Raw genomic sequence first — 72,089 nt, 5'->3', positions numbered from 1 at the left:
TGGTGACATATTGTTTCAATTAATTTAATCAAAATCACCCGACACAAAAAGGAGAGGGTTTGTAATGGCTAAATTTGCACCCAAATATAATACTGGATTTGTAAATGCGAAAACATAAATCATATACACAATTCATAAAGACAATAAACAAAAAACTAACATTTTATTCTCTCGGATGAAAGCAAATGCTTTAATTTTTGTAACTTGAGGCATGACAATGACCATGTATGATATGCAACATAAAGGCATGTATATCATGTGAATTAATAAAGCCAAAAAAACATGCATGTAAAGTCATGTATATCATGTCATGACATAGCATGTGTTTTGTTTCACAAATAACAACCAATATAACAAGAATAACAAGCCAACAATTACTGAGTGAAAGAAAATTCTCATGTAATCACAATGCATAACCGTGAACACATGACTTAGCGTGATTGAAAAAACGTCTAGACTCGCAATCACAATTTTTAATCAAGTGATAAAAAATTCCAAAATAAAATTAGGGTTCACATAACAAAGCAACATAGGTATAACACAAACCAAACAACTTTAATTCCTAATAATCTAACAGTAATGGTGGTTCTGATACCACTTGTTAGAATTTTAGGGGATTCTTATAAAATAACAATAACTACCAGGAACGCATTATGTTAGATTATTAAGAGGGGTTATGAAGAATACCTAGATTTATAGTACGCAACGGAATTAACAATTATATGGAGCAATTGGTTTGGTGATCTTCCTTAACCAAATCACGGTTTTCCTTTGTTGAGACCTTTGTTTTGTCGTCAAACAGAGAGAAGACAATTGTGCTTTAGGTTTTTATCCGGTTAGAGTTTTCATTATTCTCTAACGGGATAAAGTAGTTTTCGCTTATTAAGCCCATATTAATTCTTTGATGATAATCTAACAGGATTACCAAATTCAATCACTCATATTGGACCCAAAAAAATATAAATATTGTAATATAATAAGTAGCCCACATTAATAAATTAATTAGGAATTATAGAATTCCTAACCGGATAGTCTATCATCCTCTCTTGAAACATTGTTAAAATAAGCAAATACACGACCAAAAACCTTGTTATAAGTCTCTCCTCCTCGAAATGCCATGGTTACCTCCTTGCCAGCATAGTGACTACTCACAAACATCTGAACAAAATTAAGATATGCAAATTAGAAGTGAACTGATGTGTATATGAAGTATCAACTTATATATTTTGATGTATATATTTTATGAGTAAATTCATCATGCAATGATGATGTAAACAATTGTTATATTATGATTCTATTACTTATTATCTTGTATAATAAATTTGTTACACTTTTATAACAATTATTTAAAAAATTATATTAATATTGATTTTTATTGATTGTTACTGTATACTACTTTTCTAGTACATCATTCTTAAATTTATATTTTATCCGGTATTGGACTCGAGCCTTTTTACGGTTAATAGTGTTACTGAAAAAATTAGAAATTATAAGACCAGTAGACCTATAAAAAAAATGGCGGGCATATATTGGAACCATATACTTATTTTTAAACGGTATATTAACATGTTATATAATTTTTTTTATATAAAAAGAATTGCACCATGGGATACTGTGGTGTTATGGTGATTGTAAAACATGTTACTTCACCATGACATTAAGAAGTGTTATTTCTTATAATTTTTATTTTATATTTTAAAAAATAAACGGTTTAATAAAAAAATATTTTTATTTGTGCACTAGTTAGCTATTTAGCTTTAAAATAATCTTTAGACATAAAAAATAAGGTTAATTATGTTTTAGTCTTTGAAATTTAAAATAAATTTATTTTTGTTCCCAAATTAAAAAAAAAAAATAGTCTCTCAAATTTAAAAAAAAAAAACATATTTTTAGTCTCAGAAGTCAAACAGCTTTATTAAAAATATTACAAAAGTAAACACGTGTCAAATGTTATCAAATGCGGGTAGGTTAAAAAAAAATAAAAGTTATCTTTCTTAGAAAATTAAAAACTTATTTTTTAAAATTTAAGAGATTGAAATATTTTTTCAATTTCAGAGACAAAAAATAAATTTATTTCAAATTTTAGAGACTAAAAGTATAATTATGTGGTAAAAGTGTTTGAACCTTCCATACACAACGACAATGAATTGGGATTTGGTACTGCTTTGTTTGGTTTCGTGTTTATGGTGGATTTGATTGTTAAGAAATTGATGAGAAGAGAAAAGAAATTTTCAAAAGAATAAGATGGTCTTACATCTCTTTTAATTTTCTAAATTTATTTTAAATATTTTTTAATTTTTTTCATTATTTTTTCTTCTTCACAATCGAGCACACACCTACTTATTAAGAAGAGTAAATAGTTATTTTTGTCTTTGAAGGAATAATTTACTAAAAAATACGTTCTTGAAATATGAAAATACAAAATTTAGTCCTTGAAAGTATAAAAAGTGTAACAAATATATCTAGCAATTAACTTCCCTCCATCACTGTTAATAAAATAGCTTATGTGGCGTAGAGGGACAAATTTATCATTGAAATGATTACCAATATGGTCATCCCTAATTGTCAACATATGGACATATTTGTCATATAATATTTTCTTAACTTTTCGTCTTCTTATTCTCTCGGAATAGGACTGAGTAAATAGTCACTTTTGTCCCAAAATGTATAATTCGTGACAAATGCGTCCCTGTAGGATGAAAATACAAAATTTAGTTCCCAAAAGTGTAAAGAGTGGAGCAAATATATCTGGTCGTTAACTTATGTCTGTCACCATTAATAAAATAGTTAAGATTCAAAGAAGTGAAATATGAGATATATTTATCTTTTATTTACAATAGATTGTGACTAATTATTACAATTTGGAAAAATTTATAATGATTGGTATACTATTATAATATTTATTTTGGATAATTTTTATTATGACAGACAAGTTATGATTGATAATCAATATTATCATTATTATTATGTTTGTTTTAAATTATATTTACCAATATACTTTTTAAGTGATTATTGTAATGCTATGCTTGTAACGATAAAAAATGAAGAAAATTTATCCTAAAATTATATTTTACCCTTAAATGAAATGAAATTTTGGATCTAACAAATTAATCCAATAGAAACATACTAATATTTAGGTCCAATAAAAAAATTGTTGACATTTTTGTCCAATAATATTAACTTATTGACATTTTGGTCCAATGAAATGTACTAAATTTTAGGTTAAAAAAGTATTAACATTTTCCTCCAATAAAAAATATTGACATTTTCGTTCAACAAAAAATTACTGACATTTTCGTCCAAAATGGTACTTTAGTGACATTTTCGGCCAATTTAGTTAGCATGACCACGTTGACAATCATTTCAGTGACAAATTCATCTCTCTATGACACATATGTTATTTTATTAATAGTGACGAACGAAAGCTAATGACTGGATATATTTGTTACACTTTCGGGAACAAAAGTGACTATTTATCCAAAAGAAAATGCATAATGGTCATCCGGGGAAAATATTAAGGGTACCAATACAATTTTTTCGTAATTATTAAAATAAAAAAAACTTAAATATGTTTATTATCCATGTAAATTTATACTTTTGGCTCCTGTAAGAAAATTTTTCATTTTTAATCTCTCAAATCTAAGTTTTTGTTTTTTTCAATTTTAGTCTCTATAAGATATTTTGCTCATTTTAAATATAGATTAATTTTTGTTTTTTTTAATTTTAATCCCTATAAACGCAAACTTATGAGATTATAAATGAAAAAATTAGTATTTTAAAATGACAATTAAATTGAAAAGGCACAAACTTAGGACTAAAAATGAACAAAAAAACCTTTAGGAATCAAAATGAAAAAAAAATGCTAACTTACATGGATTAAAATCAGAAAAATGAACTTATAAAGACCATGAATGAAAAGGCGTTAACTTACTAGTCCGCAAATGGAGAAAATGAACTTATTTGAAAGAAATGGTTATTTTTTCAAGATCTGTATCCAGCCCACAAAAATTTGAAAATAAATGGGTCAATTCACATACCCAAATAGTAATTTGAAAAAACATTTTTTTATAGTAAAAAAATGTTTTTAAAAAGTGAAAAATGAATAAAATTAAAAGAAAAAATAACTTCATTTTTTAAGCTAAAATGTATCACATTAAAATATATCAACATTTTAAACATAACATTATTAATAACCTAAATTAAAGATAAAAAATCTTAACATAACAATAATTGCACATTGGACTTAGGCGGATTACACAAGTAGTTCGTAAGTCTGTAGATAAAGTTTGCTAAACTGGTAGGTTGAACGATCAAACTCAAAAACTTAATATAGTTATGCGGATTTTAAAAAATGCTCGTTTTCGAAAGATTTGCGGGCTTAATGGATCAATCTACGAATGAGGGTCAATATAATTGCTTCCAGCTTTATAAAATTATATATCTACCCACCAAAAAACTTAAATTTACAAAGTTAAGAATTATACTTCTACCCCCATAACTTTGTTCTACGGTGCCCCCATAAAAATTATAGGAGTCAACATTCTTAGCCAAACTTTACTTAGATAACATTACCAAGCATCCTATACAAAGATGATAAAATAAACACTTCAACAAGATATGCCAATTACATGGCCAAGTTGTTTTAGTCATGCTTCCAGCCAAAACCCATGTTATCATCAAGACCGTTGTTAAAAGAAGGGATTATCTGTGAACTCATGGCTGATATCTTGTACCATGATCAATATAATCCATGGTCTTGCAAATGTAGATTTTATGGCATATATATCAGATGTTCTCTAGCTAAATTCATTGTTGTCACTAGCAGCAAAAGAATCACTATTTGAAGTTCTTTTGAAGCTATTGTTCCTTGAAATAGATTCATTGTTTCCTGTAACATTGGTAGAACCTTTGCCGAAGGATGGATTATGGCACTCAAAATCCAATGCATTCTTTGCCATATTCCTATTTGCATTGGGTCCACCAAGAATCTAGTTGCATTCCCCCTTTGTTATGGGTGATGCTAGGTGCACCAGCGTTATTGCTTGTGCACCCAACAATTATTTATAATTCCTTAAATGCCCCTACACCTTCTTCTTTGTTTTTATGTTTATGTTTAAGCTTTTTTTTCATTTAAGGTTCGTTTGCTTTCTTCTTTGCTTTCTCCTTTTGGTGTTGGTTTTTCATTGTTGAGAGAGGTGCCGCTTCGGTGGTGGTGAAAGTGTTACGGGTCGGTGGTGATTGTTGCAGTGGTTGGTTCGTCATCGGAGGTACACCAGGTATGCGGTGTTGCTGGGTGAGTGACTTGATCCGCATGTGTAATTTCAACATACGGATCAAGTTGATTCGTGTAAACCATACGGATCAACTTGATCCGTATGGGTTACAGATTTTGAATTTTTAAAAAATTGTTTAAAGTTTAATTTTTTTTAATTATTAATATGTTTGTATGTAAATTTGTAAAAAGAAATTATTTGTTTATATGTGTATTTGAAATAATTCGTATGTAGATTGATATAGTGTTTTTGGTTTTTAATATATATGATTATGAATTGTAGTGTTTATAAAATGGTGTGCAGTAAAAGATTATGTAGAGCTTTGTATGATATTATATGTATAGTGCAGTTAGGTGTTGTATGTTTGTCATGTGAAAATTTTTGATTTGTTGTTAAGATGGACGAAGATCAATGGATGTATGACAGTATAATGTTTGAAGATGTTGATATGGATGATCAAAATGAACAAAAATGTGGTGTGAATGAACAACATGTTGATTGTTCGAATGCGTTCAATACTTCTCAGGTAATAATGTTCATTATTGTTATTAAATTGATAGAATGAATGTTCGTTTGAAGACTAAAATTGCCTGGGTTGCATTGTTAGTGTTTGCTACCCGAGATGATGTTTTGTAGTGTGCTCGATCAGTTGCTCATGAAAACGGATTTGTGGCGGTGATTATGAGGTCTGACACAAACACTGGTATTAGAGGAAGGACTTCATTTGTGTTAATTGGTTGTGAAAGGAGTGGTCAGTATAGGTCTAGGAAGAAAGATATTGTTAGAAGAGATACTAGGAGTAGGAAATTTGAGTGTCCCTTCAAGTTTCGTGGGAAACCAGTGGTTGGAGGGCAAGGTTGGATGGTGAAGTTGATGTGTGGGAGTCATAATCATGAATTGACAAAGTCATTAGTTGGACATTCATACACTAGACAATTCACTAAGGATGAAAAGACAATTATTACATATATGACAAAGTCAATGGTCAAACCAAGAAACATTTTGCTAACGTTGAAGGAGCATAATGTCAATAGTTGTACAACAATCAAACAAATATACAATGCAAGAAGTGCATACCGTTCTTCCATTAGAGGAACTGATACTGAAATGCAACTCTAATGAAGCTTCTTGAACGGGATCAATATATTCATTGGCATAGATTAAAGGATGAAGATGTGGTACGTGATATCTTTTGGTGTCACCCTGATGCAGTGAAGTTATGCAATGCATGTAATTTGGTGTTTTTGATAGATAGTACCTACAAAACAAACAAGTACAGACTCCCACTACTTGACTTTGTTGGTGTGACACCAATAGGGATGACATTCTCTGCTGGTTTTGCATATCTGGAGGGTGAACGTGTTAATAATGTGGTATAGGCTTTAGAACGGTTTCGAGGTATATTTCTAAGACGTGATGTCATCCTTAGAGTTATTGTGACTGACAGAGACCTAGCATTGATGAATGCAGTGAAAACTATATTCCCTGAGTGTACAAACTTGTTGTGCAGATTTCACATCGACAAGAATGTCAAGGCAAAATGTAAATCCCTAATTGGTTAAAAAAATGCTTGGGAGTATGTCATGGATGTCTAAGGAAGTTTGGTTGATTGTCCTTCGGAACATCAGTTCGATGAATGCCTTAAGAAGTTTGAAATTGCTTGTTCACCTTAGCCAATGTTTGTTGACTATGTTAACGAAATATGGATAATCCCCCACAAAGAAAATTTTGTTACAGTTTGAACGAATAAGGCGATACACTTAGGAAACACAACTACAAACAGGTATGAAAATGTTAAAGTTTTTCTATTAGGGTTGATGAATTGATGGATTTTAATTATTGTTTTTGTGTATTTCAAATGTAAGGTTGAATTTGTTTATTGGGCTTTAAAAAGAGTATTACAAAATAGCCTTGGAGACTTATGTAGTGTTTGAAATGCCATGAAAACCATTATCACGCTGCAACACACTGAAATTAAAGCATCCTTTGAAACAAGTACACATGTGGTTGGACATGTTTTTAAAGTTACCTTATACAAGAGGCTTCTTGACATGGTTTCAAGGTATGCTTTAAATTAGATTGTTGCTGAGTTTAAACGTGTACATTATGCTGGCAAGAATCCTTCTTCTTGTGGTTGTGTCATGAGAACTACGCACGGTCTTCCTTGTGCATGTGAGCTATCTAAATATGTTTTTGGTAGCATTCACTAGATTCAATCCATATGTTTTGGAAGAGATTGAGTTTTTCATACCAAAGGTTATCTAAGCCCCAAGTGACCATAAAGGAAGAGATGGAAACAATATCTAAGTGATTTGAGGAACTTGATATTTGTGGTAAAGTAACTCTAAAGAGTAAACTTCGGGAAATTGCATACCCTGACCAAAACTCTACGTGTCCTCTTCCAGAAAAGTTCAACACTAAAGGTACACAGAAGAAACCGATGAACAGAAACCAAAGATCAATAAAGCGTGATCCATCTTACTGGAGTATGTTGATGCTTTACATTCTGTGCAAAATAGTAATTCTTCGATGAAGCATAGTTCATTGACAACATTGTGGATGTCAAAGCTGACGGTAACTATGGATATCGCTCGATTGTCGCTGTATTAGGTATGGGTGAAGATTCTTGGTCCTTGGTGCACAACCATTTGCTTAAAGAACTTGGCAAATGGTCAGATGACTATATCAAGCTCTTCGGTGGCACAGATAGATTCGAGGAATTAAGGAGGTTCCTATTTGTTGATGGGTTATCCATGGTATGTAATTTATGTTTTGCTTTTTAAGAATTAACTTTAAATAAATGTTATGTGTATATTTGTTTGATTCAGGTTATTGTGGATAAGTGGATGGATATAACCGAGATGGGATGTCATTGCATCTAGGTATAATGTAATCCTTGTATCGTTGTCGCTACAATAAAGCATGACGTTCTTTCTTCTTAGAAGTCAACCACCAACCGATTCTTCTGTGCATTGCAAAATATGTATCGGTCACGTCTATGACAATCATTTTGTTCAGGTAGATTCAAGATAGTCCTATTTTTAAATTTATGCAATCATTTGTATTCTTTTGACGTAAAATTATTTGTGCATGTACAACAGGTTTATTTTAAAGACCGTTGTCCTTTACCGCCTCTAGCATTGTTATGGTCTAGAAATTGCCATCCTCAAGCAAAGCAGTGGCCAACTCCATATATTAGTAAAATGCAGCAGTACAGAAAGTTGATGATGTTGAAAAAAGACTATGTTGACATAACTGAAGACAGAACATGTAGCTTCTAATGACTTTGTAATGTCCTACATTAATATATAATTGTTAGGTTGCAAATTCACATACTTTTCAGTATCTTGGTTATGTTAAATTTAATTGCCAAAGGTGTAGACGTTATGGATATACTGTTACGTCATTACTAAGGTTACCTGGTACGTTTAACGGTTACATAATTTAAAAAAAATTGTTAACGTTAACCCTAATATTTAGTAGAGACATAAACATAGACTAAAAATTATAGATCAAAATAAGTTAAAATTTACAAAATGTTTGGGAAAACCAAAATATTGTCAAATACAAGAAAATTATAAACATAGTTGAAATATTAAAATATAAAATGGGTGACGTCTATGGTTGATCTGTACGCCGCCTTCGTCGCGACCTGACATAAACATTGCCATCTAGTGTGACATCCCTAGCGATCCTTATGCAGTCTTCCATGACCTTGTGTATTTTCATGCCTACAGTGACTATCCTTAGGTTGAGCAAACGCTCCAACCTTTTTGCGATTGCTTGGTGTCATACCCTAATTTCGTCCGGGGACTATTGTTTGATGGCATGCAACCTTTGGTTGACCGCTTCGAGGTACTTGGCACCCTTTGTTGCACAATACGTGAAGTTCCGAGACATGCCGAATATCAAAAGGAAGTATTGTTATGCAATCCGTGAAATTTCGTAACGTGCCGGAAATCAAAAGGAAGTGTTGTTGCGCAATCCGTGAGTTTCCGTAATATTCCAAAAGCTAAAAAAGGAGTAATTACATAATCCGTAAGGTTCCGTAACCTTACGGAAAGAAAACAAGTATCGTTACAAAATTCGTAAAGTTTCGTAACGTTACGAAAAAAGAATCAGCAAAAAAAGCAAAGGGGTGTATTTAGTAAAAAAGGGGTGCAAATAGCAACCAGGCCCACTTGGGCCTTCCAGATTCTTCCTCCAGAAGGCGGTTGCTTCTGGAGGAACCAACCTGGCTCGCCTGGGCGATCTGGGTGGCAAGCTCCTCCCCTATTTTCCTATAAATAGAGGGAGGAGTGAAGTTAGTGAGGAAAATTGTTTCCGTGAAGAAAATCCAAGGCGAGGCGCTTCCGAAACGTTTCCGTGGGTAATTTCGCGAAGATTTTCAACCGTTCTTCGTCATTTGTCATTCGTTCTTCGGTCTTCAACCGATAAGTTCCCGAAATCGAACTTTTCAATTCATTCTATGTACCTGTGGTGGTCCCCATTTGTTTCGTGTACTTTTATTCTCGTTTCATTTACTTTCTGTACCCCCTTTTGACGTGTTTCAGTCATTTACTTAAGTCATTTTCTTGCCTAATCAAAAAATAAAATAAATTTCCACCGATCATTTGATTTGTAATATCCGTTAATTTCTGTTAAAATGAAATTCGATCGTTCGGTCATGCCATAACCACGTTGGAAACCAAAAAGAGGTAAAATAATAATATAATAATCAAAAAATATCTTTTAGTAAAATAAAGGAAAAAAATTAATCGGACGTTTCTCTTTGGGATTTCTCTTTCTTAATTGAATTGACTAATAACTAAAGTGAAACTAAGGCTAAAATCAACTCGCAAAGTCAAGCTCGTCCGCAAAAAAAATCACTAAAAAGGATCTTAAGGTTCAATACCTCAGTTTTTCTTAACAAGTAAAAATGGATCATTTTTAAGGTCCAACGCCTTAAAAAGACCACATACCAAGTAAAAAGAATCGCTTGATTCACCCTTAAGAAAGAACTACGTAGGTCTGATTTCCTCTTCGATGGAGGGTACGTAGAGCAAGAGCCCCGCTTTTGTCGACCTCAAAAATAAAAAGAAATAAAAGTTTAGGTACACAATTTCATACAATTCTAAAATTAAGGTTGTTGTCCTTTGGGACAAACGTGAGAGGTGCTAATACCTTCCTCAAACGTAAATACAACTCCCGAATCTGGAATATTCTTCATGACCGGTTTCCTTCGGTTTTTCCGACGTTTTCCACAAATAAACGTTGGTGGCAACTCCGCGCATTTTCCTCCTTTGGAAGACGCACCCGTGAGCCTCGCCTCGCTCGCCCGCAAAAGGGTAGGTTGCGACAGTTGGCAACTCCACTGGGGACTGTTTTTGTGAGTTAGGCCTATTTTAGGAAATTGTGGAATTGTGAAACTTTGTGTGTGCATTTTTTTGAAACTGTGTAAATATAATAAATGTTGTCTTTTCCACATTTTTACACTGCATTCTAAGCACCCACGGGTTTGAGTAAAAAAGGGGCCCTATACCCGGGTCCATGGGAATTTAAGGAGTGGAGGTGAATCTATGGTCATGCTAGATCTCCGACTTGCTTGATAATAATGAAACCTCGTCTAGAGTTTTCTCTCTTTATAATGTGTTGTCGCTGGTATTCCATACCGTCGCAATATTATTATCTTGAGTGATGATACCTCTAGAAAACAGCCATGTGAGATATAGATCGTTGGGAGTAGTTATTAGAGACCCCTAGATATTATCCTATAGGTCCCCAAATAGGGGCATGGAGCAAACACGCTCTGTGCCATTTGTTCTCATGCATTTTTCTGCAAATAGCACATAAATTATAGTTTTGCTGTATAGCTAGTGATATTTTGTCTCTCTAGAGTAATGGGTCACTTTTTAATACATACGTTGGGGCACCGCAATGCCTAGAACGTAGTATTAAAAAGATGGATCTTTTTTGGTCTCGTATATGTAAATTACCCCTTATTTTTATTTCCGTTTCATGCATGCGCATTGCATCATTCATATCGGAGCCTTGATCCACCCCTTTTTAGGTAAATGATGGGGACAAATCAAAACAGAAAAAAGATTCTATCAAGTTAAGATTAAGGGCCTAGATGTCACCAGCCTTAAGGAGTTGGGACGGTTGATGGGACCCCTCCAAAGGCATGCCTTCCGCAAAGTGTACGGAAAGATTTTAGATTTGACCACAGCGGAGGTATTTACGGAAGCCATTGTATCCCTCGCCCAATACTATGACCAGCCGTTGAGATGCTTCACGTTTGGGGACTTCCAAATAGTACCGATTGTTGAAGAATTTAAGGAGATTTTAGGATGCCCTCTTGGGGTAAGAAAACCGTATCTTTTCTCCGGGTTTCTTCCCTCCTTGAGCAAGATTGCAGCTGTGATCGGAGATTCGGCGAGAGAGTTAGATCGTATGAAGCAAACTCGAAACGGCGTAGTGGGCCTACCGCGAAAATACTTGGAAGGCAAGGCAAGGGATATGGGGAGTCAAGAAGAGTGGGTCCCGTTTGCGGATATACTAGCTTTCCTGATCTTTGGGGTTGTCTTCTTTCCAAACGTGGACGGTTTGGTGGACCTAGCTGCAATTGATGCTTTCCTTGCTTATCACCATAGCAAGGAGAGCCCGGCGGTAGCTATCTTGGCGGACTTATTTGATACATTTGACCGAAGGTGCGAGAAGAATAGCGCACGGATTGTCTGCTGCTTACCCACTCTTTGTGTGTGGTTGGTTTCGCACCTATTCCAACAAGACATAAGACACCCGTGTCCGTTTCAAAGTTATCGCTCGTGCGTCGAAAAGAGAAGAGTCGATTGGGACCAATACTTGGCTGGGATAGGAGGCGGCACAATCAACTGGTTTCCTCATTGGAAGGAAGGAAAGGAGGGAGTTCTTTTCTCATGTGGGGACTACCCAAACGTTCCGTTGATAGGGACAAGGGGTTGTATTAACTATAATCCCGCACTTGCCATAAGACAATTAGGGTAGCCCATGAGGGGAGCACCGACGGAAGAGAGCCTCTCGCCTTTCCTTGTGAGAGATTTCGGCGCGCAAAGTCTCAAGATTGTACAAAGAGTCCACAAGGCGTGGAAAAGCCCATTAAGGAAAGATAAAGAACTTAGGGGCATCCGTAATGGCATCATCGATGGTTATCATGAATGGCTAAGAGTTCATACACGAGGGTTAGATTGGCTCTCCAAGTTGAAAATTATCAACGAGGAAAACTTCGAAGCTCTGGAAGAGGATGAAGAAGTCCAAGCTCTAAAATCAGAGCTAGGAAAGGCAAGACTCGCCAAAGAAAAATTCAAGTCAGCCGTTACAAACATCCGGAAAGAGTGTGCTGAGTTACGAGAGGAAAATGAGGCTACCGCAAGAGCCCTTGAACAAGAAACCAAGAGGGCTCGCAAGGAAGAGCATGGCCGAGATAAATTCCGAGGAGCTTTGTGGGGCAGCAACAATGAGCTCAAGCTCTGGAGAGAGGAAAGAGACCAGTCACGAGTACATGGTATGATCTTAAAGGAGGAGTTAGCTGCTTGCTCAAGATCCAAGAGGAATTTGGCCCAACACTTAGAAGCCACGTAGCAAAGCATGCTAGCTATAATAGGGCAGTACAAAGAAGAGTTAAACCAGTCTTTGACCCATGAACAAAAACTAGTAAAGGATTTTGCACAAGCGTACGCCGAGAAGGAAGCATGAGGGAGAGTGAATGATGCATTGCATCAAGAAGTGACCATGTGGATGGATAGGTTTGCCTTGACCTTAAATGGAAGTCAAGACCTCCCGCGACTACTAGCCAAAGCAAAGGTCATCGCCGAAGTGTGTTCAGCCCCAGAGGAAATTCACAGGCTAATCAATTATTGTCAACACATGATAGATTTGATGGCCCATATAATTAGAAACCGTTAGGTTCTGTTGTAACACTTTTGTATGATCTTGGCTAGATAAAAGCTTTGTTCCTTTTTATAAAAAGAGAAGTTCTGAAACTCATCACGTTATCTAAAAAAGGCCTTGAGGTGGATCCAAGTGCTCTGATCATTCATTAGCATATTCATGTTTTGGTGGCATACTCACCACTGTTTGTTTCTATAGGGAACTCACCATAACTAAAAAAGCGCAAAGGCACCCCTATAACACCCGATCCAGAAGTAAGATGGATAACGAGGAGGGAGTGCAAGAACAGATGAAGGCCGACCTATCGGCCTTAAAAGATCAAATGACTTCTATCACGGAGGCCATGCTAAAGCTTCAAAAAACTATAGAAGATAATGCTACGGCGGCCGCTTCCAATACAGCTAGGGAAGCGGAACCGGTGCTACAGCCCGCAATAAACTTGGGTCGAGACAGAAACACGATGGTTTTCAATCGGAGGTATAGTCCTCAAGCCTACCCTTATGGTTTGCCTCCGGACTTCACTCCCCATACCGCTCCAGACGATTTGAGCCAAGCCCCTACCTTCGAGGGGCAGTTCCCTCCTCATGCCGACTATCCTCTGCAAGAAGATGATGAAGGAGATGCCTATTTAGGCCCTCTACTTCCCCTCAAGGATCCGGCCCCCCATGAGTTGCCCCAACCAAACATAGTTTGCCACGTTCCATCTCCATCCGCACCCGTTAAGGAACTCGTTCCCTTTGCAAAAGACAAGGAAAAGATTGATTTACTTGAAGAGAGGCTGAGAACGGTAGAAGGCCTTGGCAACTACCCGTTCTCGGATTTAGCAGATCTGTGTCTGGTACCTGACATCATCATTCCTCCCAAGTTTAAAGTACCAGATTTTGATAAATACAAAGGGACGACTTGTCCAAAAGGTCATCTTTGGATGTATTGCCGAAGGATGGGAGCATATTCTATGGACAAAAAGATGTTAATGCACTTCTTTCAAGACAGCTTAGCCAGAGCAGCTGTGGCATGGTACACCAATCTGGAAGCTTCTTAAATCCGGTCATGGAAAGACTTGGCAACTGCCTTCATTAGGCAGTACCAATACAACACGGATATGGCTCCTGATCGGAACCAACTTCAGAGCATGACCAAGCGGGAACATGAGTCCATTAAAGAATATGCTCAAAGGTGGAGAGACCTAGCAGCCCAAGTCGTCCCACCTATGACTGAAAGGGAAATGATCACGATTATGGTAGATACGTTGCCTACATTCTACTACGAGAAACTGATAGGATATATGCCGGCTAACTTTGCAGACCTCGTCTTCGCCGGAGAAAGAATCGAGTCCGGACTGAGAAAAGGCAACTTTGAATATGCCTCCAACGTTGCCCCCAACAACAATAGAAGAGCTCCAGTGGTGGGCACACGGAAAAAAGAAGGAGATACCCACGCGGTCACCACCGCCCCGACATGGATGAAAGCGCCCCAAAATGCCCAAAACTCATACCAACACAACCACCCAAACTTTTCGATCCGAGCCGGAAGTTCCCTCCCAACTCAAGTGGAAGGGCCTCCCGCAACAGAAAAAACTCCTGCCCAACACACAGCTCCAGCCACTCCCCAGCCAACCAATAATACAACTCCTAGCGCGAGCTATAACAATGCACAATGCCCCCCGAAAGACGATTTCTCTCCTATTCCCATGGCATATTCCGAGTTATGGCCCTCATTATTGGAAAATAATTTGGTGGTGGCCATACCCGGAGTGGGTAGCCACCATACCCTAAGTGGTACAACTCGAATGGCACATGCGTGTACCATAGTGGAGCCCCCGGACACAACATTGACTCTTGCCTGCCATTCAAGTATACGGTGCAACACCTAATAAATGCCGGCTGGCTATCATTCCAAGAGGAGGGCCCCAACGTTAAAACCAATCCACTAGCCAGTCATGGAGGGGCTAGCGTAAATGCCATTGAAAAGGATAGGTCGTCAGGGTCAAAGAGATTAAAAGATGTGGCTACGACTAGACGATTCATCTACCAGTCGCTGCAGGCTGCATGCTGCATGCATGGTCTCTCGTGGCGGAGACGAAAGTGACGAATGTCTGTTTTATCTCGGGGAAACACACGACATGGAAACCTGTCCCGCGGTGGAAGAGTTACTTCAGCGGCTCATGGATTGGGGGCTGCTCAAAGTGTCCGAGGAAGATAGGGAAGAACCACAAATTTGCATGCAGTCAGAGGAAAGGAAGGTTCCCCTAACCCCCAAAGCCCTAGTAATATGTTTCACTAGGAAGGTGACCGGCTCCAGGCCCATGTACCCCCCGACAGTGCCCAAGCCAACGCCGTTTTCCTATCAAAGCAATAAGGTTGTTCCATGGAAGTATACCCCTCCCGCTTTTGGAGAGAGAGCTGCAACCGAGGTTGACTCCTTGTCAGCCAAGGTGACCAACATCACTGGCCTTAGTGTCGTAACCCGCAGTGGCCGGGTGTTCGCTCCCCCTCACTCGGCGGAATTGCCCACCAAGGGGAAAGCACCCATGATCCAAGAGCCCGCAGACGTGGCCACCCCCTCAAAAGAAGTAGATCCCCCGGTGGTAAAAGGAGCTGAAAAGAAAGAAGGTTTTCAAGGAAAGGCGGTGACCTTGGAAGAGGCTCATGAGTTTCTTCGTCTCATCCAACAAAGCGAGTTTAAAGTAGTTGAGCAACTGAATAAAACTCCGGCAAGGATCTCTTTGCTCGAACTGCTCATAAACTTCGAGCCTCATCCTGCACTATTGGTAAAGGTCCTCAACGAAGCCCATGTAGCACACGACATCTCGGTTGAGGGATTTGAAGGAATTGTTAATCATATAACTACCAATAACTATATCGCGTTCGTGAAAGAAGAGATTCCCGTCGAGGGGAGAGGGCACAACAAAGCTCTACATGTGTCTGTCAGATGCATGGACCATGTCATCACTAAGGTGTTCATCGACAATGGTTCAAGTTTAAATGTGATGCCAAAGACCACCTTGGAGAAACTTCCTTTTAATGCGTCACGTCTAAAGCCAAGTTCGATGGTAGTACGAGCCTTTGACGGTAGTCGGTGGGAGGTGATGGGGGAAATCGACATCCCCATTCAGATAGGCCCCCACACTTGCAATGTGGTTTTTCAAGTGATGGACATAAATCCCGCCAACAACTTCCTTTTGGGGAGACCCTGGATTCACGCGCTAGGAGTGGTCCCTTCGACGCTTCACCAGAAATTGAAATTCGCGGTTGGTGGACTCTTGGTGATAATGTCAGGCGAAGAAGATATGTTGGTGAGCTGCCCCTCCTCCGCACCATATGTAGAAGTAGCGGAAGAATCATTGGAAACAACTTTCCAATCCTTCGAGGTGGTAAGTTGTGCCTCTATGGAAACGAGTCTGTTGCTGCCTTGTCTCTCTAATGCAGCCCTAATGGTGGCACGGGTGATGCTCAGGCACGGTTATGAGCCCGGAATGGGTCTGGGCAAGGACAACCACGGGAATGCTGATGTGGTCGACATTAGGGGGAACCCGTACAAATATGGGTTGGGGTATGAACCCGGGAAACCGGGAAGAAGGAATGTGCCGTCAAGACTCCGGGCAAATAGGGCATGGCCCGGCCATGTTAGCCAGTGTTTCACAAGTGTCGGGATAATGTTCGAGGAAGAGGTGGCGGCAATAGGAGAGGAGTCTCCACAAGATCCGCCAAGTTTCGCGCGACCATGCCATCCCAATTCCCAAGTGGGGAACTAGCGCGTGATGAGCCAGTCGGAAGTCTATACCGCTGATTCAATGTAATTAGAGGCTATAGATTCCTTTCTCTTTTGTTTTGTGAAACCTACTTTATTAAATAACAAAGAGATCTTGTTTCATCTGTTCTTGAGATTCCATCTTTTCTCATATTGTTTTGCATGTTTTTGTTTCTTTTGTCTTGATTGGTATAGATGTGAGGGTCGATTCTTTGAGGATCCTAACAACGAGAGTTTGATAATCGATTTTGACCGAGAAGTAAGTCAGACAATAAACGATGAAGAGGAAGAGGACGTCCTTTCACCAGAGTTGGAGAGGTTGATCGCTCAGGAAGAATGCGAAATGAAGCCTCACCAAGAGGAAACCTAACTGATAAACTTAGAGACTGGGGAGCGAAAGAAAGAAGTGAAAGTAGGAACCCGTATGACCGCACCTATCCGCCAAGGTTTGATAACCCTTCTTGAAGAATATCAAGACATCTTTGCGTGGTCGTACCAAGACATGCCAGGTCTAGACCTCGACATTGTGCAGCATAAGTTGCCATTGAATCCCGGGTCTTCCCCGGTTAAGCAAAAACTACGAAGGATGAGACCCGAAATGTCTTTAAAAATTAAAGAAGAAGTGAGAAAGCAGTTTGATGCGGGTTTCTTGGCTGTATCTCGATACCCGGAGTGGGTAGCCAACATTGTCCCGATCCCAAAAAAGGATGGCAAAGTGCGAATGTGCGTAGACTATCGGGATTTAAATCGAGTCAGTCCTAAAGACAATTTTCCTTTGCCACACATTGATATACTGGTAGATAATACAGCCAAGTTCGTCTTTTTCTCCTTTATGGATGGTTTCTCAGGGTATAATCAGATAAAGATGGCACCCGAAGATGTGGAGAAGACTACTTTCGTCACCCTATGGGGAACATTTTGCTACAAAGTGATGGCCTTCGGGCTGAAAAATGCTGGGGCAACCTATCAGCACGCCATGGTAACGTTGTTCCACGACATGATGCATAAAGAGATAGAAGTCTATGTAGATGACATGATTGCCAAATCTCGGACCGAGGACGAACACCTCGTCAATCTGCGTAAGCTGTTTGGAAGGCTACGGAAATACCAACTGAAACCAAACCCCGCCAAGTGCACCTTCGGGGTGAAATTGGGGAAGTTATTGGGATTTATCGTGAGCCAGAAAGGGATAGAGATAGATCCCGAGAAAGTGAAGGCCATTCTTGAAATGCCAGAACCACGCACGGAGAAGCAGGTTCGAGGTTTCCTGGGCAGGTTGAATTACATCGCAAGATTTATCTCACAACTCACCCCTACCTGCGAGCCCATCTTCAAACTATTACGTAAGAACCAGAAGGTCCTATGGAACAGCGACTGCCAAGAGGCCTTCGAAAAAATCAAGCAGAGCCTCCTGAACCCCCCGATCCTCATGCCACCTGTAGCATGAAGACCTCTTTTCCCATACATGACTGTGTTAGACGAATCTATGGGGTGCGTGTTGGGTCAGCACGACGACTCTAGGAAAAAGGAACAAGCCATTTACTATTTAAGCAAGAAGTTTACCGCCTGTGAGATGAATTATTCAATGTTGGAAAGGACGTGTTGTGCCTTGGTATGGGCGTCACATCGTCTTAGGCAGTACATGCTCAGTCATACCACGTGGCTTATTTCTAAAATGGATCCTGTGAAATACATCTTTGAGAAGCCAGCCCTCACGGGACGAATCGCTAGGTGGCAGGTACTACTATCTGAATTTGATATTGTGTACGTCACCCAAAAGGCGATAAAGGGAAGCACCTTGGCAGATTATTTGGCTCAACAACCCCTCCAAGATTATCGGTCGATGCACCCTGAGTTCCCGGATGAAGACATCATGGCCCTATTCAAAGAAAAGCGAACGCACGAGGATATAGACAAATGGATTTTTTGTTTCGATGGGGCATCTAATGCTTTGGGCCATGGAGTAGGGGCAGTCCTTGTATCCCCAGATGATCAGTGTATTCCTTTCACGGCCAGGCTAGGTTTCGATTGTACCAACAATATGGCCGAATATGAAGCGTGCGCCCTTGGGATTCAAGCGGCCATTGATTTTGACGTAAAGCTACTCAAAGTGTATGGAGATTCGGCTTTGGTAATACGCCAGTTGAGAGGAGAATGGGAAACTAGGGATCCGAAGTTGTTACTCTATCAAACTTATATCTTGAAGTTAGCCGAATTCTTTGACGACATTTCTTTCCACCACATACCTCGGGAAGAGAACCAAATGGCCGATGCATTGGCCACCTTGGCATCCATGTTTCAACTTGCCCCACACGGGGATCTGCCGTACATTGAATTCAGATCTCGGGGCAAGCCGACACATTGTTGTGCGATAGAGGAAGAGCGAGATGGGAAACCGTGGTATTTCGACATCAAACAATATGTTGAGAACAAAGAATATCCACCAGGGATTTCCGACAATGACAAAAGAACGTTAAGGAGATTGGCTACTGGTTTCTTTGTGAGTGGTACCATCCTGTACAAACGAAACCACGACATGACCCTCCTGTGATGCGTAGATGCCAAAGAGGTGAACTACATGATTGAGGAAATCCACGGGGGTTCATTTGGGACATATGCCAATGGGCATGCTATGGCCAGGAAGATCCTTAGAGCAGGTTATTACTGGCTCACTATGGAAAGCGATTGTTGCACCCATGTAAGGAAATGCCATAAATGTCAAGCATACACGGACAACGTCAATGTTCCGCCACATCCTCTGAATGTCATGTCCGCCCCTTGGCCTTTTTCCATGTGGGGGATAGATGTCATTGGGGCCATCAAACCCAAAGCTTCGAATGATCATCGCTTCATTCTTGTGGCGATAGATTATTTAACCAAATGGGTTGAAGCGGCTTCTTATACCAATGTCACGAGGAGTGTGGTGGTCAGATTCATAAAGAAGGAACTGATTTGTCGATACGGACTCCCTAGAAAGATCATTACTGACAATGGCACCAATCTGAACAACAAAATGATGCAGGAAATGTGCGGGGATTTCAAGATCCAACATCATAACTCCACCCCTTAGCAGCCAAAGATGAACGGGGCTGTAGAGGCTGCAAATAAAAATATTAAGAAAATTATTTAGAAGATGACGGTGTCATACAAGGATTGGCAAGCGATGTTGCCTTTTTCCCTGCATCGATATCGAACCTCGATACGAACTTCTACTGGGGCAACGCCGTATTCCTTGGTTTATAGGATGGAAGCGGTACTCCCGTTTGAGGTAGAGGTCCCTTCCCAGAAGATGCTAGCAGAATCGGGCCTAGAAGAATCAGAGTGGGCTCAAACACGCTACGACCAACTCAACCTTATTGAAGATAAGCGTTTGACGGCCATTAGCCATGGGCGCCTGTATCAACAAAGGATAAAGAACGCGTTCGACAAAAAGGTGCGCTCGCGCAAGTTCAACGAGGGGGACCTTGTGCTGAAAAAGATATCCCACGCTGTTAAAGATAATCGAGGGAAGTGGGCCCCAAATTATGAAGGACCTTTCGTTGTGAAAAGGGCTTTTTCTGGGGGGGCTCTGGTGCTCACCAACATGGATGGCGAGGAACTACCCTCGCCCGTGAACTCCGATGTCGTTAAGCGATATTGCGCTTGAAGTCTAGGGCAATTGAGGAAACCGCTGCATGTTCTTTTTATTTTTGTGTTTTTGTTCTTCTTGGTTTCCTCCAGGGATTCCTGTCCGCTGTAATTGTCTCGTCACAGTTCTTTAAAAGGAGAGAACATAGGTCTGAGGCTTCAATCCTCACTTTGGTTTAAACCATGTGCCATTTGTAATAACCTGAGCCCTTTCGCTCAGTTCATGGGGTGCCCCAAGCGCTTAATTAAAACTGAACCTAACCAGCTTTCACTAAGAAGATTATTGCATTGAAAACATTCATGCATACGCATGCGCATGCATATTTTGTGATAACAGGGGCAGGATCGTCTTAGGCAACAGTCAGTGGTCGAGACAAGGTTAAAAGGCAGAAATCAATCAAGGTAAGACGACGACGCGGTCACGATTTGCCACGCATTGTTGTTTCCTACTTTCAGGTACTTAGGGACGGATGCAAATAGAGGTTAGGGTCACGACCGACCAATCGTCGTCCCTTCCCGGCTCTGGACAAGCGGAAAACGCCGCTGCAAGGCAGCCTAGTATCCTTTAAATTTACAGTAATTATTACTATTGTTTGTTTAAAATAAATAATGGATGCCTAATCTACTTTGAGTGGGTTCGAGTAAGCGAACGCCGACCCGTAGAAGGCCATGCTCATGTATTCCCTAAAAAAAAAAAAGTACAGGTTAGCTCACCTGGGCGAGCAACCCCTGTACGAAAATGTTAAAATAGGGGGAGGGGGAACGTTTTCTTCACCTAAAAGTCCCCCCCCCCCCACTTTCAAAAAACGCAAAGCTCACGGACCTTGCTGTTTTTGCTCCCCCAAGCCACCTTTGGTTGCATTTTGCTTTTATTTTTTATACTCCTACTCACTCCATCAAGTAAGTATCCCATTCTTGAGCTTTCTAGCTTTCCATTGATGTATCTTGGTCTTCTTTTGGTGCTCTAAGTTGTGTGAATATGCCCAAGTCTATGGGGCAATTTTGGCTTTGTTTCATGCTTGATTGGGGTGAGTTGGGGGGTTGTATGGGATGGCCCTAGGCCTATGTTGCATTCTAAAGCAATGGGGCATGCCACATTGCCCCCACTCTCTTGCTATTCATGCCTAAACATGCACCCACCAAGTGCTCGGTGAAATGCCTCAATGACATATGAGCATGGTTTTGTAAGCTTGGGATTGTGGGACTGTTTTATATGTATAGGGAGAGCATGAAGGATTTAAAATGAGTGCCTGAATGCGATTCTAAGCCTAGGAACCCAAGCTTTTAATTTCAATACAAGGAAGCATGACTTACGCCTAGGAATCTAAGTTTTGGCTTTGAATGTAAAAAGGCATGAATGTTAGGACATGTTTGAGAAATTTTTATTAGAATTTAAATTTGGCTGCCCCATGAGGAATACCTTGCACCTAGGTAGCATGGAAAATACCTTTCAACGGTATGTATATATGTGAATATATATATAGCATAAAAATGCCTTGCAAAGTGTGTGAATATATGGCATAAAAATACCTTGCAAAGTGTGAATGTATAGCAAATAATGCATTTCAAAAATCTGTATATGTAGGATAGGTAGCGTAAAAATGTCTTTCAAAATATGCATATTTGTGGATAGTTAGCATAAGGAGCCTTTCAAAAATGTACCCATGTCAAAAATGGCACGAGAATGCTTCCCAAATGAATATATGATGTGGAATTGCCTTTCAAGTGTAGATAGATGACATGAAAGTTCCTTCTCAAATAAATGCAAGTGTGTGCATGGCATGAGTTTGGCTCTCCAATATGCATATATAAACAAATATGAAACAACAAAAATGTATATGTTAATAAAATACTCCAAGTGTGCGTAGGTGGTTTGTGGTAGCAAAATACTTAGGATATGAACATGTGTAATTTTGACACAATACCTTGAGCATGCGTATATGTATTCTTTTCAAAAAAATATGTATGTGTGGTAACTAGAATGTTTTGAATATCCTTGTATGTTGATATAAATAGTAGGATATTTTACGCATATGCACGTTCATAAATGTTTTACATTAAGGAAATGTGTGCACGAGTTTGTTCTAAATCGGAAAGATTAGCATACCGTTTTTTGCTTTAAAATAAGTGTTTTCTTGTAAACTAACTTTCCAAATGTTTGTCCTCCCAGGAAATGGCTTTGAGAAAGCTTTCCACAAAGAGATCTAGGAAGGATGCCGCGGCTGAAGGGACTAGTGCCGTTCCCGAGTTCGACAACCATCGTTTCAGGAGCGTTGAGCACCAGCAATGTTTTGAGGCCATCAAGGGATGGTCATTCCACCGAGAGAGACGTGTCCAGCTCAGGGACGATGAGTACACAGATTTCCAGGAAGAGATAGCTCGCCGGCGTTGGACGTCACTGGTCACTCCCATGGCTAAGTTTGACCCAGATGTAGTCCTAGAGTTTTACGCCAATGCTTGGCCCACGGAGGAGGGCGTGCGAGACATGCGGTCATGGGTAAGGGGCCAGTGGATTCCTTTTGATGCAGACACCCTCAGCCAGTTCCTGGGAGACCCACTAGTGTTAGAGGAGGGCCAGGAGTGCGAGTATAGTCAGAGAAGGAATCGGGCCGATGGATTTGACGAGGAGGCCATTGCCCATCTGTTATGCATACCGGGTCAGGATTTTGCCCGGACCGCTGCCGGGAGACAGGTGCGAATCATGCGCACCAGCATGACCACCTTGACTCAGATGTGGATGGCGTTGCTGCTCAGCAACGTCCTACCCAGCGATCATAACTCTGACCTCCCTCTGCCGAAGTGTCAGCTGGTGTACGCCATCCTGACACGGATGAGCGTCCATGTGGCTCAGTTGATCGCTGACGCCATTTATTTATTTGCAGGTATGCCACCTACCAGGCACCCTCTAGACCCAGATAAGTCTAACAGGGCCCTGGGGTTTCCAGCGTTGATCACGGGCCTCTGCCAGTCATTCGGGGTTCCTGTCACACTTAGTAAGGTGATTCGACCGCCGATCACCCGGGCTTTCATTGAGAAGTATTGCACGCCTAGACAGGCGTAGGGTGATGCACCGTAGGCCGCAGACGCACCACCACCACCTCGTCAGGCTGATCCAGCTGGGTCATTTGGCATGGAGCAGTATTTACAGCACTTGGTTCGCCAGCAGGTGGCCAACCACAGGGGGCAGGTGCAGACCCATGAGTGTCTCTACCAGCTCAGCCTCAGTCTGCAGAGCCATGGTTTCGCTCCTTTTGCGTGCCCTACTCCAAATCAGTTCAGGGTAGGGCAGAGGTTGCATGGCCCGGAGATTGGCCTGAGGCCCAGGCAGGAGAGGCACCCGCAGAGGCTCCTGGCGATGCAGATGAGGCCCGCATAGATGAGAAGATGACAGATTTACTCGATTTATATTCTCTTTTATGTTTCCTCTTTTATCTGTTACATATCATTTTATTTTTTATAACTTGAGGGACTAACGTTTGTTTTGTTTTGTTTGACTCTTGTTTTGTGCATACATGTTGTTTGGATTGTTGCGTTAGTACTTACTTCGTTATTGTCGATAGTGTTTGTTGAAATTCCGGAATCGTGTAGAGTTTTCATTTAGGAACGTTGTCCTAAAAATAAAATGAACATAAATCATGATAACGCCAAAATTAAGAAAAAGAAAGAAGTGTTGTGAACAAATGTCATGTCTATATATATAAAGAAAAGAAAAGAGTTTTTATATGTAAAAGAAAAAATGTATGAAAGGATTTTGTGTGTGTGTAAATAAGGTGTGAAAAGAAATTCTTGTGTGTGAGTAATGAGTGTATACAAAGAAATTTTTGTATGAACCATGAGTGTATGTTGAAAAAACGAAAAAAAGAAATCTTCGAACAGGAATAGAGTTTGTATATAGACTGTGTTGATATAAAGAGAAAGAGTTTTAATGCGTGTGTATACAGAAAAAGTTCGTCATGTATAGGAATGTAGGTGTACAAAGAAAAGCTTTCTCATAGATGGCGATGGATGTATAGTTTTTTGCAAACATAAAAAATGAAACAAAAAGAAAAAGAAAGAAAGACCTCGAAGGTCGGCATGTTATGGTCATAGGAAGCATAAATCATTCGTAGAGAGCAAACATATCTTTTGGAAACAAGAGACTGACGCTAAGAGTTTATTTTCCGGAATAACCGAGATAAGAATGGATGGATTCATTGAACCGATGAAAGAACATAATTTGGAAATATTGGGTCTACTTGTGTAAATCCCAAGCCTTAGTATCACAATGCCATAAACTGGATGCTTGAGTACCCACCTAGCTGTGGCCATGACTAATTTTGCACGTTGTTTCCAAATCATCATTGTTACACGTGCCTTGTGGAAATAATATGGAAATTCAACCTGAGATCGACACCTTGACACACGAATTTGTTTTGCCCCAGATATCAAGATCGGGCTCGCACGATGAAAAGACCATGTTGAGACTCAACCTAAACAAAGATCGGAAAGGAGGAAATGAAAAGAAAGAAAAGAAAAGGAAAAGAAGGATTCTCGGTCGGAGATCGGAAGAAAGTAAAAAGGAAAAGATCGAAGGAAAATAGAATAATTCCCAATCAATAATGGAAAGCAAGAAAGAGGACAGGAGATCTTCGAACCGAATAAATTTTCGACGAGGTAAATAACCGCCAGCAAAGAGAAAACTCATTTTTAAAGTGGTTCTTCCTTTGGGATTGCCATTCAAAGTCGTTCTCGACTGGCGATATCCCGCCCCACATAAATAAAGAGGAAAAAACTGAAACACCCAGCTTCCTCTCCAAAAACACTACCCTTGAGAAAATCTTATTGATCCGTGATCGTGAGTGTGATCTTTTGGTTCGATAGGAAATCGTGTGCAAAATAAAGTCATGGTGCAGTTATGGTTTGGGATTAGGGTAAAACAATTGCATGTGTGAGTTTTTATACACTATAAGTGATTTTATTCCCAGTTTCAGTTTGACCCGACGTTTCGCCTAAATGTTCATTTAAAAGCTAAATGTTTACATCCTGCCCTTCATTTTTTGTTACAAGGAAAATTGCCTTTGGCATAGGTATATTGTTTCTCTAAGATATGGTGCTCTCGCATGATTTATTTTTCTTTGCTAAAAGCATGTTCGCCTTTTTAGAAAAAAAAAAGGTGGACCATTCGGTCCTACCCTCAAATCTTATTCAGAGCCCCATGAATTGATTGTCATTCATGCATCCTCCACCAACGGGTCTGGAGCCCCACGAATTGATTGCCTAGCGCTGTTCGCCTATCCTCCACCCTCAAATCTTATTCGGAGACCCATGAATTGATTGCCTAGCGCTGTTCATGCGTCCTCCGCCATCGAGTCTGGTGCCCCGCGAATTGATTGCCTAGCGCTGCTCGCCTATCCTCCACCCTCAAATCTTATTTGGAGTCCCATGAATTGATTGCCTAGCGCTGTTTATGTGTCCTTCGTTATCAAGCGCGAAGCCTCCGGTGGCTAGGAAATGTGTTTTTTTTTTTATTTTTCCGATCGGTTCCTTCGCCAAACATGTGTATATGTGTATATTATGTTATTGGTGTTTTTTGTTGTTTGTGTTTGTTTTGTGTTGTGCAGAGAAAGAAGAAGGAGAGACGGAAGTTGTCATAGACTAATCACGGAAAGGGCGAAGACGGACGAAATCAGTGTTTTATCTTTGCTTTCCTCTTATCTCCGATAAAAGGTAAGTAAAGAGGGGCAACTGTCATACCCTAATTTCGTTCGGGGACTATTGTTTGATGGCATGCAACCTTTGGTTGACCGCTTCGAGGTACTTGGCACCCTTTGTTGCACAATACGTGAAGTTCCGAGACATGCCGAAAATCAAAAGGAAGCATTGTTATGCAATCCGTGAAATTCCTTAACGTGCCGGAAATCAAAAGGAAGTTTTGTTGCGCAATCCGTGAGTTTCCGTAACATTCCAAAAGCTAAAAAAGGAGTAATTACATAATCCGTAAGGTTCTGTAACCTTACGGAAAGAAAACAAGTATCGTTACGAAATTCGTAAAGTTTCGTAACGTTACGAAAAAAGAATCACCAAAAAAAAGCAAAGGGGTGTATTTAGTAAAAAAAAAGGTGCAAATAGCAACCAGGCCCACTTGGGCCTTCCAGATTCTTCCTCTAGAAGGCGGTTGCTTCAGGAGGAAGCAATCTGGCTCGCCTGGGCGAGCTGGGTGGCAAGCTCCTCCCCTATTTTCCTATAAATAGAGGGAGGAGTGAAGAAGGAAGGGGTTCTGCCTTCTTGGCATTTCGTAATTACTTGAAATTAGTGAGAAAAATTGTTTCCGTTAAGAAAATCCAAGCCGAGACGCTTCCGTAACGTTTCCGTGGGTGATTTCGCGAAGATTTTCAACCGTTCTTCGTCATTCGTCATTCGTTCTTCGTCGTTCTTCGGTCTTCAACCGATAAGTTCCCGAAATCAAACTTTTCAATTCATTCTATGTACCCGTGGTGGTCCCCATTTGTTTCATGTACTTTTATTCTCGTTTCATTTACTTTTCGTACCCCCTTTTGACGTGCTTCAGTCATTTACTGAAGTCATCTTCATTTGATTTTGTAATATCCGTTAATTTCTGTTAAAATGAAATCCGACCGTTCGGTCATGCCGTAACCACATTGGAAACCAAAAAGAGGTAAAATAATAATATAATAATCAAAAAATATCTTTTAGTAAAATAAAGCAAAAAAATCAATCGGACGTTTCTCTTTGGGATTTCTCTTTCTTAATTGAATTGACTAATAACAAAAGTGAAACTAAGGCTAAAATCAACTTGCAAAGTCAAACTTGTCCGCAAAAAAAAATCTTAAAAAGGATCTTAAGGTTCAATACCTCAGTTTTTCTTTCCAAGTAAAAATGGATCATTTTTAAGGTCCAATGCCTTAAAAAGACCACATACCAAGTAAAAAGAATCACTTGATTCGCCCTTAAGAAAGAACTACGTAGGTCTGATTTCCTCTTCGATGGAGGGTACGTAGGAGCAAGAGTCCCGCTTTTGTCGACCTCAAAAATAAAAAGAAATAAAAGTTTAGGTACACAATTTCATACAATTCTAAAATTAAGGTTGTTGTTCTTTGGGGCAAACGTGAGAGGTCCTAATACCTTCCTCAAACGTAAATACAACTCCCGAATCTGAAATATTCTTCATGACCGGTTTCCTTCGGTTTTTTCAACGTTTTCCACAAATAAACGTTGGTGGTGACTCCGCGCATTTTCCTCCTTTGGAAGACGCACCCGTGAGCCTCGCCTCGCTCGCACGCAAAAGGGTAGGTTGCGACACTTGGGAGCCTTCTGTGACATTGAAAACAACCCATAAAGTATTACAATAAGTGAACTAAATGACACTTGATAAAACATTAAAGCAACATTACTTACCACTGCATGTCAAGGCTGCTCCACATCAGAAGAGGCATGTGTCGGTGCTGCTGCTGGTGCCACTTGGACCTCAGGGATATGTGGCTCCACATATGTGTCATCCTACATCACAGGTGGATGTTTGGTCGGATCAGCAAGCTATGTAAGTGTCATGAACGGATGTGAAATCATGAAGAACCACTGTATGTAATCTGATGCACATTGTCCTGGCACAACACAAATTTGGTCCGTTGTTGCAAGATAATCAAAGTAATGCATCCACTTGTCGTCAACATCTTCAAATGATAACATGGAACTCGTAGTCTATGGAGGAATGGTCTGAACGTATCCAAATTTCCGCACCACCCTCTCTGGTCGGTGTCTGACAACAACGGGACCCCATCGTAGATGACCTGAAAAGCATGAAATCAAATCAAACTCCCGCACTCCATGGTGTTCACTGTAAGGCATCCAGCAAACATTAGGAATCGTCAGTACATCGATGTTGGTAATGACTTCAAAGAAGCCTTCGTAGCAATCCATCGGCAGGCACGTGGAGAGATCTCATCATAGTCTAGATTAGTCAAACACTCAGCAGGGAAATGCTCATATATCCAACACTACAAAGATTAGATCAAAATAAAACAAATGTAAAATTAACATATTAAAATATATTAAAAACATAGTCCAAATTAACATATTAAAAACATATTAATTACCTGTAATAGGGTTATGTAACCAGCAAGTTGTCGACCACCGATCTTACAAGCATCATTCAAATGATAATACATATGCATTAGGGCGGCAACTCCCCATGCATAGCTTCCACTTTGAATCAAGTCTCGAAAAACGTCTAAAAAAACATGAACATGTGTTGCACTCTTGTTAGCAAAAAGAGTGTAATCTAACAAATGCAGCAAATAGGCACGAGCTGCAACAGTCCAATGTCCAACCTCACATCTACTATGATAAATATCTCGTAGCCACAATAGGCGTACGTATGCCCTATGACATTGTGCTATCTCAGCTTTAGCTTATTCTCTGGAGACTTCAAGTAACTCCACCAACATCAACACAGCTTCGTTGACATGCAGAGACTCGAAGATGTGGAATGCGCTTATAATTAGAAGATGAAGCAAAGACGCCACATCATCCAGGGTGATGGTCAGCTCTCCAATAGGAAGATGGAAACTGCTAGTTTCCTTATGTCACCTCTCCACAAAAGCGGATATAAGTCCCAGATTGCTAGTGTCCACTGAACATGCGATCAAAGGACTTAATCTTGTGGCAGCAACCTATCAATCATCATTGAAAAAGACATCATCTAACTCTGGTTCGTCTAAAGACAAACTAGCAATTTCAAGAATACCACAATCATCAAGTGATTCAAAATCATTTCCAGCTACATCCCACAAGTTTCCTCTTGATGATATTGTGGAGTATTCCTTGAGAGAAGTCGTAGGTTGCTATGAACAAATACTAAATCTTCAGCTCTATGTGGTGTCATCTTGTTTCTCTTTAAAGAATGGATAAATGAATATGTACTCCAATTCCTTTCACAACATGAAGATGAACAAGGTTGTGCAAGTAACTTAAGGACAACCTTTTGAAGTATTGGAGCATTAGCGTCATGATCTAGCCACCAAGCTTTTGGATCCATTTGACCTCTATCATTTAAAGAATCAAGATCATCAAAACCTTTTCTTCCATCCGAGAAGTTGGCAAACTCAATATTCACTTTCCTTCTTACATCCACATCAAGAAAGAACCTCTTGAAGCATTTTGATCTTTCACGAGTGAGTTCCATGTCTTGATGTGGAGGAATTCGATTAGAATATTCACTTAGTCATTCATGACTATAATATCTACAATTAAAAAGAAATATATACATGATTAAAATTTATGTAATTCTAAAAAAAATGTAAGTAAAAAAGTATAGAGTTAATTACCTAGGATTTAAGGAATGAGCTAAACAATGAAGAGGAGTGCTACTCTTAGTCCAACGGTCAATTAATATGGAGTGCACTACCTCATAAAAGTTTGATCCTTCACTCTCCTCCATTCTCTCATATTGATATATGGCATTCTTCATATTTTCAATCATTGAATCTCACATCTCATATACTAGATGGAGAGATGAAGCTTCTGTATCAGTTCTTGTAAGAACATCATAGATAGGGCTAGTGAAAGAAAGAATATAATCAACCTTATCCCACCATTTATCATCCAACAAAGTATCTTTCACAAATTTAGCCTTTGCAACATCATCTTCCTTATAAAAAGACCATTGGTCACTAATGACCATCTCTTGGAGTCATTTCTTCAATTGCTTGAATCTCTTGAGCATTACAATAGTAGAGGCAAATCTTGTTGAAACAATGGATAGCAATTTCAATGAATTGAAAATTGATAGTCTCATAGAGTGACTCATGACAAAGTTTTTCACAAACATTGCATCATCCACAATTTGGGTGATCCAAGAACATTCTTCATAAACAACATTGTTTTTTTTTTATATTCTTGACTGCACATATGTTCTTCAAAGCAAAATTTAATGTATGAACAACACATGGAGTCCAATAGATGGAAGGAAACTCAGCCTTAATTATTAAACTTGTTGCTTTACAAACGGCTACATTATCTGTCACTATTTGCACATTTGAATGCCCAACCTCCATAATTACCTCCCTCATATGTTTGGCAATGAAATTCTTGTCTTTGATCTCATTTGAACAATCGATGGCCTTTAAAAACATAGGTCTGCTCTCTGTGACAACCATGAAATTAATAAGAGATCTTCTTTGCGGGTCACTCCATCCATCACTAACAATGCTCACACCTTTTTGGCTCCATGCATTTTTAATTGGTTGTAACAAGTTCTCCACATGTCTCCTCTCATTTTGAAATAATGTTGTCCTTAATTTATTATAACCTCGAGGTTGGTAACCATTGATCTTATTATTGGCAGCATAGACAAATGTCTTCCTATAATGAGGATTTCTTGCTAAATGAAAAGGCAGCCCCGAAGAGTAAAACATCCTAGCAATTTCATGATCAAGTGTCTCTCTAGCTTGCAAATTAAAGGCATTTTCTACAGTTGATGTCTTTCTCTTTTTTGGATCAACACCAAGAGTGTTTGTATCCATGTGGTGTTGAGTAGAAACCAAAAATGACAAAGATTTTGTTTTTTACTTTTCCTCCCTCAATGTAACCTCATTGTCTATCTTCTTCAAATCTATAAGTTTGACGATTATTACCTTTTGACAAACTCTAACTCCCTTTCCAATCATCTTCAACAAGTGTGCCCTTACTCTAGTGTAAGACCCATTAAAGGTAAAATCACAAATATTGGATTTTATCTCATAATTTCCACCACCACCTACACTTTTTATTTTTGTAACATAGGTCCATAAAGGTTTGGTATCATCATCTTGTTAACTAGGACTAGTAGCGCTCATCTCTACAACAATTTAAAAAAATTAAAAATCAATGTAAACAATTTCTAAATAAAAAACAAACAACAAAAAACAATTTTTAATCAATTTAAAAAAAATTAAAAATCAATGTAAACAATTTCTAAACAAACAACCAAATGCCACCAAATTTCTTTTTATACTCACAAAAAGCTAGTGGTATCATAATTACACCAAGGAAGTGACAAAATCAGTTAAACAATGAGAGAAGTTGAACTAGGTTGTGACATCTCTGTATAATTTGATAAAATATCTTATCCAAGCATATGGGATTAATAGTAAAACATCAAAATAAAACTTGTAAACGATTCAAGAACCTCCAATATAGGATTCTTTTTTTTTTAGAAGTTGTGGACATTGTATTGAGTGTCAAGGTGTGTATTGGAAGTGTTTGACTATAATAATTGCTGCAACATTGGGAAAAAGTAGCATGTCAAGTTATTAAAATTTAAAAGAGCAACAGTGCTAAAATAATATGTCAAGTTATTAAATTATATTCAAACACAATCAACTTTGGAGGGATGCATAGTCCTTCAAAGCTTACAAATATAAAATGTTAGTTGTAGAAAATTATTTACTAATTCTATAATTGGTGGAGCTATTAAAGCCTATAGTGAAATGGGAGGGAAATAGAAAGAGACAAGCATGTTCATAAAAAGAAGAAATTTACTCAACTAAAAATCAAGGCCTGTCAATGTTGCCATACAGCCAGTATTCACGTGACATAGTTAGTGTCTTCACCAAAAAATAAGGTCTGCCATACCTGTAGGCTATAGTATAGGTCCTATACTGCTCTATTCATAGTTACGGCAATAAGCCAATAACACGACAACGGGAAAAATAGAAAAACAGTAACACGACAGCGACAAGAGATGAAGAGAATAATGCTTTTTCAACATAGGCAGCAAGAAAAACAAAGATCCATTATTAAGAAACCAGAAACGGCACCCACAAAAACCAAAAAAGAAATAGGGAGGAGATGAGAAAAGAAACAAGGGTGAAAGGCCTACCTGCCGGGGAAACGGAGGCGACAACGTGCACTGGTGGAGGCGTTTGGTTCGCTTGCGGGAAACGGCAAGGAGAAGACGAAGAAGAACCGCTTTTGTATTTGGTAAGCATTTTTTAAATAAATAAAAACAATGGTTGAGGCTTGTTGGGCCGCGTCCAATCATGCATGTCCACTTGGTGGGTCGCGTCCAATCGCGCGCGTCCGGCGTCCAACCGTGTCCGGTGACGGCGGAAGCAACGGACACCGCGTCGCACCGAAGTCGGACCCGAATGCGTGTCCAGTGCGCTTCCGACGCGGGACACGCCGCTGAGGTGCCGCATCCGTGCTTCAAGGGCAGCGACTAGCCCTTCAATTTTTGGAACAGGCCTCCCAAATTTCTGAACCTTCCTTCCATGGGAGGAAAACTTCAATTCAGGACGTTCTTGCAAAAAAAAAATGATTCGACAACTTATAAAAATAATAATTAAAATTATGACAAATTTAAATAATAACAATTAAGTTTAATTTAAAATTTGAAATACCTCTTCATTCCATACGATGACTACAACATGGTCACCATAGTCAGTCAGCACTGATGGGTCACACAGCCCACTTGGAAATCCCTCAACATCATCAACAACTTCTTCAGCATGTGCATGTACGTCTTCAGTAAGCATAGGATCATCCTCAGCAATAGGGGCAGCTTCCCGTTGCCTACGTGCAGATGTCGTAGGCCTTCGCCGTTGGAGAACATCATCTAAATCATGATGATCCTCTCTCCCCAAGGCTCTACCCATAACCCTGGCTAAGGCACGACCTAACTCTCTAGTTTTAACCATAATCTGCAAATTTTGACATGCATTTTTTGGTCAAATTCAATATTTACTATTAAAATAAACATAAATAACTACAAAATTTATAACTACAAATAATATATGACTATTTTTCATTGAAATAAAATAAACATAAACAATTACAAAATTCATATATTTACTATTACAATTTCAAACTATTTCATAACACCATGCAATCATACATATTATTTTTTTTAAACACAAACAATACCTATTTTTAAAACAAAACTAACAAATAAAATACCTATTTAAAAACATTTTTCAAAACATAAATACCTTCTTTTTTTAATTAAAAAGGGTCATACGGATGAAATTGATCTGTATGACTCATACGGATCAAGTTGATCCGTATGAGGCATGCGTATGAGTCATAAGGATGAAGTTGATCTGTATGCATTATACGGATCATATAACACTTACGAATCATGTTGATCCGTACGAACGCAGAAAACGAAATACGAAAATGCAGCCATTAACGGAGACGCGAAGCTTACCTCGATAGTGGAAGAGCAAAACAGAGATGTAGGTCCTCAATGCCGACAACGAACCACCCAATGCGCGACAAACCAACCTCCAATGAAAGCAAATGCTGCCGAGAGGAGAAGAAGCTTGAACATCGTCGCGAAAGCAAGCAAACGGCGCAACCAAGAGGAACGTAAGGACAACCAAGAGGAACGTAAGGACAACCAACATGAACAGTGGAGTGTTGGGTGTACAACTTTTATATTTTAAGTGAAGGGCATTTTCACCCATTCATTTGAAATGTTGGGTGCACCTAGCAACACCCCTTTGTTATTTGACATCTCTCAAGAGTGGCTGTTGAATCATCTGCTGCTTTAGAGTCTGTAATAATACCATATCTAATGGTTGGAAATACCTCTCCTACCTGGTGTTAGGTAAACTAAAGAGAGAGAGCTGAGAGGGAAAGATGGAATGCTAACACAGATGATGAAAAAATGAATTATTCTCATTAACTATTTAATAGAATGCTATTACACACTACTTATAGTAGTTGTCCACTTACTAATCAAACTAATCACACAAAGCTTTTATACTACACACTACTTAACACTCTTCCTTAGTACAAAAGCTTATAGAAAAAAAACCTCAGAAATCTGTAGAATTAACAACACACATCATCTTCCTGAGCATCTTGAACCTGTCAATCTTCAAAGCCCCGATCATGATATATGCTAACTGCAAGTCTTTCTTACAGTGCTTCAAATCAATTTTTCCTTTGTTCACTTGATCTCTCAGGAAGTGGAACTTAGTTTTTATGTGTTTACTTCTGCCATGTGAGACTAGATTTTTGGCTAAATCTATAGCAGATTTGTTGTCCACCAACAGCTCCACAATCCCACTCATCTTCACATTCAATTCTTCCAGCAAGTATGTAATCCAATTGGCCTAACAAGCAACATTACAAGCAGAAATATATTATGCTTCACATGTGGAAAGAGCAATCACGTCCTGCTTCTTTGAGCACCAACAGATTGGAACCCCAGAAAGAAAAAATACATAACCCATTGTACTCCTCCTATCCACCTTGTCCCCACACCAGTTCGAGTCTGAATAGGCTACAAGTTGTAGACAAACCTTCTCTTTTTGATATGGGAATAGAATTCCAAAGCTGCAGTGCCTTGTAGATACCTCAATATCCTTTTGGCTACAACCAAGTGAGGTTTTCTAGGATCACTCATGAACCTACTCACCACTCCCACACTATATGAAATGTCAGGTCTTGTGTGGCACACAAACCGTAAGCACCCCATAATCAGCCTGTACATTGTGCAATCAACCTTGTCCTCCTCAGTGAAACTTTCAAGCTTCATGTTCATATCAGCTGGGGTCTCTGCAGAATTGTAGCCTTTCATGTTGAACTTCTTCAACATATCAATCACATACTTCCTTTGCAGCATGAATGTTCCACACTCAGTCCTCAAAAATTCAATGCCTAAGAAGTAAGTGAGCAATCCCAGGTCAGTCATTTCAAACTCTTGACTGAGCTGCTTCTTGACTCGATCAATCAACTTCACATCACTACCTGTAATAAGTAGATCATCAACATACAAACAAATGATTGTGATATCTCCAGCTCCCTCTTGCTTGACATATAAACCATGTTCAACAGTGCACTTAACAAAGCCCACATGACTAAGAAAGGAATCAATCCTTTTGTTCCAAGCTCGAGGGGCTTACTTTAATCCATATAAAGCCTTCTTCAGCCTAAACACCTTTTCTTCCTCACCTTTCCTCTCATATCCAGGTGGCTGCATGATGTAAACTTCCTCATCTAGTGGACCATTGAGAAATGCTGACTTAACATCTAATTGCCAGAGATCCCAATGATTTAGATTTGCTAAAGCCACAATGAGTCTAATTGTCTCAAATCTGGCAACTAGTGCAAACACCTCTTTATAATCAATGCCTTGCTTCTGAAGAAACCCTCTAGCCACTAATCTAGCTTTGTACTTAGATATAGTGTCATCTGGATTGAGTTTGGTCTTGTAGACCCATTTCACTGAAATAGGCTTCTTATTTTGAGGTAAAACCACCAATTCCCATGTCTTATTCCTTTCAATTGATTCAATTTCTTCAGTCATAGCTTTCCTCCACACCTCACTGTTGATGGCTTCATCAAAACTGACTAACTCTATGTCAGATTGGAGTGTTAAATGGATCAAATCACCATCATTAGTCACTGCATTATCAGGAAACAACTCATAATCTTGCAGTCTCACTGGTTGTTGTTTATTTCTTACTGGTCTTCCTCTGATTCCTGTTGGGGATGCATCATGATTGAACCTTGCAGGATCATTAATCACCTCAGAGTTATCCCAACTGAGCTGCACTTGTCTTCTTGAAACACTAAAATTTTCAGTATAATCCTTCCATGATCTTTGTTCATCAATATAGACATCTCTGTTGTACACAATTTGATGTGCATTAGGATCATACAATCTATATGAGCTTGTGGGATTATACCCAACAAAAATCATCACCTCTGACCTGGAATCCAATTTCTTCCTTCTTTGGTTAGGAACATGTTTGAAACACAATGATCCAAACACTTTGAAGTGACTCACAGATGGTTTCCTTCCAGTCCAGGCTTCCTCAGGGACCATGCCAATGAGCCTTTGTGTTGGACACCTATTAAGAACATAGGCAGCAGTTGTAGTAGCTTCTCCCCAAAATTTGTGAGGAAGTTGCTTGCTTCTTAGCATGCTTCTCACCATGTTAAGCACAGTCCTATTCCTCCTCTCAGCAATGCCATTATGCTGAGGAGTATATGGTATTGTTATCTCATGAACAATGCCATGTTCCTTGTAATAATTGGACATATCTGTAGAGCAAAAATCTCATCCTCCATCTGTTCTCAGAATTTTAATGCTTCTCCGTGTCTGCTTTTCAACCATACTTTTAAATATTTTAAAAGTCTCAAACACTTCACTCTTGAGCTTCAGCATATACAACCATAATTTCCTACTGAATTCATCAACAAAGCTCACAAAGTACTTGTTGTTCCCAAGTGAAGGTGTATCAAAAGGACTACAACAATCAGAGTATACAACATCCAACAAGTTCTAAGACCTAGAGTGTGTAAAGCTGTTGAATGAACTTCTAGGTTGTTTGCTAAAGATGCAATTTTCACATACCTTTTTTGGAATGGTAATAGATGGCAGACCATGAACCATGCCTTTGGATCTTAACATGTTCATTCCTTTGAAATTCAAATGCCTTAGCCTGAGATGCCAAAGCCCAGTATCACTATCCAGAATTTCAGCTGACATACACTGAGATTTAGTGACTGAAAGATCCACTTGAAAGGTTCTGTTTTGGGCAAGTGGGATCTTCAACATTCTCTTCCCTTGTTGATCAAACAACTCCAGAACTCCTTCTTCACATTTCAATTTGAATCCTTTTTCAACCAATTGACCAATGCTCACCAGATTACTCTTTATACCTGGAACAAACAAGACATCTGAAAGGAGAGCATTGCTTCCATCCTTCTTAGATATCAGGACATCTCCCATCCCTTGAGCAGCAATTGTTCTATTGTCAGCTAATCGAATGACACTTCTTTTTGAATCATCAAAATTTACCAGCCAATTCCTATGCCCTGTCATGTGATTCGAGCAACCAGAATCCAAATACCATGTTCTTGAACTGCTAGAATCTGAATTGGTGGTCATCATCATCATCACAGGAGGATCTTCATCGAGATCACCATCATCTTTGAGCAAATTGGCTTCATCACCACCATGTCCATCATGATGATTTCCTTGGGCAAGGGCATTACACTCAGAGGAGAAATGACCAATCTTGTTACAATTGTAACACCTCAGCTCTTGCGATCAATCACTTTCTTCTTGCCCCGATACCTTTGATTTCCCCTATTTCTACGCCCTGATGATTCAGCTGGCTCTTGATTAGATTTTGAGGGTTCATGATTCCCAGAACCCTTTCCTAATGAACTTTTGTATTCTTTGCCTTTCACTTTGCCCCTATTGTTGCCTTTGCGGTGAAAATCGTTCTTTCGGGAAGACTGGGCTTGCAGGGCCTGATCCGAAGCTCGATCTGTGGTACGCTATAGTAGGCATTGTTCGTGAGCTTCGAGAGAACCTTGAAGCGCAGCAATCGTCATGGACTCCACCTTCCCAGATTCTTCCATGGCAACAACCACATGGTCGAATCTTGGAGCCAAACACCGTAAGATCTTCTCAACAATCATCAAGGTCTTCAATTCCTCATCGTATGCCTTCATCGCATTCGTGAGGACAAGCACGCGATTGAAGAACGCTGCAATGATCTCGGAGTCCTCCATCGCCATCAGCTCGTATTGGCATCGCATTGTCTGCAATTTCACCTTCTTAACCTTCGCCGCTCCCTCATTCGTCGTTTCCAAGATTTCCCAAGCCGCATGAGCACTGGATGCCTCAATGATCTTCTCAAAATGGGCTTCATCTACGCATTGATGAAGGATGTGCATCGCCTTGCAGTCCCGCTTCTTGTTCTCCTTGAAGGCAGTGGGTGCTTTGCCAAGCGCCGGGAATCCCTCCTCCACAATTTCCAAAACCTCCTGATACCCAAGAATCACGCACATCTGGATGCACCACCAACTCCAGTTCTTGCCGTCGAGGATGGGGAGGGTTGTGGGGAGAGAGATGGCTGAGCTTTTCTGGGCCATGATCACAGATCACAGATCACAGATGGATCTTGATTTGACTCTTGATACCACTTTGTTAGGAAAACTAAAGAGAGAGAACTGAGAGGGAAAGATGGAATGCTAACACAGATGATGAAAAAATGAATTATTCTCATTAACTATTTAACATAATATTATTACACACTACTTGTAGTAGTTGTCCACTTACTAATCAAACTAATCACACTAAACTTTTATACTACACACTACTTAACACCTGGGAGACCTAGCCTCCTTTCCCACGGGAATTTATCTTCTTTAAAAAGTAGTTTCGATGTTCAACTGATTCTGATCATGTTTCAAATTTGACAATTAACCAAAATTGGAAACTGAACATTCAATAGTGCTTCTTCATCTTAGACACATGCATACATGATACATGGGGAATGTATCATTACGTATTAAGCATGTTTTTTACGAACTCGTGAAATTCTATATGTCATGAATACAAGATTATTCTCAATGAGAACGCCTAACTGGTATGCATTAATGGAGCCTCCCATAAAGCAAATTATCCGCATTAATGATATTATAACATTCTTGTACTGGTTCATATTCTCCACATTGAAACCTGCAAAGCAATTTGAACTTATGAACCTCGAACAACAAATGCAGTTTATTTCCCATTCTAATTTTTCTTTGGCTAACCTGAAACATGATACATGCTTGCACCAATTCAATTTACATATACCCACCACTCCATTTCTAGATGCTAAAGAGAGTATGTTACTACTTAATAGGATCCTCATTAATGGACAACAGAGCAAGCAAAATAAGAATTTCTAGCTGAATTCATATCATCAAGCATAAATGTATATTGTTTTCAGTTCAGGCTTCCCTGCAGCTTCTCTTCTTTATGGTACAAAAATCACACTCATAGCATTGTAAAGTCAATACATGCACAAGATGATAGGGGGGGGGGAGGGAACACTGTACACACATAGATACTAAAAATTGAATATTAACAACTGAATATATCATAATCTACTTTTACTTTCAGTTTCATATTTCTCAGAACACATGATATGTTGATAATGGTATAACATTAGGTAGCAATAAAATTACCAAGCTTTTGTGCCAACCTAAATTGAGAAATGGGAAAGAACATAACAGCCAACTTGAGAAACAATAACTGAGACATACTTAATGAAGGTACGTACTCTGTCCACTCTTGGAGGAAGGAAATATAGGAAACAAATCAACAAACTTGATATTCGTATAAATAGATATCTATCAGTGATATTGGTGGAGTGGTACACTTTGCTGTAATTCATGAATAACTCACCCCTTTTCAAAGTGACAAACTCATCTGAAGCATTTAAGTAAAATTGTGCTGCATCCTTTGTGTTTCATTGCCCATTATTCTGATATTTACGCATCAATAATAAGTCAATATATGTTTCCTTATTCTTACTAAAAGCATTCAGTCACAATTTCTGATCCATAAGTAGTTGAACTAGTCTGCAACTTTACCCACCAATCCTCCTTTTTAACAGTAAACCTTAGATGTGAAACAGAAAATATGTTACATATTTTGGCCTGTCACAATCTCCATATTTGATTGATATTGTAAGAGACATGAATAATGTGATTCTTCCTATAGGAATCTGGGGTGTTGATGTTGTGAATCTACAGGAATCTTACATTTGGGATTTGTTATTAGGCTATGGAAATAACAGTTTTAGAAAATTTGGGGGAAAAAATTAAGTTAATCCTCGATTAAGTAAATTCAATTTACTTTCAGGTGGATGGAGTATATTGTGCATGTCAGTGTATGAACCTGTTGAACTATAACATATTCATAGTTATCGATCCTGGATACTCACGATTCAAGAGTAGTGGCTGACCCTAAAAATGCTGTAGCTGAGGAAATGAATGTAGGGCTGACATGAGGATTCACTGACCTGATGTTATTCTGGTTTTATTAAGATATTTAGTGAGTACTAACACATCCCAATGCTTAGTTCTCAAATAAAAACAAAGCAGAATGCCCACTTTCTACTGCCTCCTCCTATTTAAGCTAATTCATACTTCTAAAGCTGTAACCACCTAGCTATTCTAACTAATTAGTAACTACTCTCTGGCCCTGTCAAATGCATAAAAATTACCTGTAATTGACAAACGTTCAAATCCATATATATCCACGACTCCGAATAGCAGCATGCAGAACAAGATAATGACCATTTTAAGTTGAAGGGGCTACATCATAAACTTGTAAGATACCATAACAGCATTCATTTATCAAAAATTGATAAGGTAATGGTAGCACAACTAAACTCAATATGATTCTATTGAAATAAACTTTGGTTATTGATACCCCTCCACATGCTCTAACTAATAACCAGGGGCTTCCGGCAAGACATTCAATTTAGTTCATGGCAGTTTTTTAAGTGTAGACATGTCTATGACATGCCACTTTTGGCTAAAATGAATGGCAAAAAGTATGTGATAACAGACTTCTGAGCTGAAACAAATTTTCATAATACATAGACATATTTAAAACAAGGTTAAATTACTCATTTGGTCCTATAGTTTCATGATTCTTACTTTTTAATCTCTATCATTTGAAAGTGGTTTTTTTAGTCCTTATAGGTTACATTTTAATTCTCTTTTAATCTCTGTAGTTTAAAAGTATTTTTTTTAATCCTTATAATTTGTATTTTAATTCTCTTTTAGTTCCTGTAGTTTGAAAGAGTCCCTATAGTTTGAAAGTGATATTTTTAGTCTCATTTGTATTTTAATTACCTTTTAGTCATTACTACAAGAAAAATATAAAAATAATTAGCTACAAATTAGTCATAAATTATCAATTTTTTTTATTACAAATTATCTTATGATAAATTAGTTACTAATTACTTTCTAATATTTTTGTAGTTAATTGTAATTGATAATATTACTCTCGTAAGGACAAAATGGAATTAAAATATAAAGTATAGAACTAAAAATATCACTTTCAAACTATAGGGACTAAAAGAGAATTAAAATACAAATTATAAGGACTAAAAAATCACTTTCAAAACTATAGTGACTAAAAGAGAATTAAAATGTAAACTATATGACTAAAAAAATCACTTTCAAACTATAAGGACCAAAAAAGTAAGAATAGTGAAACTATAGGGATAAAAAAATCACTTTCAAACCATAAAGACCAAAAAGGTAAGAATCAGAAAACTATAAGGACTAAATGAGTAATTTAACCTTAAAACAAAAGAGCAAAAGGCATCAGTCACCCCTGGCCTACAATATAGCACACTTCTTTTATGTGTTGTACATCAAAAGAGATAAATAACCCAATTTATTGAATTGAAAATCAACACTAAATGGATTTATATACTTGATTATAAAATCAATATGCTATAAATCTGACCAAAAGCCTCTCCACCCAAGGAAAATAAAACTCAAACACAAAAAGGAAAAACCAGCAAAAATCAAAGTTCAATTTATCAATGAAAGAGACAAGCTGGAAGTTAGGGCAATCACCAGCAAAAGCCTTCAAAGCCTATAATACATTCTGTTGATTTGCCAAACTGTTGTAGAAATCTGGCAAGAAAGGCAAATCTTTCTGAAAACTAATGACAAATTTCTTCAAAAACTTCGCCTCGGTTATGCAAATAATGCCACTAAAGTGCAAATTATTCTTGAGCAGACCTTTTGATTTCAACATTTTGATTACCGAGAATCTAGGGATAATCCTCTTCTCCAAGTTGTACGTTACAACTTGAGGATATTCAGCAATATCTTCTGATGGCCAACCCATATCCTTCACTAGAAAACTCATTTTTTTTATAAACACTTCCTCTGACAACTTCACAACACTGGGAAACTTTCGAACTGCTCGAAGAGCTATTTCGCGGTTCCAGCCACACCTCTCATAAACCTCAAACCTTGATTCCCATCTCTTAATGGCAAGAACTTCAACACCCACGACAAAAGTTCTTCTCAAAGGATTAAACCCAAATTCCTTAGCAGTGTTGACAGCTTCCACAAATTTGGAATGGTCCCTGTAGGCTAGAGTCCTAGAATGCATCAACAGATAAGAAATGGAACCTTGAGGCACACCAGATTCCCTCAAAACCCTAATGTTTGGAACCAAGCGTTTCATCATGTCACCATACGTAAAACTAAATGGGGCATTTTTCAAAGCTCTAACAACTTCCCCTTTGTCACGAAGTACACTCTTTAGGATCTCATACCGTGGAATGAGGCATTTGTTCAAGCTTCTGAACAACATATTATGGCTAGCAATTAGGATTTTAGGCATGTCAGTGTTGGAAATCCCAATAGAACGGAAGAACTTGAGTTTAGGCAAAAGGGTATTCTCTGCATCCGCAAGAAGCACTGAGGGCTTTCTCTCCACAAGTTTTGCAAGATGGGTTTTTTCAAACCCATAGTTGTTGAGAAGATCAATAACAGCGTTTGGGCCATCTGGGTTTTTCAAATTGATCCTGTTGGAGATTTCCCTGGCCCGTCTTGGGGACAACCCCCATGAGTTGATGAGGTAAGACACAGTAAAGGTGTCACCTTTGTGGTGGTTTTCATCATCTGATTCAGAATCAGAAGAGATTCCTGAAGTGAAGGAATTGAAGAAAAAAATTGAAGCATTGTGTTTGTGTTGCAGCAGAGAACCCAATTGGATTGGGGTACTTCTGTGGTGTGTGAACGATGCAGTTAATCTTGCAATGAGAAGAAAATTACGCACCATTTTCCAGTGAACGTTGTTGATGATGTGATGAAGGGGCAATGCAACGCACAATACAGTAAGTCGAAGCAAGTACTGTACGGTGTTGTCGAATTCGGCTTAAGAATAGTGAAGGTAACCTAACGACACTGGGAGACCAGTAGGTTTTAGCGCAGCGCAAGGACATCATTTTCAAGGTAGGTAGGTTTTTTTTCAAAAATTTTGGCTTTTTCTTTTCTTTTTTTTTAACAAAAGTTGGGCAATTTTTTCCATTAAATCAAAATGAATAGATTTCGAAAAAAATACAAAAATGAATAAGTTGTTTTTAACAAAATAGTATTTCAGTATATTCTTTCAAAAGACAATTTGTCTATTGTAATTTTTAAAAAATATATTTATGTCAGCAATTAATTAAAAAGTTACACTACTCATGATAATAAAAAAGCCCAATTTTTTCTTCACTAGCGTATAACATTTGCACAGGAAATATATTTACCTAGTTGAGAGGAAGGAAATAAAGAAGGCTAAAAAATCATTTTGATTCCTGCATAAATTGATAATAATTTAATTCTTAAAATTGAAAGAAAAAATTTTTAATTTAATCTCTAAACATATAAAAAAATACAACAATTTTTAATCCATAAATTTTATAATTTAATATCAAATTATTTTTCAAAAATATAACTTATTATCAAATAAGTTCTTAAATAATCAAACTTGATGTCAAAATGATACTTGTGCACGATATAGAATTTTAATATCGATGTTAAAATGATTAAATATATTATATTATATTTAATATTACACTTAAATTTAAATGTTTTTGTAATTTTGAAAAATAAAATTATAAAAGAATTTAATCACTTTACAAACATACATAAATGATTATTTTCATAATATTTTAATTTTACAAGCAATACTTTTGAATAACTTAAAGTATAGAAAATAATTAAATTAAAAAATATTGATTCAAATATTAGTTAAAATATATCATTTAAAACAACCTATTACTTTATTTATTTTTTTCAAATAATTGAGTTAGATAGTACGTAGCATTTAAAATAACTCATAATGCATGCATAGTTAAAATACTTATTACATATAAATGCTATATAAAAATATAATAATAATAATAATAATAATAATAACACTTAAGTTAAAATTAATAATAATGATATTTAAATTAACAGTATAATTATACAATTTAAAGAGAATAATAATATCATATAATATATATAGTTATAGTGGTACATCAACTTAATAATTTTCTTTTAAGTTTTTGAAGATTTATATGAAATAAATATTTTCATTTACTTTAATCATTAAAATATTATATATTTGATTGATAATTTATTTTATTTAACCCAAGAGATTAGTCCACGAGAACAAGATATGATGTCATATTTGATGAGTTATTGATTCAAATTCTCACTCCTCTGGTGAAAATGATGTAAACATAAATAATTTTATAAGCATTATCTGAGTCTAGACTTTCTTTATCTTAAATTAGAACGTCATTTTTTTTCTTTAAATCAATAAATAATCAATGATATCAACAATATGAGAACCTACTGCAAAATTTCACATGAAGTCTACCTAGTGGTAAAGGAAAATAAAAGTTTGCATAAGTTGCTAACAAATTCAAAACAAGATTTAGGCTTTTTTTACTATCTACGGATATTTTTTTTTCAATTTTTCTAATTAGGCGTGGTTTTTAAATGATTACCCAAAAGGGGTAAATCATGATAGATATCACAATATTTAAGTTAGAAGTCGTGACACCTATTATGATTTTGTATTTTTTTTTTGTAACTGAAGTCATAAAATTATCTATAACTCAGTTATTTTGCGACTTTAAATAAGTAAAACCTTTTTTAAAAAAAAAGTTAAAGTTATTTTTTTTAAAATAATAGTTTTTATTTTTTTACGGTTTTTTTCTAGTTTTTCCAAATTAGAAAAAAATTATTTATTTAATTTTCAAATAAATAATTTTAATTTTACTTATTAATAGTTTTTATTTAATATGGTGTATGTCTTTTATGGTTTTATTTTATATGTTAATTTATTTTAATGTTTTATTATTTAAAATATATTAAATATTTTTAATATTGTTTTATTTAAATGTTTTTGTTTATTTAAAATTTACATAATCTATTAATAAAAATATATACTAAAATTAATGTATTATGTTCTTTTTAATTTTAGTATGGACTTCAATATGCAATGAGATGGACGAAGCAATTCCAAATAGGCTTAAGAAATGTTCATTGTGTAGAAGTGAAGGGTATAATTGTACTAATTTTTCAAACAAATAAGTACATGACTAATATAATTTTTACATTTTATGTTTTTCTTTAATTTGTATTGTTCATTTTATATTATTGTATTATGTTGTTTTTAATTTTAGTATGTATTTTTATTAATAGATTATCTAAATTTTAAATAAACAAAAACATTTAAATAAAATAATATTAAAAATATTTAATATATTTTAAATAATAAAATATTAAAATAAATTGAGAACATATAAAATAAAACCATAAAAAATATACACCATATTAAATAAAAAATATTAATAAGTAAAATTAAAATTCGCTAACAAATAAGTCCTTGAAAATATGAAAATATAAAATTTAGTCCTCAAAAGTATAAAATGTGCAACGATGTATCATGCTGTTATATTCAAAGACAAAATTGACTATTTACCCTACTAAGAATGAAGATGTTGAGGGCTCATACCGCGATGGTGATGGGCCAACATGGGAAGTATGATGGGTGTTGCTAGGTGCACCCAGCTGGGTGCACCTAGCAACACCCAAGTATGATCCTCCTTGATGGGCCCAACATTGCAAAACTCATTGTTGGGCGTTATCATCCAAAATCCCATGGATGGTGCATTAGAAGAATCAACACTAATCCACCCATGAACAATGTGGACCTGGTTCTCACATGAGTACTATAATTTATCATCCACCAGAGCCCAACACAACACAAAAACACAATCATTTCATTCATTCACAGCACTTTGAAGTTCAAACCAACAAAAGGTAAAAATAGCCAAAAGAAAATTGGCAAATAAGACAAAGCAAATATAAAAATCAGCAAGTAGTTGTTGGTACAAGTTTTTTTTAATATAATATTTGTATGAAGTAGTTTCCATCAAAACTGATGATTAATCTTTGTCGAAAACCTCAAGCATACACAAGGTAGACATTTTTCTCTTAACATGATTTATTTTATACCCAAGGGTCAATCAAGATTCAGTACATGGACTACTTGATTAAGGAATGCAAACTGTTATCACTTGTGTCAAGTCGTTATTGGTAGTTATTAGTCCAATAGGTGGTACTAAGTACGGTTCTCATATCTCGAGTTCGAGTCTTATATGAAAAAAAAATATAATTGAAAAAAAAATCTCACTAAAGTTGACCAATCAAGAGATTATCGAACAAAAATTAGTTATTAACTAAATGTTGATGAATGTTTCAAACACATTTGCAATATTGCACACCTCTCCTCTGAATTTTGGGTTGATAGGTCTGGTTAATAGAACTGCTTCTAGGAATGTCAGGATTTGGCATTTGCCTAGTTTCTCTATCTCTCACTGTTGGCATGCTTTTCCAAGCTTTAATACCATTTGGGTGTAATTTTCTTTCGAATTTATCAATTGGGAGTCATTTTTGAATTATTACTCATTTTGGGGTAAGTCATAACATGTATTACGGTGTTGGAAGTCGTAACATTTATTTCAACTTATTTTTATTTTTTATTTTTGAAACTGAAGTCGTAAACTTTATTACAACTTCAGTTTTTTTTTTTTAACTTACCACTTTAAAGTCATATTTTTTTTTTACATTTACAACCTTGAAGTCGTAAATGTTTTTTTTTTTACATTTATGACTTTGAAGTCATAAATTTTTTTCTTACGTTAATTTTAAAAAAATGTAAATAATTTTTTAAGTTAATTTTTTTCAAAAAATTGTAAACAATTAATAATTAAATTATTTAATAAATAAATATTTTTTGTTTACTTTTTTAATCGTATTTAATATTTTGTATATATTTTTTATATGGTTTTATTCAATATTTTATATATTTTTAAATATATTTTTATTTAATATATTTTTATATTTTTTACTAATGTTAAGGAATTTTATTTGTTTTGTATATGAAAAAAATAATGTAAAATACTTAAATTAAATAATGAAAATAATATAATATATTAAAATAAAACAAACAATACAAATTAAAGAGAAACATAATACGTTAATATAGTAAAGACTAATATTATTTTTATGTTTTATGTTTCTCTTAACTTGTATTATTAATTTTATATTAATGTATTATGTTATTTTTATTTCAAGAATAATTTTTATTACTAAATTATTATTTATTGTTAATATTAAATTCATTTATACAATAAATTAATATTATTTAATAAATTATAAGTTAATATTAGTAACAAAACCTTCTAATATTTTCATTTAAATTTTAGTCAACTTATATTAATGTATTATGTTGTCTTTTTATGTTTGTCTTTAGTCTTTTTAAATTTAAGTATTTTGTATTATTTTTTCATTTAGAAAACAAATCAAATTCCTAAATATTGGTAAAAATATATATATAAAATATAAAAATATATTAAATAAAATAATATTAAAAAATATATAATATATAATAAATAAAACAATATTTAAAAAATATATAAAATATTAAATAAAACCATATACAAAATATTAAATAAACTAAAAAAGAAAAAAAAACATTTATTTATTAACTAACTGAATAAAAGAAATTATTTACAATTTTTTTAAAAAAATTAACGTTAAGAAAAAGTATTTACAACTTCAAAATCTTAAACGTAAAAAAAAACTTTATAACTTCTAAGTCATAAATGTGAAAAAAAAAAAAACTTTACAACTTTAAAATCGTAAATTATATATATAAAAAAGAAATAATAACTAAAGTAGTAAAAAGGTTTATGACTTCAACTAAAAAAAGTCGTAACAAATGTTACGACTTACGACTTCGAACACAGAAGTCGTAACGCGTGTTATAACTTATCCTAAAATGGATAATAATTCAAAAATCACTGCCTTTCATCTGATATAGCCATGTAGTTGAACCTGCGTCGTTTGTTAATTTTTCCATTAGGAAACCACAGTTGCAATTTGTTTTCTTTAAAAAAAGTTAAGTTTGCCAAAATAAACTATTTTACTCTGGTCTAAATTTTTAGAGTATACTTTTAATTAGAATATTTTTATACTATGAATTAATCATAATTCTTACAAGTCTAGGGTAGCTTGGATGTTGTTAGCAAAATCTGTTGGAAAGTTTACCATGAACTGGGTTTTCATGAGGCTGCGAGGCTCATATTGAAGATCAAATTTCGACAGTTCTACGGACCACACTACCATTCTTCCTGCCAGCTCAAGCTTTCTCAACACTTGCCTAATGGGGTGGTCCGTCTTGGCAATGATCTGGTGACTTTGAAAGTATGGCCTGAGACGTCGAGCAGAGGTTATGAGTGCCAATGCCACCTTCTTGATCATTTTGTAACGCTTTTCAGCATCATGAAGGACACGACTAACAAAATAGATGGGTATTTGGTGTTTACCATCTTCTTGGATGGGGGCTGAGCTTATAACCTCTTCTGCTACTGAAAGGTAAAGGACCAGGGTGCTTTAGGCTTTGGTTGACTTAGAATTGGCAATGTTGCAATAGTTTTCTTAAAAGCTAAGAAATCTTGCTTTTAAGCTTCGTCCCATAGGAATGGCCCAGTCTTCCTAAGTAGCCGGTAGAACGGCTTCGCCTTTCCTGCAAGCTTCGGGAGGAACCTGTACAAAGATGTCAATCTACCATTCAGCTTCTAAACCTCTTTGATGTTGGTAGGGCTATGCATTTCCAATATCGCCATACAGTTGTCAAGGTTGGCTTCAATCCCAGATGGGTGATCATGAAGCACATAAATTTTCTGCCACCAACCCCAAAGGTGCACTTTTCAGGGTTGAGCCACATGTTGTACTTGTAGATCTCTCTGAAAACTTCCTCTAATTCTACTAATGTTAGGTCATGCTGTGAGACTTGATGATGATGTCATCCATATAAACCTCGACATTTTGACTATCTGCCATTTGAAGACATGGTCCATAAGCCTTTAGTATGTAGCTTCAACATTCTTGAGTCCAAAAGGCATAATCCTGTTACAGAAATTGGCGTCTTCCGTTATGAAGATAGTTTTTCCTTCATCTAGTGGGTTCATCCTGATTTGGTTGTACCCTGAATAAGCATCCAGGAAGCTCAACAATTGGAAGCCAAATGCTCCATCCACAAGTTGGTCGATGCTGGGCAGGGGATATGCATCCTTGGGATGCGCTCTATTGAGTTTGGTATAGTCAATGCACATGTGCTACTTCCCATTGGCCTTTCTCACCATGACAACGTTGGCCAACTAGGTTGAGTATCTAACCTCCCTGATAAACTAGGCTTTGAGCATCTTGTCGATCTCTTCCCTAACCACCCTACGTAATTATTTTCCCATGTTTCTCTTCTTCTGTGAGATTGGTTTGGCTTGAGGGCAGACGACCAATTTTTGGCATATGATGTTGGGATGGATGTCTGACATATTAGATGGCTACTAGGCAAACAAATCTATGTTCCTTCGTAGGACTTCGACTATATTTTTGTAATTGCAGTTGGTGAGGTCTCTACTGAGTTGCGTGCATTGCCCGAGTTTAGGTCCAAGTTGTAACTTGATGAGCTCTTTGATTGGTTTTGGGCCTTTATTGATTGCATCATCCCAAGGATCCACGTCGAATGTATTGTCTTGACTTCCCCTATTTGTTTCATAGATTGTCAGGGTCTTTATTGGGAATTCTTCAACAACGCTCATGACTTGACTGTTGCTGCCACGAGTGGGGGAATAAAGCTTGCATGGCTCTTTCATGGGAGTATAAGGAGTCACTTTCAAGCTCTCAACATAGCATTTTCGGGCTTGCTTCTGGTCTGTCTTGACAATGACGATTTCTCCCGTCAAGATAGGGAACTTCATTTTTGAGGTGTGGTGTAGAAACTATGGTTCTAAGCTCATTCAATATTGTCATGCCAATCAACGCAAAATTAGAAGTGTTGGCATCAGAAATTAATTACCTTACAGTAAAACTCCACGAGAGCTTGTCCTGAGCAAAGGTGGTTATTAGGTCCACGTAACCTCTGATTTCTTCTCTTTCTCCGAAAAAACCTAGGAGTGGTCTGTAGTGGGGTTGAATCCAATAGAGTATGTTCGTGGAACTGCCTCAGTTGATAAGGACTTTAGATATCATGAAGTTGGCAATAACAATGGAGACAATCATGGGGTCGTCCTGGTTGATGGGGTTAATGCCTTTGAAATCTCTATCGGTGAATGTTATGGGGGGAAGACTTCTCGATGGTTGTATGTTGACGCAGTTGACATCAATATCTTTGATGGTGTGGAGATGACGCTTTCGGGACTTGCTAGATAGCCCTCCATAGGAAAATTCACCCGCATAGTGTTAATCACACCTCTAATATGCTGAGCGAGTTCATCTTCTTGCTCTTATTGAGGTTGATGTTCATGCCTTTGTGTGTGACACCTCTGCCTCCCCGTCTCTTCCGTTTGGTCCCCCCCTTCTATCAGTATCTCTGTTTCTACAATGGTCCTCATTGTGCCCCCTAGACTGGCCTCCAGTTTGGTTGTCATCGGGCTTTTATTACGAATTGGGCTAGGTATCTGGCCTGTATGAGTTCCTCGATCTTGTTCTTGAGGGCCCAACAATCTTCAGTATTGTTGCAATGGTTGTGATGATATCTATAGTGATTGGTTCTATCCAGATCAGGTCTAGGAAGAGGTATGGGGGGTAACTATATGGGTACTTCTGCATTGAAAGCTTCTTCAAGGATGGTGGCTCGATTGGTTGTTAAAGGTGTATAACGTTCGTACCTTGGTCCCCTTAGAAGAGGTTGATGCTTGTATTTCTTGTGTTGCTTACCTGACTTGTGTGAGTCGGTCCTTGTGCTACTTTCTCCTTTCTCACGCTTTTGTCCAACTTGTTGAACTTTGTTCCAGAACATCGATGTTTCTTCCATCTGAATGTAGCCCTTTGCTCGCTCTCGTAGTTCATCTATGTTGCTTGGAGGTTTCTTGCACAGACTATTGATGAACTTGCCAGGTTGTAGGGCTAGCAACATGGAATGTAATGCCACATTGGGATTGACATTCCTGATTTGGACAATGAGTTGACTGAATCTATCCATAAATCTGCAGAATGACTCATCATCTACCTGTCGCAAACAAGCCAGAGCAGCAGAAGTCAGGCAGTGCATATTGAAAACTAAAGCGATCAACAAGGGTGTCAAAGCTGACAATAGACTGGGGAGGGAGTCCTCCATACCACGTCAATGTCGCCCCCTTAAGAGAAGACTCGACATAGGATCATGTCGTCATTAGTGTAAAGGTTAGCCTGGGTGAGAAACGCATCCAGGTGCTTTTGCGGGTCAGTGGTCTCATCGTAATGCTCCAGGTTGAGTGGTTTCCAACCTATAGGTAGGTCGACCTCCATGATTCAATTGACAAAAGGATGTTGTCGAGTCATTCATCCTTCATGCCGATGTGCATGCGAGGTGTTGCTATCATCCACGGTATTGTTGGTCTGATGGGGATGCAATTCACCCTCTATGCGCTCATTGATTGTGTGATGGGAGCGTTCGTCTCCTTGGGGGCATCTAACATGAGCCTCCAATTCATCATGGTCGGCCTTCAACTTTTTGAGTTCCTCTTCATGGCGGCATTCCATCTCTGCGATGCAGGATTGGAGTTGGCATAAAGCATTATTGTCCGTCGTGGTCGTCGGGCGGGGATTAGAATTTTCTAGGGGTGACTTTCGTCTGAGAGTGCATCATGTGCTAACCATAAGTGCAGGTGGCCACAAGGGAAGTTTTACTGCGGCCCCATGGTGGCCGCCAAATGTACTTACTGAAATTTGGAGTGAGCTGACATCAGGATGGACTTTCGTCAGAGGGGGCTCCACGATATTGATATCATGTGTCGGACTTGCAGGTATCCTCCATTGGAGGAATGAGGCGGGTACCTACAAAAGGGACTATGACGCTTAAGTAAGGATTTAAGTGAGTTGAGAATGAATGAAAAATGAGTGTAGAACCTTGTTATTTATAACATTGGACAAAAGCCTTAGGTCCTTGATTGCCAGGGTTCTTATAACAGCATAACAACTTCGTTGATAACTTGTAACTACCTTTTAACAACTTGATAAGAGGATAATAACATTATCATTAAGATTCTAATATATTAAAAGATTAACGACCCAATTACCTGGTTGCTGAGCAAGTAGCGTCGACTCTCTAGATCTAGGGCTGACGTGTGTACATTGATGCATGTGGTTAAGAATTTAATCCCAAATTCCAATGTATAAAAATATTTTTTTAGAAGAAGTTAATTCCTTATAGACATCTTAATACTTTAAGCTTAAGGGATTAATCACTACTAGAAACCAAGCTTTTAAAATCGTCATTTTAACATCTGTTATATAAAAATCGATGTTAAAAATAGCGCAGTGACATAGTTGTAAATAAGTTGAGTTCGTTAACATCAGTTTTTAATAAACTAATTTGTTTTACCAATTGTTAACCTCAGTTTTTTATAAATAAAAACCGATGTTGTATTATTTCCCAAATTAAAAGCCTTAATTCCCTTTCCCTCTCTCACCTTGTATATCACAAAATGCACGAGGTGTACGCCAACGACCGCGCCGAGGAAATCATGGGCCAGGCCATTCAGGAGCTCGACTGGAAGCACTCCGACATCATCATCTCCACCTCTTGCAACGACAAAGGGCTCTCATGCAAGCACATCATTGAGGGAACCAAGGCCTCCTTGAAACGCCTCGATATGGAATATAATATGTGGATGTTTTCTACTGTCACCGGTCGGATTCCTCTATGCCGATATGGAATACGCCGCATCCAATTCTAATGCCTCTACATCAAGCACGATTCCTAACTCGAAGGCCTCATCAAAATGGCAGATCTGGTAACACTAAATATCATTACACTTCCGTGAGTTTTTTTTATGGGGAAATTAGTTATTAGTTTCTTAGTACCTCCTATGAGTTTTATTTATGAGTTTGTTTCCCTCACAAATGTGTCTTTGTTTCAAACCATTAATTTGGTTGCCATTTGCACTCCCGTAGATTAAAACACGTGCCCTCCGGACACCATTTACAACAACTTCGTCAACGTGCTTCCTGTGGTGTGTCTTTTTTATTGTGAAATTTGGAATTGAGGATTGGGAGTTGGAATTTGGGTTCAGGTGAAGTACTTCCATTGCATAAATTAACAAAATAATGAGTTCTAGAGTTTCTCTAGACTACCTAGAATTGAGAGCTTGGTTCTTGATTGCCATGGAAGATTACGAAAAAGCCCTCAAGGATGTCCGGACAATTTTGACATTGGATCCAAATTATATGATGTTCTATGGGCATATGCATGGTGATCAATTGGTAGAAGTTCTCCAACCTGTTGTTCAACGGTGGAGTCAGGCTGATTGTTGGATGTAGTTGTATGACCAATGATCCTTTGTTGCTGGATATATTGACAATACAAAATATTTGAAAGGCATAATTATTGTTTTAGTCCCTAAATTTTGGGATGTTTTTTTTAGTCCCTGAATTTTGGCAAATTATTTTTTAGTACATGACATAATAAATTGACAACTTGTGATGGTTTTTAGCTGCCATAAAAAAAAGTATTTGGCTAAAATATGTTTTTTGTCCTCATAAATATGAAAATGTCTGAAATTCATTCCCGTAAAAATTTCAGTACATTTTTCATCCTTACAAAATTGAAATACTCTGAAAATACGAATTTTTATATCGGTTATACATATAGTCGATGTAAATGTGATATTTTTATATCAGTTATGCGTATAATTGATGCAAAAATGTTTTTTACATTGGTTATATATATAACTGATGTAACAAGCCATGCACATTGATTAAAAAGTTTAAATCTTGCTCCTAGCCAAAAAATAATACATTTTAATTTTACGGGGATGAAAAACATACTGAAAATTTGCAAGGGTGAGTTCCAAACATTTCCATATTTATGAGGACAAAAAAAATATCTTAGCCTTTTTTATTTTTTAGTCGCTTGAATTTGAATTTTAAAGTTGTAACAAAATACTAAAAGAAACTGCCACAAGGTACTAAAAATCATCACAAAGTATTAATTTATTATGTCAGATACTAAAAAAATAATTTGTCAAAATTCAGGGACTAAAAAAAATACACTCCTCAAATTCAAGGACTAAAATAGTAATTAAACCTATTTAAAATAAAATCTTAATCTTAAATCACATAAAATATTTAAACCACACAAAATACTTAAAATATTGGATAATAATAACTAATAATAAATCTATCAAACAGGTGTTTTACTATTATTTTAGAAAAATCAGTCCAGGAGAACGTACGTACATGTGAAGAATGAAGAGCATGCTCTCTGCTGCACTGTCCTTTAGATCTCAAGCTTGCTAGCTGCTTTCCTACTCACTATTTTCACTTTATCACTCTTCATTAATATGAATAGGAAGGAATTTATTTACCCCAAGACTATATTATCTATTTATTCTATTACTATTAATTGTCTACTATATCCTAATAATTGAATAGGCTGTCGAAATGTCAAAATTATCCCTGCCTACACCATCGACACGTGGCTTGCTCCTCTGTGTTTCTTTGTTTTTCTTTTGTTCTTCTTTGATGGTGGGTTAGGGTTTCTGATGTTGGGCATTAGTTTTTGTGTTTTATTTGTTGGCCAGTGCAAGTTGGTTTTACGTTGTGCTCTGTTTGTCTGTGATGTAGCTCGAAATTTGTTTTTAGGTTCTGAGGTTAGGTATTGGGCTTTGTTTTTTTGGAAGTTTGGTCTCAGGATTTCAGAGTTGGAAGTTATATGTTTAGGGTTTAGTTTTTGGGTCTTATTGTTTAGGGTTTAAAGCTTAGTGTCAAGTTTAGGGTTTGATGGTGTCTATTGATTCTTATTAATTTTTGGTGTTTTGATTCCTTATATTGAGGTGAAATTTCTGGGGATTTGGGTAGTCAATTCAGAGACTGGGTTTTAGGTTTGCTTTCTAGGATTTTAGGTTGGCTTTTGTTGTTCTATAATGTTTAGTGTGACTTGATTGTGAAATGAATTTGTTGTTCTTTCCTGGTCCGTATGACATGTCGAATGAAGAAGGTCTGTTGTTGTGTTTGAGGTGGAATTATGCGCTCAAATTGTTTGCATTCCTTATTATGCTTATTCATTAAAGTTTTATCGTAGGAGATGTCTCAGAGTTTTCATATGGTTGTAGCTATTGATGATAGCAAAGAAACATTCAAGCTTGCAGTTCGAATTGTGGACCTGTAGTTTGTCTAGGCGCGTGAAAAGTCTAGGCACCTTGAAATGGTTTTGATGGATGGAAAGATATGTTGTGATTTAGTTTTTTCTTTGTTTAATAATGTGATAGGGTTTATGCTTTGTTTTGTTGTTGTGTAGAGGGATAGAATCCATGTCATAGTTAAGAAAGAGGATCTAAAAAATTGGGAAGTTGAACTTAAGGAAGGGAAAACATATTATATGTATAACTTTAGGGTTGTTCCAAATGATGGCCAGTACAAAGTTTGTGCACATCCATTCAAGCTTTTTTTCACTGGTGGTACAACCCTGAGGCAAGTGGATCTCGCTGAAATTCCTCTTAAATCATTTGAGTTTAAGAGTTTTGAAGACATCGATAATGGAAATTATGATCCTAATATGCTGATTGGTGAGTTGGTTTTGGTCCTGTCCAAATTAGTTTTCTCTTATTTAATATTCACAGATCACCACTCATTTAACTTCTGAACAACACTTTTATTTGATGTTTTAATTTAACATTTGTATGTCTAATTTAGAAAATGTGTTCTTATGTTCCTCTTTTTCCATTTATTGGACCGTACCCAACAACAATAATTCATTGAAAGCATCAAAATTACTGATAAACCAACTAATGCTTATTATTGAAGAATTCAAGGAGAGGTATTTTTATTTTCATTTGGGTTGATTTGATTATATATTTTTTTTTCCTTTAATGTGAATTCTCATTTTGCAGACTTACTGAATTAAAAATCATGATCCGACCAGTTCTCATGTTTCGTGGTTAAGCAAGTTCATAGCTTTCCAGCTCTAGCTAGTTTTCAGAAAATGATAGATTTTTTAACAAAGATGAAGTGAAGAGTCTTTCCTAGATAAACAAAATCTCATAGGTACTGATAATACTTATGTATTTCATTATTTTGTGAACATAAATCATTTTACTCATCAATCCAATTACTCTTTTATTTTGTGCAAGAAATTGTTTGTGTAACTGTGAGTACCATTGGTAGAATTGTTATGGAAAATCATTCATGGTCTATCTTAATAATGGAATAGGTTGTGGAAATGTCATAAATACCTCTGTTTAGACCATTGACATGTGGCTTAAGCAACTCCTTTGCATTTGTTTGTTACATAAATCATTTTACTGATCATTCCAATTACTTTTTTTTATTTTGTATAGGAAATTGTTTGTGTAACTGTGGGTATGATTGGTAGAATTGTTATGGAAAATCATTCATAGTCTATCTTAATAATGGAATAGGTTGTGGTAATGTCATAAATGCCCCTGTTTAGACTATTGACATGCGGCTTAAGCAGCTCTTCTGCGTTTGGTTGTTTTATGTCGAGTGTTATGTGTCATGGCTTGTTTTTTTTCCTTCTTCTTTAGTTGGGTTTGGCCTTAGTGATGCAGGTTGAATGGTAGGAGTGTGTGTGTGTGTGTGTCACTAATAAATGAAGGAAGTCTAGAAGATCCCCTTTCTGCTCTCAATCTCTGAACTCTGACACCTATCTTTTCACTGTCATTTCCATTTGCTTGGGTTAATATGAGGTTAAGCGTTGGGGTGTGGTTGCCAAAGGAACAAAAGTCTCTGTAGTTGGGTGGTTGTTGTTGTTCAGACGAAAGCGATAAGGAAGGTGTGTTGACGTTTATTTTATTTTTTCCTTTTGTTCTTTTCTCTAATTTTGGCATTTGAGCTTACAGTTTGTACATTGGGTTTTTCATTTGTTCCTCTTTGTTGTTAGGTGTTGGGTTGTGATTTTGCTAGTAGGTTGGGTCAGGGTTGCGTATTGGGATTTGGTTTTTTGGAAGTTTGGTTGCGGTATTCTGGAGTTGGGAGTTAGATGTTTAGGGTTTAGGTTTGGTGTCTTATTATTTAGTGTCTAAGGTTTAGGGTGTAGGATTTTATGGTGTCTATTGATTTAGTGTTTAGGGTAAAGAACTGATATAAACAATATGCCATTCACATGTGCATGTGGCAAATATAATCAACAGCCTGTGTTGAGGTAATTGATAGGTTTTTTGAGTTCACATTATTTTTGTGTGCATGTTAATATTAATATATTTTTCCATTTTCAGGTATAGACTTGAGGTCATGGTTTACCACAATGAGCAAAGCACAAAGTTTCTGTGCTGGGACCATGGATGCATAAACCTTATTGGTCAATCAGATGATGAAGTTAATAGGTTAAAGATAGTAGTGAATTACTACTGAATGGAAGCTTCAAACTGAATTTTTTTTCCATAGTTAATAACTTTAGCTATCACCTAAATTGTTATTATTATTAACTTATGCTTATATGTTATGTGGAAGGATAATGATGTTGATTTGAATGCTTCTCCATAACCTCTTGATAAAATTCTGGGTTAAACACTTGCATTTAAAATCAAGGTTCAACCAAAGTTCAGGAATTTGGTTGTTTTGAAATACTCTTTTGACTCAAATTTGATAAACACCATGATAGACATAATCCCAAATGCTGACATACTATTTTCTAGAAATTTTTAAATGTAAATTCAGGCTATAATATATAACATCTTTAACTGATATTCTGATACTCACTATGATCCATGAATAGTATAGGTAGCTGGTCCATCTAGTATTTAATAAGTTAATTAGTAAGATGCTACTCAACTCATACATTGTTAATGTTTTGATTTCTGTGTCTATTGTTCAAAATAGATTATAAATAACAAGTTTATTTGTCTTTCCTGCAATGTTTTGCACTTAGGAAACAACTTAATCCAGTGGTAACAAATTATTTAACACTGCAACATTGCTTTCTACCATCTCAATTTTGGTAGTATGCTTAAATCCTTTACTTTTTAAATTAAAATCATCCCAAATTAGATTGGTCAAAATAATGGTGTCAGCCACTCTCTCTTCTATCACAATGGCAAATAGTGAATATGGATAAAAAAAGAACACAAGGTGCAGTTAGAAGTTACCCAATCTGACCATAATTATTAGTTTATATATTATCATTTGGTCCTTATTAGTTTACCACTCCATAACTCTATGGTTTTATGTTTTCTTATCCTATGCAACTTTATCATAAGTGTGAGGTCCTGCACATTATAAAATCATGTATTTACTTTAACAATATATATGTTACATTATAGAAAAAACAATGTTGGCAGAAAAAATGCTTTTTCTTTTTTAGCAAAACCAATAGTACTTTCAGGAATCAATTGATGCTATAAAAGTAATAAAACGAGCACAAAAGTACAAAATAGAAATTCAATAGTGACCCATAATAGACGTGTGCTATAAAACATTGATGTGCCATTATTTTTTCCTATTTCTTAACCCTTTTTGCACCATTTTAAATATTGATTAGTCTTAATTGTCAAATTTATTAGGCAGTTTTATTATTTGGGCTCATTCAGCTAATTTGATGTTTTTAATCTAATTTCAGGAATTAATGAAGCATTGGGCTTGAATCTAGAATTGGGCTTGGGCTTGAATCCAGCATTGGGCTTGGACTTGAAGATGACAGACTAATTTATTCTACAAAATTAGATCTTATCTTATCTTATCTTATCTATATATTATTTAGATTTGATCTCATCTAGATATTATTTCACCTAGATCTTATCTTATCTAGATTTGATTTGATTTTACTTATGGGCTTGGATTTAAAACAGATTTGTAAGCTTTGGGGTTGAAAAAAACTATATAACAGCACCGAGGTTCTAGTTTAGCTCCTCTCTCTCTCCTCTCTCTCTCTCTCCTATTTTTCGTTTTTAGTTTTAGTCTCTCTTCTCTTTCTCTTTTATTTTCGTTTTTTACAATTCCAGTTCAGACTTTTAGTTTTATCAATAAAATTCCGTTCTCTATTTGATTAATGGAAGGCTAAGTCCGCAGCGTTGTTTTCTCTTGAGGATCAAGCACAATTCTCTTTGAGGTTCTATTATTACTATTAACTTCTGTTCAGTTTTTTCTCTTCACTAATTACTCTGAATTTGTTGCTATTAATTCATGCATGCTTAGTGCTTGATTAATTGTCTCTGCACTTAATTTACGTTCATGCTTAATGATCGTTTATGAGTAATTGGTGTGTGTGATGCTTAATCACATAATGAATGCTTTATGTTAAATTTCGCTTAGTAATTTAATTTAGGGTTGGATTAAGTGGTTGAATTGATAAAGGATAAATTCTCGCAACCTAGGATAAGAGACTTGCTTGTGAATCAAGGGGAAATAACGTATTTTAATTCTGATAATTTCTAATTCAATTTTACTCGCTGTTTAATTTACAAAAGCAAACAACTCCCCCAATTTGTTATTATTTCCTACTATCTGTTATGAACATTTGGTGTATCATTGCTCGTTGGGAAACGACCTAGGATCACTTCCTAGTTACTACATTTTAATATTTATTTGATTTGGGTACGACCTCGATCAAACATATCATAAGCAAGAATTCTTTATTCGTTCTATTTAAGAAACACAAGCATATTTCATTCTATATCATTCATCATTTATTCTGCCTCTTCTCATTCATATTCAGATATATCTTCAAGAAATTCAAGAGAAATCAAAATTAAAGATATTAAACCAGATCAAGCAAAATGGTTTATCAAATGTCAAATTATTAGGTATTTGTCAATTTGTCAGATAATCAATGGAAAACATGTATCTTTCATTCAGTTCATTCTCATAGATTCAGAGGTATGTTTTAACATGAACCATATTTTGTTTTCTTGTATTTGCATTTTCTCATTTTAACCATTTTCAATATTGAGGTGACAATACAATAAAACTAATTACATTTATGCACATTTTTGGTTCAATATGTAGGGTTCAAAAATTGAAGGTCTAATGAAAGAGAAGCATTATGACAAAATTTTAAAGGATGAGATAAATCCTAAAAAACTTTACACATTTGCTAATGTTAAATTAATAGGTAATTTTGGCATCAATCGTATGACTAATCATCGTTATATTCTATTGTTTAAAAAAAAAAAACTCATATTAGAGGGGCTGAAAATGCTATATTTTAGGCTAACACCAATCCACTTCAATGAAGTTCGCAATCTAAAGCAACATACACACCTCCTAATTGGTATCATATGTTATTCATCTTAACTTTTTATATCTATTACAATATACTAACACTATTTTTTCACAAATATAGTTGGTGTTGTTACAACAAGGTCTGGACTAGAGCGAGATTTGCAAAACATGAACAAGATAAAAAAATTCTTCTTTGAAATTTCAGACCATACGTATGGTTTTACTTATTTCCAATTTGCAATTTAAAATTAACAATATATTACTATTTTTCTACTTTAAATTCAAGATTCATTTTTTTCTTTTCTATCACAAATTTTCCTCTAAAATTTGAAGGTGATGCTACTATTGAAATAGTTGAAAATACAACAATGATTCATTTCAACCCCAATCTAGATGAGTGGCCTGCAATAAGATATGGGTAACTAAAATTATTTCAATTCCATAAAAACTTAGATACTATTTGGAACAATTACAATATCAAATTATTTTTTTAACAGTTTATTTGAATCCGCACTTCTCGAAAATTCATTATTATATATGTGTCTTTGCCAGTGAATCAGGTAATAAAATAATTTTCCTTCTTCGAAAAACACAAAAAAAAAATAACTTTTTTTTTTACTTTTCTTTTTTTATAGGATGAGGCAGACTGTTTAGGCCAAAGTATCAAAGACCATTGAAATATATGAAAAATCTCATCTTATGTCTTTAAATATTATGTTGTATCTTTTCTAATATCTTTCTATAGCTACTATCTTTTAGTCTATGGTTGATGTAATATTATAATATCAGGAAACAAACTGTATCACTACATAAACAATTATATCTTTGTATTATGTTAGATTTGGTAGTATTTGATTTATTTTCTTATCCAGCAACAATAAGTTGCTCATTGAAAGCATCAAAATGGCTGATATTGAAGAGTTCAAGCAGAGGTATTTTGTTTTTCATTTGCGTTAATTTTATTTTGTTTGTAATTGCCTTTAATATGAATTCTCATTTTGCATACCGACTGATTTAAAAACCATAGTTAGAGCCAGCTTTGATGTTTTGTCATTAAGAAAGTTCACTGTCTTCTGCCTCTAGCCAGTTTTCAGAGAAGCATAGATTTTTTTGCAAAGCTACAGTTAACAAAGATCATTTTATTGATCAATGCAATTGTTTTTTATTTTGTGCAATAAATTGTTTATCTGAGTACCATTGGTATAATTATTATAGAATAAGGCAAATTTAATCAATAACTTGTGTTGAGGTCATGGTTTACCACAAGGAATAAAACATAAAGCAAAGCTTATTGATAAGTAGCTCAGGAAGTTAATAAGCTCCAACAATTCTCCTGCTTTGAAATTCTCTTTTGACCCAAATTTGATAAATTCAAGCTATAATTTATCACATGTCTATGTGATGTTTCAAATAAAATTTCATTTAAAAAAATGTGGACGGAGGTTAAACAAATAATTTAATTTTAGCATATTTCTATAATCATTTTTTCAATGTTTCTATATATGATGTAGGTAACTTACCAAGTTCATTTTCCAGTATTTGATGCCGAATGATACTACTCTGTGAGCTGTGAGCACAAATTTCAATCCTTCAATTTTATATTCATAATTGTGGAAACTATCACATTCTTAAACTACATTAATGTTTGCTATTTAATTTTTTTTATCCTTTTCACAGCAATCAATGTCTACAACACCAAATCATCATCTAGTTGTCAAAGTTCCTCTTATACCAACAAAGCAATAGTCATCTCAACTTATTTGCAAGACATATAAATACTCTTTGAGTAGTCTTTTTTTCTGGGGGATGTCTAAATGTGGTCCATGAAATGTTACTGTATTTTGTGCATATAAATTTTAAAAAAAGAGTTAGTCAATGAGATTGACTATTTTGCTTGATTGTTAGTATATAATTTTCAACTAGCAATAAGGTTGATAGCAATGCAATTAATGCATTACTATAAATTCCTCATACATACGATAACAATTTGAAGCATATTTCAAATCAAGTAGAAATGTATTAGTGATTTGGACAATAGATGGTATAATCTAACTACGTTTTATAAAGTTTATTATTAGTTAACTTATAATAAATCAATTGAAAATAGATTACAATATTTACTCATTTTTTAAAACAAATTAACTCGAACTGAGAAAATAAATCCAGTTTAATATTACACTGCTATAGAAGAATAATTAATCACCTTTTAAAATAAAAAATAATATAAATATAACACTTTAAAAGATCATGTGAATTTTAATTAGTAACAAGATAAACAAAGTTTAACTGACTTTATTCCCCTTTGAAAACTCTTATATAACTTAAGGCACAAAACCATACCTTTCAATCTTAAGCTTCAAATATCTCATCTATTTTAATCATTTCACTAGTACTTAGTGCTTTATTAAGACTTTCAAAACTCATTTCAATTATAGAGTCTGTTAATCAAGATATTTATCCTAGCAAATCACTTTCTTTTAGTAAAATCTTATCTCATATGTGTCTAATACTCTAGACTTTCTTAAGAAAATTTATTTTAACCTATATGCAACGACATTTCGGATAATGCTATACTTTTATTTAAACATGTTATTAAAAACAAATACAAAGTCTTTTTATTAAAAAATATGTAGAGTTTTATTTATTTATTTTTTACTTTTATCTTATAAATATATTATATAATTCATTTTATCTATTAACTTAAAAATTGCATTTAACTAAAATATATATTTATGTTAAAATTAACAATAACTTATAAAACTTATGTATCTTCCTCTACAAACTAACGTGAAATGGACCCGTCCATATGCACGAGTTAAAAACGAGTTATTATTAATCAGAAAGGTTTGATTGGGACACGAGTCAACATGTGCTAAAAAATCTTCTTCCTTTTTTTTATTTACTTCTATTTCTCTCTCACTTTCTTTGTTCATTTCTTTTTCTTTTATCTTCTTTTACTTACCAACATTTTTTTATATTAACTACTCTTTTATTTATATTAAATATTATATAATATATATCTATCTATTTTGTTCTATTACTCTTTTAATATATAAATTGAATGATAATATTTTTTTTGAATTATCTATCTATCCTGAACGACATATCCATTCTCGCTTAATCTCATCCTACCTCGTTGTCATGTCTATTAACAATTATTACTTATATAATTTTTTGTATTAAATAATTACATATTTGGATAAGATTAAAATATCATTTTTGTATTTTAATTTTATTGAGTAAGATGGAAACATGGATACACTACTACAATTTTTACATATAACATCAGACCTTTAACATCGGTTATTCACAAAACCGATATTAACAAAAGTACGGTGGCATTTTTGTAAATAAGTAGACTTAGTTAACATCGGTTTTTCCAAAACCGATGGGAAAGAGTCCCGGAAAGGGTACTCCCAGGGCGTTATTGTTGTTTCTCCTTCTGCCTGAGTTCGTGTTTGTCGCAAACTGGGCTGCGCTTCCGTGACTGCAACCACATTGTCGAGTTCGCATTTGTGGAGTTCGTGTCTGCGCTTCCATCGAAGGTATGTCTCTATTGTATGTTAATGATGAAAATCCATTGTTCAATGGTCTGTCTCTGTTGTCATGTTTTGAAACCCTAGTTAGGCACAAAGGGTTAATCGTAACTGAATCTGTAGTGATTTAGGACCATACGTAACTGCCTTAAGCAATTATTGCAGAATAAATTATGGAGTAACAACAGGGGAGTTAGGCAATTTTTAGTGGGTTTTCAGGAAGGGAGAGACGAGGCTCTCAAACATCTTGGGGGTTCTATTTCTTTTGAATAAAATTCAGTCCTTATTCCCTTACCAGTTGGTATCTATGACATTGCTTTTTAGTTTTTACATTGGTTTTGATTGTGTTTTTGGGAATCATTCATTTAGATTAGGAAGCATTTCAAACTTTACAGTGACTGGTAATTAGGTTAATGGGTGGACAGGCAGGTTGCAGTTTTACTCATTATGTTGCTATCCATGTGGTGGTATTAAGATGGGCACTGTTATTGTCTATAATTGAAATATAGTATAATTGTTTTTTTTCTTCTTAAAATTTGAACCGGTGCTATCATTCTTTGAATGCCATCATCTACCTTTAATGATTCACATCTAAATTGGTCCCTGTTTAATTAAATTAATTAGTTATTGCTTTAGTTTGACTGGATAGAAGTATGATATGTATTCTTAAAAAATTGTCCATGAGCTATTTGATAAAATGATTGAGAATGAATTGAAATTTTCTTGCAAAGTTGTATTCTGAACTTATTTTTCTTACAAATCAAACTTGGTACTTTGAAATCAGTGTAGTTTGTGTTGAATGTGATAGAAAGGATTCAGAGGTAATGCCTTTGGAAGAAGACAAATGAACAGTATAGGATGAACATAGGAGATCCTCATTTGCAAATTTTATAATTTTCATGTAACCGACTGTTACCTCCTATAACAGGTCATCAGTGGTTCCTGACCTGTGCATCAGACTTTAACTACTTCACCATTGCCAGCACTGTGCATTGAGAGGGGTCTTTTCCTCATTTTGTGGCAAAAGGTGCACATTGCTGAAAAAGGCTTTAAATACACTCTCAGTATAATGTCTTTTGAGAGTCAATGTATCACCATGAAGTGAGAGTCATATTGTTGATAAAAGGCTTTAAATACACTGTGGCTAATTTCTGTATGGTTTTTTTTAGGGTTATCATTTACTACTGCTAATTGGCGTTGTTGTGGAAGCAATTTGATTATATCTTTGAAGCCTCAAACTCAGGTATTTATATCTTTGATTCGAAAACTAATTTGAAATTGTTGTTGTATGCATTACTGGTATATTTGTAACTTATGCTATGCCTGTCTACATGACCTTTCTTTCATTGGACTGATATCTTTGAAGTATTTACTATGATTTAAACTCTCAGAACTTGTTCATTGTTAGTGTTGAATGTTTTTGTAATTTTATCTGCTACCCTTCTCTATATATATGTTTTTTTTATCAACAAAATAATGTATTATATATATAAGATTAAATAGTACCAGAGGTACTGATACAAAAGAGGGATTTACAGTCCTTATATCTAGACACCAGCACTGAATGGTATTCTAGATACTAGGAGAACATCTAGTTGTTCTATTTGTATCACCCATTACATATACAAAAGCCTTGTCTAATGTTGCTTGACCATTGATTTAGATGAATTAAGAAGTCTTTCTCAAAATGTCTAAGCCAAGTCCAGGTCAAGAAAATAGCTTCATCAAACAATCTATTAATATCAGATTCTGCATTTGAAAACAACATTCTGTTTCTAAACTTCCAAATAGCCCATGTTACCGCTAGCCACCAATATCTCCACCTCTTTCCCCTTACTCCTTTTATCTGAATAGAGATATGCTGAAGGAAATGTTGTACAGGTCTGAGAGGAAAGGCGCTTTTAATATTCAGCCAAGATATTGATTCCCACCAGATTGGTTGGATCTTGCTGCAGTGGAAAAAAAGATGGGAGACCTCCTCCTCAGCATCTCTGCAAAAAGGGCAACGCATGTCCTGAATCTGCAATTGTCACCGGTGAAGATTCCTTTTTGTTGGTAGTCTATCCTTTAACAACCTCCAAGCAAACACCGGAATCTTACTAGGGATTTTTATCTTCCATAATTCCATACACCATTCTTCTTGTTGGCCTGTTGCAGTAGCCTCCCATATCAGCTTATAAGCGCTGCATGTCGAATAATTCCCTGATTGATCTCCTAACCATACCCACTCATCAGATCCATGCTGCTGAATAATCATATCTTCTATGTCCCTTAGGAAATTGATGGCTGCTTCAATTTCATTATCAAACATCGACCTTCTCCAAGTGAATTGCCACTCCCATCCTGAATCTTTATGATGTCCCAGCTTGTTAATGGTTTGGTTCTGCTGTGATGATATTTGGTACAATCTAGGGTATCGCTCTACTAGTGTTTACTGATGCTGGCTCCACTTATCTTCCTAGAATCTTACTTTGTCCCCGCCTACCACCTTCCATCTCATGTTGCTTTGAATCATGTCTCCCTAATTTGGAATATTGAATGATTGCTTTAAATCTCTCCACCACACAGATTGCTTTGCTGCCTTCCTTGCCTCATGAAGACTCCTCCATCCACCATATTTTGACTCTAAAACTCTGGTCCAAAGGTCCCCCTTTTCTTGCATCATGTTCCATTTCCACTTGCCAAGTAATGCGAGATTAAAGGCATCAATATCCTTAATCCCTAGACCTCCTTTTCTTTTGGCAAGCAAACTTGGTCCCATTTAATCCAAGCAATCTTTTTATGGTCTGTTCCACCACCCCATAAAAAACTGTGTTGAATCCTTTTTAATTTTTCTTGCACTGATTTTGGAATCCTCTCTATATATATGTTGTGACTGCCACTTCCCTTCTCTCTCTCTTGTATTATCTTTTTTTTTTTATCAGCAAAATTATAATTTGTATTAATAACTGTGAGTACCAGAGGTACTAAATATACAAGGTAGAAACCAACAGACTAGCAGAACCATAGGTCCTACGAATCAGGTGCCAATCTAAATAGAATACAATAACCCTGCATTGCTACCCTAATCAAAAAATGTTGTTGATAAATTACTAGACCAATAGTTGTAGGGCTGGGCAAAGCCTTTCTCCAGCTGTCTTTTCCGCAAATTCCCTTTAGTTGGGATTGTATCTTTGATCAATTGCCAAGCAAATGTTGTTGGTTTTAAAGGGATTTTGAGCTTCCATAGGTCCTCTAATTTTTCAGACCATCTATGAGCTATATAACGAAGCAACACTAAGACTATGAACTCTGCAGATTATCAACCCTTCCATTCGCTGCAAGAGTTCCAATATGCTTCCAACTTTCTCTTAGCTCTATCAGTTCCATTTTCTGACAACTCCTGCAGTGCTGCTTCTGTTCCATGTTCTTTCGCTAGTTTTAATTGCAGTGGATCTCCGGTGCATAGTGACCACAAGACAGCAACAACATTCTCTCGATTGCGTGGAGAGCCGGTTCGTATAACCTCAACAAGAATATGAATTGGCTTGGCCTGACCGATCGCTACCCTGCCTTCATGGTGGCTTGCAAGGATTGCCATAATAGCTAGTGCTTCATCTACCATTCCACCCCAGCATCCTTCAAAAATTGTATCAGTGGGGCTACTATACCAGCTTTTACAACTCTTGCTTTATTTCCCTAATAAATAGATAGGTTGAAGATAGCAGTAGCAGCATCATTCTCACCTGTAGGAGTACCTTCACAAAGTAACTTTATTAGAGCAGTAGCAGCATCCTTCTTACCAGCAGCTGCCCTTTGTTGTTCTATATCGTTACTCGTTAGTTTATCCAATAAAGCACCAATAGCAGTTCGATCACAATCTGAAAGACTGCTGCCACCACATTTCTTTGTTCTACAGTTTCCTTGCCTCTTTGGTAGCTCAATACCGTTGCTTTCACACCACAAAGCAATCAAACTCTTCAAAACATAGTTAGGGGTAAGGGCTGTATGCACAAGTGTCTGCTGTGTCTTGGGGCAAGTTCTTCAACACACACACAGAAACACACACAGCCACACACACACACACACACACACAAACACACACACACACACACCTATACACACACATAGCCACACACATACACAGAAACACAAACACACACACACACACACACAAAAAAAGCACACACACACACAAACACACACACACACAACACACACACACACACACACACACACACACACACACACACACACACACACACACACACACACACACACAGCCACACACACACACACATCCATACACACACACACACACACACACACAAACACACACACACACACACACACACACACACACACACACACACACACAGCCACACACCCACCCACCCACACACACATACAGCCACACACCCACACAGCCACACACACACACACAGAAACACAGACACACACACACACACAACCACACACCCACACACACACAGAAACACACACACACACACACACACACACAGACCCTCATTAGCCCTGTTAGTCCTTTAGCCGCTAAGTCAAAGAGTAATGGAGCCAAAGGGTCTCTTGTCTCAACCCTCATGATACACACAGACCCTCATGATACACACACACACACACACACACACACATACCCAACTACAATATTAAAGCATAAGCACCCTTGAAACCCAGCATTTGAAATTAGTTACATAAACAACTGCTGATGTCTATATTTGTCTGTAATTGAATTTGACCTTTTGTATGTTCTTGTATGTGATTAGTGTAATTTGATATATAAACAACTGTTGTTCATGGTGAGTGAACCTTAGATTCCCGTTTGAGACTGAATGCAATGACTCTTGCGGACAGTTTGCATTAGTCATTGTATTTAGTCTTGAATTGTCCGTTTGGACAGTTTGGGGAGACTGGTTTTTTTATGTTAGATTCATTCGTGAAGGTTATTATTATTTTCATTAATTTGATTAAATTTCGGTTCAATACATTTCAAGTTGTTCTCCGAGTGCATACTTGATTATTGGGAAATTCATTTGACCGATGTCATTTCGTGTACTTGGAGACCAATGCAAAATGCTGCCGAAATTTAGTCAAATTTTTGTAAATAATGGTAACCCTGACGTTTGAAGCTAACATAAAAGACAGTTTTCCTAAATGGGATAGGGCCACACCTATAAATAAAAAGTGAGATTTTCATGCATGGAATTGCTTAGATGGATCGAAGTTGGATGAATGAAAGTCGCATGAGCCCAGAATATAAGGATGGCGTCGAACAATTCTTGCAATTTGCTTTAGAAAGAGGTCGACCGAATGAAGAAGGAAAATATTATTGTCCTTGCATCAATTGTTTGAATGGAAGACGACAATTACTCGATGACATACGGGACCATCTAATGTGTGATGGGATTAAGAAGAATTACACAACGTGGATATGGCATGGTGAAGTGACAGACATGCAGAGTGGGTCCCAATCTGAACCGCTTGATGTAGAAATGGGAGATCAGTTAGAGGATATGATTCGTGACCTTGGACAAGAGTCTTTCCAGCAAGCACACGCCCCTGTGTATGAAGGATTGCAGAGTGATTCTAAGAAGCCTTTGTATGCAGGGTGCAAGAATTCATTAACCATGTTGTTTGTTGTATTAAGTCTGGTTAATGTGAAGGCTAGGTATGGGTGGAGTGACAAAATTTTCACCTCACTGCTTGAGGTAGTGCACAATCTGCTTCCAGAGGGTAACACATTGCCTAAAAGTTACTATAAGGCGAAAAAGATATTTTGTCCGATGGGTATGGAGTATCAGAAGATTCATGCTTGCCCCAATGATTGCATACTGTACAGGCCATGAATTCCAAGAAAAGTCCAAATGCCCTATCTGTGGGACTTCACGGTACAAAGTGAAGGATGAAGAGAAAGTAGTTTGATGAAAACTCCAACAAGGGCCCCCAGCAAAGGTTTTGTGGTATCTTCCAATCATTCCAAGGTTTAAGCGTCTTTTTGCTAACGAGGACGACGCAAAAGACCTTACATGGCATACAAATGGAAGATTTCTGATGGAATGGTCCGTCATCCGGCTGATTGCTCCCAGTGGAAGAAGATTGATGGTTTGTATCCGGATTTCGGGAAGAGCCAAGAAATCTTAGACTTGGACTAGCCAGTGATGGAATGAATCCATATGGCACTTAAGCACTCAACACAGTTCATGGCCAGTTCTGCTAGTAATTTACAATTTGCCTCCTTGGTTGTGCATGAAGCGAAAATACATGATGTTGTCTATGATGATATCGGCCCAAGACAGCCAGGAAATGACATTGATGTTTATCTAAGTCGTTGTTGAAGACTGAGAAAGTTGTGGGACGAGGGGTTGTAGTGTTTGATGCGTTTCGCAAGGAGACTTTGAAATGCGTGCAATGCTTTTTTGTACCATTAATGACTTTCCAGCATATGGGAATCTCAGCGGTTACAGTGTTAAGGGTCATCATGCATGCCCCATCTGTGAAGAAAACAAGTACATACAACTTAAACATGGAGAAAAACAGTCTACATAGGCATCACCGTTTCTAAACCCAATCATCCTTACAGACGACTGAAAAAAGCTTTTAATGGAAGTCAAGAGCATGATATTGCGCGATACCGTTGACTGGTGAGCAGGTATTCAGCGGGTTCAACACCTGAATACTATATTTGGAAGACCCAAAAGAAGGATAAAAGTAGAGTTGCATATGGAAGAAGAGGTCATTTTCTTTGATCTTCCGTACTGGTTGATCTGACGTTAGACATTGTATTGATGTTATGCATGTGGAGAAAAATGTTGTGACAGTGTATTGGGACGCTCCTTAACATTCAAGCAAGACGAAGATGGCTTGAATACCCGTCAAGATCTAGCTGATATGGGTATACGATCACAGTTGCATCCAAGGTCTGATGGAAGAAAATTACTTGCCCCAGCTTGCATACTTTGTCAAGAAGGAGAAGATAAGTTTTTGTCAGTGTCTTCGTCGGGTGAAGGTTCCACAAGGATACTCTTCAAATATTAAGAGCCTTTGCAGTTGAAGGAGCTTAAGCTTGTAGGGTTAAAGTCTCACGATTGTCACGTGCTCATGCAACAATTGTTAGCCGTGGCTATACGAGACATCTTGCCAACAAAGTCAGGTTACGATAACTCGCCTGTGCTTTTTCTTCCATGCTATATGTAGCAAAGTCATTGATCCAGTCAGTTTGATGAGTTGGAAAATGAGGCCCAATTATACTGTGCAGTTGGAGATGTATTTTCCCCTGCTTTCTTTGACATCATGATTCACTTGATTGTGCATCTGGTCAGAGAAATCAAATGTTGTGGTCCTGTTTATCTACGGTGGATGTACCGGTTGAGCGATACATGAAGATCTTAAAAGGGTATACAAAGAATCTATATCGTCCAGAAGCATCTATTGTTGAGAGGTACATTGCAGAAGAAGCCATTGAATTTTGTTCAGAATACTTAAAGAAGGCTAAACCTGTTGGCTTCCTGAGTCTCGGCATGATGACGAGTGGGGTAAGGGTTCAAGAGGACTGCAGGTGATCACTCCAAGTGTAGAAGATTTGTTACAAGCTCACTTGTATGTCTTGAACAACAGTAATAAGTTTTGCCATACATATTAAGCATGAAGCTTTAGTCAAACAGAATAATCCAAAAATGTCAAAGAATTGGGTGTTGAAAAATCATAACAAGACTTTCTGTGATTGGTTTAAAGATACAATCTTTACAGATGAGAATGCTTCAGAAACATTAAGAAAGCTAGTAGATGGCCTAAAAGAAATGTTATAACTTGGTAAGGATACGACATAAACAGTATTCATTTTACACAAAAGCACAAGATGACAAAAGTACAATGCAGAACAGCGGGGTCACCCTAAGGGCTAATCTCAACACTTGCAAGTGTCAATGACGCCAATCCCTGTGTAGCTTCCATCCCTTACTTTGGGTTCATTGATGAAATT

At 36.7% G+C, this 72,089-nt stretch overlaps 2 protein-coding genes across 3 annotated transcripts; both read right to left on the bottom strand.

Moving 5' to 3' along the window:
• Positions 1-27,595: 27,595 nt before the first annotated feature.
• On the bottom strand, positions 27,596-43,296 carry LOC102670177 (transcription termination factor MTERF15, mitochondrial). 2 transcript variants are annotated; one of them, XR_001389567.3, is made up of 6 exons: positions 41,934-43,296; positions 32,936-33,235; positions 28,652-32,835; positions 28,431-28,552; positions 27,954-28,345; positions 27,596-27,869 (listed from the first exon to the last, which is right to left on the bottom strand). XR_001389567.3 is itself a non-coding variant. In XM_006585843.4 (2 exons), exon 1 carries the CDS (start codon positions 43,153-43,155, stop codon positions 41,953-41,955), a length of 1,203 nt encoding a protein of 400 aa, XP_006585906.1. In that variant the 5' UTR covers positions 43,156-43,296; the 3' UTR covers positions 38,766-39,024; positions 41,934-41,952. The 2 variants fall into 2 exon arrangements, 1 of the variants encoding a protein (XP_006585906.1); XM_006585843.4 differs by lacking the exons at positions 27,596-27,869; positions 27,954-28,345; positions 28,431-28,552; positions 28,652-32,835; positions 32,936-33,235 and adding an exon at positions 38,766-39,024.
• Positions 43,297-67,415: 24,119 nt separating this feature from the next.
• On the bottom strand, positions 67,416-68,696 carry LOC121175238 (U-box domain-containing protein 14-like). The gene is made up of 3 exons (XM_041017772.1): positions 68,619-68,696; positions 67,840-68,071; positions 67,416-67,732 (listed from the first exon to the last, which is right to left on the bottom strand). Exons 1-3 carry the CDS (start codon positions 68,694-68,696, stop codon positions 67,416-67,418), a joined length of 627 nt encoding a protein of 208 aa, XP_040873706.1.
• Between the last annotated feature and the right edge of the window lie 3,393 nt (positions 68,697-72,089).

The sequence above is a fragment of the Glycine max genome, chromosome 8 (assembly GCF_000004515.6).
Source record: "Glycine max cultivar Williams 82 chromosome 8, Glycine_max_v4.0, whole genome shotgun sequence".
Taxonomy (NCBI): domain Eukaryota; kingdom Viridiplantae; phylum Streptophyta; class Magnoliopsida; order Fabales; family Fabaceae; genus Glycine; species Glycine max.
This window is presented reverse-complemented; position numbering and strand designations above follow the sequence as displayed.

Excerpts from the sequence above, each read along its gene's own strand:
- LOC102670177 (XM_006585843.4), bottom strand. The coding sequence starts at position 43,155 with ATGGTGCGTAATTTTCTTCTCATTGCAAGATTAACTGCATCGTTCACA.
- LOC121175238 (XM_041017772.1), bottom strand. The coding sequence starts at position 68,696 with ATGAGGGTTGAGACAAGAGACCCTTTGGCTCCATTACTCTTTGACTTA. Across the intron at positions 68,072-68,618 it reads GACTAACAGGGCTAATGAGG|AGTTTGATTGCTTTGTGGTG; the intron begins GTCTGTGTGTGT and ends TATGTTTTGAAG. Across the intron at positions 67,733-67,839 it reads TTGTGAAGGTACTCCTACAG|GATGCTGGGGTGGAATGGTA; the intron begins GTGAGAATGATG and ends CAATTTTTGAAG.